The 72,089-nt window shown below is 40.4% G+C and overlaps 2 protein-coding genes across 2 annotated transcripts in view; one reads left to right on the forward strand and one right to left on the reverse strand.

Annotated features, from left to right (window-relative positions):
• Positions 1-23,878: 23,878 nt before the first annotated feature.
• UTS2B (urotensin 2B) lies at positions 23,879-40,628 on the forward strand (the record flags this gene model as incomplete). The annotated part of the gene is made up of 5 exons (XM_082248841.1): positions 23,879-24,074; positions 32,268-32,369; positions 35,660-35,697; positions 38,322-38,415; positions 40,293-40,628. 5 exons carry the CDS (start codon positions 23,879-23,881, stop codon positions 40,316-40,318), a joined length of 456 nt encoding a protein of 151 aa, XP_082104967.1. The 3' UTR covers positions 40,319-40,628.
• Positions 40,629-52,254: 11,626 nt separating this feature from the next.
• Positions 52,255-72,089, reverse strand: part of OSTN (osteocrin) — an 83,600-nt gene continuing 63,765 nt past the window's right edge. Inside the window, exons 4-5 of the mRNA XM_082249355.1 lie at positions 63,297-63,392; positions 52,255-52,572 (exon numbers count right to left, since the gene is read on the reverse strand). Of these exons, the coding sequence (XP_082105481.1) occupies positions 63,308-63,392 (85 nt within the window). The 3' untranslated portion in view covers positions 52,255-52,572; positions 63,297-63,307. The remainder of the gene's footprint in view (positions 52,573-63,296; positions 63,393-72,089) is intronic.

The raw sequence follows: 72,089 nt of genomic DNA on the forward strand, positions 1-72,089 counted from the left end.
CCTACCATTTTTAGAAAAAGCTCCCTTACTTGTAGAAGAAGGCTGTAGATACTCACTTCACTAACCTATGTAGCTGCAGCTAGTCTGAAGTTGTTCCTCCTTAAAAAGACCCTACCATTTTTAGAAAAAGCTCCCTTACTTGTAGAAGAAGGTTGTAGATACTCACCTTTCTGGGAAAATTCACCACCAAACCATTTAGAATTAAGCCCCAAAGCACTGTACTCTGTGAAATGGAAACTTCTGGGAGTGTCTCACTCTTCATGGTACCCAAAAGTTCTCACTGCTCCCTTCCTCCTCTTACTTTTCAGTAGGAGAGGATGGTGATGTAGGTCCTCCTGGTAAGCAGGAGGAACTACACAGACTACATGACTACTACTTATGTCATCACCATCAGACCATATAACATTTAGAAGCAGGCAGCAGAAAGCTGAAGGTTGGGTGTTTTTTCAAGAGTATGTCAGATAGAAATGTACTTGAAAGGCAGTCAACCAGCTGGAGTTCTGCAGGATAAGATCTGTTAGTCTGCACAAAAGTATTGCTTTTCCTTAGCATATACAAATCACACTATTTATTTCATTTATGCTGGGTAACATGCATTACTGTATTTCAATGCCATTCATTTTGAAAGGCACTCCAACTCACTAAGGCAACACCTCTGCATTGTAGTGCACTGCAATGCATGGCAACTCAGAGTGTTGTGGTGAAAAAGGTCATGTACTATTTTTTCCCATGTTTGGACATGTTGGCAATCTTAATTTATTTTCACTTTCAATAGATTTTTATTGAAAAACTTGAAAGTACAAAACTTGTGCTGTTTGCTCATTGCCTTGCTAAGTAAAGGAGTAAGGGTTTCATTTGTGCTGGATGTGGACACAATATGAAGGCAAGCATTACGCTGATTTATTGGTACACAGATATGAATTAGTGGAATGATTAGGAAACACTTAATCATACCGCTCAGCTCTTGCGTAATACATCTATTTTACATAATTGATCTGTTCCATTCTGCTATATTTGGTGTTTGGTCTGATTCACAAAAATGTCCATTAAAAAAGCAGGTTGGAGTAGTTGAACTGTGGCCAAGACTTCCAGATAGCATTAAAAGCCTTTTTGTTCATCACAGATGAATCTCAGCTTTTAAGTTAATCACAGAGGAACAACATCTTGTCATTTAAATGACTTCTGAAATGTACAACTTCTTTTGTATTTAAAAAAAAAGATACAAGTATTAAAGAACTTTTAGGCATGATAAAGTGATATTTAAGTTGTGCATACAAGCAGATTTCTGAAGCAGTAGTAAATGGAAAAAAACATTTTTTAATGGCCAATCTGCAGTTGAACCCCATAATTTGCTGATATGCAGTGCATACTAGCGCATTTTGACAGACTTATCTTTTACATGAAGCCCTCCAGCGCTGAGCTGTCACCACTCCCGGTTCTTCCATATTTGCCCAGACTTCCTTCTGAGTTTGCCCTCTCCGAATGGCCAGGCTACGATGACGTCACTCCTGCGCATGCACGCAGATTGGCTATTGCAGCACAACATCTATTGCTCCAATAATGACAACCATTTTTTAAATGTTAGTGTAGCACTGCACCCTAGAGGACTGCTGGTGGTTGACACTTTTTGGATTCCCCTGGGGTACCCGTAGCAACTGCATGCAGAATTCCTAGCACTTTGCATTCTTGGCTCAGTCAATGATCAGTCTAGGGGTAGATGTTTTTGTTGTTTTTATTTTATATTGGGATGGGATAAGGGATGAGTGGGATACTCCAACCTTGAACTATTCACAAATTCTGAGGACTTCTAACTTGAGGATGCAGCCAGGCCGCTTCTTCACCCTGTCACTTAAATGAAGCTGTGGTAAATGTTCCTGTTTGTATTTCTCTTCGGGGTACTCCCCGCAGTGCCCCAACTCCTCCAGTCAGCTCTCCTGGACCTCTGGGTTCAGCTCCACTCTGTAGGTTTACCAGGCCAACTGCCTGTGACCATCACCCACTGCTGCAGAAGAGGAGGCAGCCACCACCCTCCTTCTGGGACTCTGCTTCCTGCTACCTGTACTTCATGTGCCCCTGGCTTTTTATACCCTGCCCTACAATGCACCAAGAAAACAGTTTATGCCAATCCTTGGGGCTGTATCAAAAGCCTCTGTGTCATTGGCCAGGTTTCCTGCACAGTCCAACGTGCCTCCCCATTGGACACAGTGGGGACACTCCCTTAGACCATATATATCACACACTGGGCACACTGAGCAGACCTAACTCACAGATCCTGCTCTCTGTTAAGCAAAGTGCAACATAGATTTTACCTGCTGCTCCTATGATAGGCCGTCAGAGCCAAAACTATACTCACTCTCGAGCACCTATCTAGGAGGGTGCTACATCCACACCCCACCAAACAAGCCATGTCCTCACTGGCTCTGGGGCAGCTGCCCCCTACAAAAATGTCCTACCAAAAATTTTCCTAACGGAGTATCCCTTAAACCTGGAAAAGGGGTAAAAGGGAAAATAACAAATGTACAAGTAATAAATTACGTAGAAAAATAGAAAATGTAGATATAGTGTACAATATTCCCAAAGCATTTACATTCACAGGCGCATTAACTTAATGCACCCCCCACCAAACAAAACTCTGCTTAAGTGGGTAGAACCACATCATCCTATCTAACTAGCTACTTACAAAATTACATTACAATGTGGAGGGCCTAGCCAGACCGGGGTGACCAGTGCAAGCCTGCAAAGCAAATAAAGGTTAACATAAAACAACATTTCTAACTACACTAGTGAGACTGCCCTCTCCTTAGAGGCAATCTTCTCACCCAGAATCCCTGACTATACATGTTGGTTGATTAACACTCCCGAAAGCTTGACTCGGTGTTCAGCTCCACTCTTGAACAGGTGACAACCAAACTCTATCAAGCTAACTATCTACCTAAGTCACACATTGGGACTGAAATTAACACAGTCCCTTTAGCACCGGGCACTGATTCTTCTCCATTCCAGTCAGGCCAACAAGTCCTTGAAAACATGCGGAGTCCATCCGACTGATGCTCACAGTGTTCCCCACACCTGCAGCACCGAGGCAACGTGTCTTCTGCGGGACAAGTTATTTTCTGGAGCCTGAGCAAACTCGTCTGGCTTGTGGGGTTTAACAGTCTCTCCAGGGGCCCCTTGCACTAGGGCACCCCCCGCCAAAGAGACTTCAGGCCACTACCCCTTCTCCTTGAGTAGCAACACAACAAAGTTTCTTGACTGGCCCATTGGCCCAATTGTATCCTCACAAAGCATCTCTGTAGAAAGAGTCTCTTTGCAAAACATCCTCAGCCGGATGGCCCAAACTACTCTGCAGAGTGTCTTTTTAACTTGAGATGATAACTGATCCTGACCCCATGGCCCAAAGGATCTCCATTTTAGGAAAGTTCTGATATCAGTGGAGTCCTCCTTTAACATGAGTCTCTTTTTGTAAAGTTGGAGGGTTGGCCCTGTCTGCTGAAACCACCCAGCAGTGACAGTTGTAGATTTCCCAATCCCTCTTGCAAGGATAGAAAGGAAAGGGGTATTAGAAATAGGGCTTGGGCCCCAGCAACCAGGGGCGTACCGTGGGGTTGGCCAGAACGGCGCCCGCCAGGGGCGCAGGCCGAGGGGGGGCAAAAAAACTGGCAGTGTAGTGCAGAAGCAGTGACTTACTGCTCCTCCCGCTCCTCCGTTCAGCCTGCGCCCCCTGGGTCCCGCGGCCAGCGCCGCCCCGCTTCAATCCTGGAAGCCGCCCGCCCAGAGCTCGCTGTGTGTCCACTGTCCAAAATGACTGTGTGTGTCAGACTCAGAGCTCGGTGCGATGGGCGGGCCGGCGGCTCCCCTTGTCACAGGGCTCCGCCCACATGACTCGTCATCAGCAGGCTCCTAGGCAGCTCCAGGCTCAACAGGCTGCCAGTGGGGGATAAGGAATGCTGAACTCTCTCTGCCAGTGACGGAAGCTTAGCTGGCTCCCAGGTACCATGAGTAGACCATACTATATATATATATATATATATATATATATATATAAAAATATATACAGTATGTGGTCTCTATACTGCACGATATATATAGGAGGCCATATCCTGTGTGTGTGTGTGTGTGTGTATATATATAATATATAGTGCAGTATAGAGGATGCCATACCCTGTGTGTATATATTTATATATATATATATATATATATATATATATATATATATATATACACACACACAGGATATGGCATCCTCTATACTGCACTATATATATATATATATATATATATATATATATATATATATATATATATATATATATACACACAGGATATGCCATCCTCTATGCTGCACTATATATATATATATATATGTATAGTGCAGCATAGAGGATGGCATATCCTGTGTGTGTGTATATATATATATATATATATATATATATATATATATATATATATATATATGTATATATATATATATATATATATATATATATATATATATATATATATATATATAAAATATATAGTGCAGTATAGAGGATGCCATATCCTGTACGTGTATGTATATATATATATATATATATATATAATATATATATATAGTGCATTATAGAGGAGGCCACATCCTGCGTATATATATATATACATATACACACAGGATGTGGCCTCCTCTATACTGCACTCATATTTATTTATTTATCTATCTATCTATATATATATATATATATATATATACACACACACACACACAGGATGTATGTGTATGTATGTGTGTATGTATATATTGTGAGGGATTAGCTCGGTGGCGGGTGTGGATGACCCCTTGGGGGGTGCGTTTTCCCAGAGAGGTAGCCGACAAGTGCTTGCAAACAAACAGTGTGGTTTATTAAATGGTGTTTTCTTCACCAGGCTGTATGCAGCAAAACATCCAAAATAAAATAAAACAGAAAACAAATCCTTGCCTCTGTGGGCGGCTACCTTCTCACAACTGGAACCTGCCTAAGTGTCTGTCTCCAACCTACCGTCGGGCAGACTTCCTTGTCACATAGCGGACACTCAATAGTCCTTTTGTAATAGCTTCACAGGGCAACACAGTCCTTTTGTTTCTTTCACATCAACAGTTCGTCTTCTCACCTTTGAGACGTATTCACCCTTGGTTACCGTCCCGGGCACACATCACTCCGGGGGGTCTTCTCCCAGGCCCACACATCCTGTCGGGAGGCACACGCTGACTGTCCTCCTGCTCCCAGCCCACATGGCTTCAGGATGCAGCTTCTGGAGGCAGCAAACAACAGGAATTTCTCTGAACAAATTATAGAGACTTAACTCCCTCATTCTGAACAGGTGAAGGCCTTTCAACTTCCTGCTGGCTAGCTCTGTAGCCAACACCCTAAATTTATTAATGGACTTCTCAATCAGGTGGAAATGTATCTCCTTCCTGTCACATACCCCCCCCTCTTGTTTCAACCCTAGGGTTGGGACACAGATTTCCAGGCACGCATGTGTCAAGCACTGCTGACTCACTGACAAGCCTCCTATTATCCTCAAGCTTCCGGATGAAACTGTTTTGTCATCTTCATTGACGGATTTCTCATAAATGCCACACAGTTTGTCTCTCATCTCATATACACATTCTTCAACTGCATTTTTGGCATCATTTCGCTCCTTCTCGTTTCTGTCATCTTCATTGACAGCTTTTTCATAAATGTCAGACAGCTTGTCCCTCATAACCGTCTGTCCAATCCACCATGGAGGACCGTGATCCATAGGCAACTCAATTGGGCTAGTCTTAATGTCTTCAACATTCTTAAGACGCCTCTCTCTGCAATCCATAAATGTTTTCCACAAAACTTTGAGAACCTTTGCTTCACTAAGCTTTGTTCCAAGTAGGGACTCTTGACATCCCTCTGTGACTTGAGTTGCCTCTCCATACAGCTGTACACAATCATTGACTTTTTGTTGTAAAAGGGAATGATCTTCCTTCTTGAGCTTTGCTTGCTCTAAGATGCTGTGCAGAGGATTTTCCAATTGAGACAACAGGCTGTCACACATTTCTTCAAAGTGACCCCTGTTTCTTTTCCCAGAGATATCAATATCATTCAAACATTTCATATTCATAGGCAGATCTGAAGCATTTGCACTCATCAACTTCTTAAACTTTTCGCCCTCCTGAGCGAGTCGCAGTAAAGGCCTACTATTTGATTTGATATTCAGTTTATATTTCTTGCCAAACTCTTCACAGAAGAAGCCAACCAGAACATCATCAACTTTCCTTCCACCAACATAGGGGTCAAAGGCAACAACACAGTTGAACCCAGCGATCTGGGTGGTATCCATTATAGACCTCCTCTCTGCATCAGTGAAGAAGCATGGAACTGCAACACATTCTTTTACAGGTTTCTTCAATGCACTTTCTGCTGAACTATTTGACCGCTCAAGGTCACCTAGTTCTTTTTCTCTATCTGAATTCCACATGGAATGCATCTCAAGATCACGATCATACTTCTGCCACCCGTCTTTCACCAGTTCCATTTTGGAAATATTCTCTGAAAGGCACTTGAAATTCATTTGCTTCACGTTTTCACCAACAGCCTTAGTTTTCTCCACTAGGTTTTCAGCCTGAACTGAGAAATCATCACATTTCTTACACAACTCCTTTATTTGCTGAAGTTCTAATGATACATTTTCCAATGCTTGAAGTTTTTGAAGGAACGGTTTATTCCAAAGGGGTGATTCAAGCCACGTGTCATCACATTTCTGAGGCTCACTCAGGACAGACCCCAAAACACTGATCCTTTTAAAAACTGCATCAGGCACACTATCCCCTCTTTGGGACAGATCCTCTGTTGCCTGGAATTCCTCTTCCAGTTCCTGCAACGGAATCTTCATCTCTTCTACTTGCTGTTCTAAGGCTCGCTTAGACTTTTCTAGCTCCTGAACTCTTTTCACAACATCATCCTTGGAGCTGACCAAATCTTCCATCTCTGTACACAGCTGTTTGTTAACTCTTTCTAGTTTAACATTACACTCTAGAGCTTCCTCCAAAGAGCGAGCCAAGAACAGGGCTTTGCTCTCGTTATCACGCGCCTCCGTTTTTGCACGGTCGCGTTCTTCTGCATATTTTGCAGACACAGTTTTCTCCTCACCAAGCATCTGATCAAACTTCTTTTTCACATCTTCAACACACTCTAATGAACCAACGCTTTCTTCCATGCGTTTTTTCATATCCGCTATCTGAGCTTGCAATGTTGCGACTTGCTCTGATAGGTTTTTCTTTGCTTCCGCCTCCTCTTTTAATTGTTCCAGGAAGCCATTTTTCTCATCTTCCATTTGTTTGAGCTTTGTGCTAAAACTCAGCCTTTTACACCTCTCTTCCTGTAAGAGTTCCTGCGTGTCTTGCAGCTGCGATTCCAAGATAGAAAAATCTTCCGCAATTTCTCTAGATTTGCTGTCTGCTTGAGAAAGCTGATTTGTAACATTGTCCAGCTCAACCTGCAGTCGGTTTGCCTTCTCTGACAGCTTAGCACACAATCGGTCACCTTCTGACACCTTCACTTGCGATTCCAGAAGCTGTGCCTCTACTTTTTCCCTCTTATGTTCACAATCTCCTTTTCCCTGCATAAGAGCCTTCACCTCATTGGCTAGTTTCTGGGAATGAGACTGTAATTCTGCCACACAGGCTTCTTTCTCCTTTAACTGCTGCTGGAAACGTTGGGCTTCACCTTTCCAACTTTCACAGTCTGCACGTAATTCATCTACCACATTGCTCAAAGTGGTGAGCTCATACACAGTACTCAGTAATTTAGCCTCTCTTTCACTTTTCTCATTGTCGCTGAGAGACAATGTCGTTTTCAGAGCGACATTCTGTTCCTGCGACTCCTGCAGGTCTATTTTTGTAGCTCCCAAAGACTGAAGACTTTTTTCCAGCTGATTACGCAACTCCAACATATCAGCCATACTTTGCTTCTGCAAAGTCTGAATTTCAATTTCCTTTTCCATGAGGATGGTATCTTTCTCCTTTATAGTGTCTTGACATTTTTGCAACTCGACCAAAAGAAGAGCAGTGGATTCTTCCCACTGTAACACATGAGACTTGAGTAGTTCATTCATTTCCTGCAAGTTTCTATGCTCCATTTTAAGCAATTCCAAGGCTTGTTCCTTTTCTTCCATTTTCCGTTGCAAGGCATCCAACTCAGCCCTGCACACATACTCGGTTTCCTCCAAACCGATGGCCTCCATTGGCTGCTGGCGTCTCTGTTTCCAGCCTGCCATGCTCTCTTGGTGATCCTTTTGTTGAGCTGCAAAGCTCCGCTGTTTCAGCATCTCCCCCATTTTGAGCTTACTTTTCATCTGAGCACACTGCGTCTCCATAGCAGTTTCATCAGTGTTGCTAGGGACAACAACCTTCCTCTTTAGTAGACTCTCTTTAGGCATGGATGGGGCTGGTTCAGACGGCAACATCCCCTCCATCCATAGAATCCGGTCTCTCATTTCATCTATCTTTGCATTCTTCAGGCGTTTTGAACGCCCCATCTTCAATAACTCCACAAACAAATTTTTCACAGTCCAGCAAAAAATTTTCAGACCACTGTCTCTTCAACACATGTAGTTTTTCTCTCTCTTGCGGGATCTCTTTTCCTGCGCACACAGTTTGTGCAGTCACTTGCACCAGACACAACAAAGTTCATCAAATAATTTTGAGACCGCTGTCTCTTTAAAACACTTTTTTTTTTTTTTTCTGTCAGGATCTTCTCTCCTGCACACATAGATTGTGCAATCTCATGCACCAGACAAAGTTCATCAAACATTTGCACTTCCTTGCAGGGATCTTCGCTTCTGCCCACTGCATACCTCCACCATATGTGAGGGATTAGCTCGGTGGCGGGTGTGGATGACCCCTTGGGGGGTGCGTTTTCCCAGAGAGGTAGCCGACAAGTGCTTGCAAACAAACAGTGTGGTTTATTAAATGGTGTTTTCTTCACCAGGCTGTATGCAGCAAAACATCCAAAATAAAATAAAACAGAAAACAAATCCTTGCCTCTGTGGGCGGCTACCTTCTCACAACTGGAACCTGCCTAAGTGTCTGTCTCCAACCTACCGTCGGGCAGACTTCCTTGTCACATAGCGGACACTCAATAGTCCTTTTGTAATAGCTTCACAGGGCAACACAGTCCTTTTGTTTCTTTCACATCAACAGTTCGTCTTCTCACCTTTGAGACGTATTCACCCTTGGTTACCGTCCCGGGCACACATCACTCCGGGGGGTCTTCTCCCAGGCCCACACATCCTGTCGGGAGGCACACGCTGACTGTCCTCCTGCTCCCAGCCCACATGGCTTCAGGATGCAGCTTCTGGAGGCAGCAAACAACAGGAATTTCTCTGAACAAATTATAGAGACTTAACTCCCTCATTCTGAACAGGTGAAGGCCTTTCAACTTCCTGCTGGCTAGCTCTGTAGCCAACACCCTAAATTTATTAATGGACTTCTCAATCAGGTGGAAATGTATCTCCTTCCTGTCACAATATATATATATATATATATATATATACACAGGATGTGGCCTCCTCTATACTGCACTCATAGTATATATATATATATATATATATATATATATGCACAGGACGCAGCCTCCTCTATACTGCACTCAGTGTCACCTTATCAGGGCCCATCAGTGCGCCTCATTAGCGCACATTATTGAAGGAGAACAATTACCTATTTGCAAAATTTTATAACAAACTAAAAAAAAACAGTGCTTTTTTGTTTTTTATAACCTAAAAATTATCTTTAATGGATACGCAGACGATTAAAAATGAATAGAGATTGATGTAAAAGACAAACAACAGAATATCTAACTCTTTAATGATGGGGGGGGGGGGGGGGGGGGCGCCGATACAGCTTCTCGCCAAGGGCGCTGGAGACCCTAGGTACGCCTCTGCCAGCAACAAAGATGAAAACTTGCAACAGCACTGTACACTTTACACTCGGGGCTCTCCTGCCCCTTTTCTTCTGTAAGCAAAACTCAGGCTAGCCAGCCTTATTACTTTTAGCTCTGCATCCTGTATCCTCAGCAGTAGTAATCAGTATGTGGGATTCGCACAACTTTCCCCTCAGAGTCTCTTACCCGGATAGACCAAGCCTGGCCAGATTCGATTGGGCAGCAGACCTCCACACGATCAATGTAGATGGCCCATCCAAAGTTCCAGTTAGCCTTTACAGATTGGAAGGTTTTGATAACTCTGGCTTTGACTGGTTGCGGGGTTTTGGGATATAAAGATATATAAATCTCCTGGCTTCGATCTCCAGCATAATCTCCCTCGGAACATAAGGATAGTCATATGCATATTCCAAGGCCACCTTTCTCTGTATCAGCTGTTGTAGTCTGGAGAACCTGGGGAGGGTTTGTCTGCTGCCTCTCCCAGGCGGGGAATACAGGGTCTCCTCTTTGATGATGAGAGATGCATAGGCCTCATTTTGTTCCTGAGCCCAGGCATAGGTCCGAGGTGGGGATAGATCTTGGACCCATGTAGAGTAGGCCTCGCAGAACCCCAAATACCTGGCACACTGACCATATACCACAGAATCCCTAGTCTCCTCATCAGGAACACTTGGACTGCTTTGTTCATCCAACCCCCTGTCCCACTCGGTCTCTTCCTCTGACTTCCTGGCATCAATCCCCTCCTCCAAGGATACGTAACGATGCTGGAAGCTAGGAGACCCCACATCAATGGCCCCGGCCTCTTCATCACTGCTTCCACCCGCAGTCTTTCCCACCGCAGGCCATCGACTCCCCTCTGCCTTTGTAAGAGTGGAATATGTATATGTCAAAGCAGTCTTCTGTACATCAGGTGGCCGCTCTCCGGCCCTCACTACCTGCATGCACACAGCCTCGGAAGTACAGGTCTCTCTCACCTGGCACACTGTAGTACTGGCAGATGTCACTGATCCCAGTTCCATCAGCACCTTGAGCACTCCTCTTCCTCTGCCCACAGAGATTCCCGGTTCGGAAGCCGACAGAGCACAAGTGACCCTGGTCTCCCACATCATATTCAGTCTCCTGGGCTGATCATCACTCTTCTCCGCCCGCAGTAGCAGATTGCCACAGTGCCCGCACTGGCCCCACACTTGCACCCGCATGGTGACATTCAGACACTGACAACATACCAGGCCCAAATGCTCCACGCTTGCTCCACACAATGCCAGTCCTCCATCGGGCACCAATCGCACCCCAGTGTCCCACAGGGTCGATATCGGCATTCTGGTCCTCTCTGCAGGATCTCCGCCAACACATGGGATACACGTAGGATAGTCTCTGCGCTCCAGCTCCAGCTGACGGTACTCGCCATCTTGCTCCTCCACACACGTGTCTCCCTCTCAGCTACACCCAAAAGCGGAAGTAATTTGTAGGCTACCTTCCTCTTTCTGGATTGGCTGTTCGTCGGCAGCGTCTCCGCCCACAAATACAGATTAGCTGATTTTGTGGTGGTGGTTCCTCCTACTTGGCAGATCTCTTCAGTGCGCACTTTCCTGCGTGGTACAGTAACCTTTTTCATTGCCGCTCCAACTCAGCTTAGCCAGCATGAAAGTTACTGTAAAGCAGATCGTGCTCTTCGATCTGCACGCATCCATCATCCTTGTCTGTACTTGGGCTTCGGCTGCACCTCCATCTCTCCAGGCCCACCGATCCCCTTTGCTATTTAGGAGAATTGCCCCGCTGTCAGACTTTGCACGGCCAGCATTCCTCTTCATAGCATTTGCACAGACAACATCCGCCACACTGTTCTGGAAAAGTGTCCCGCTGTCATTAACTGCATGGTCAACAATTTTCTTTACAGCATCTCCAGCGATATCTTCCTTGCCACTATCTTTGAAAAGTGTCACGCTGTCATTTACTGCACGGTCAACATTTTTCTTTATAGCAAAAAGAATATCTAAAAACAAACATGGCCCCCGGGACACCGATCCACGTGCCCTGGGCCGTTATTTTCTCCATCCACACTTGCACCAGGCACTGTAAAGCAGACACAGTCCTTTTGCACAGCATGATGTATCTCTTCCCCTCTAACTCTCCTGCACATTTCTTGAGAGAACAGGTTATATTCCCCACAAAAGTCCATCCGTGGCCGCTGGCAACCATCACCGTGAACTTGGCTCTTCAAAAAATATATATGCACCTTAAAGAATAAGTGCACTTTTAAAAGGCTGTGGCTCCTTTATTATAAGTTTTCGTACTTGGGGTTGGTACCTCAGGCCATATAGGTGGGGACTTTAAGGTCAAAGTAATAAATAATAATAATAATAATATAGATACAAAACGGTAAAATAAGACATGTGTTTACTGTCTTTTTGTAGAGTAATGCATATACAAAGTATATCAGATATTGTGAGGGGTTATAGACCCCGGGTGAAGAGATGTGGTTTAGTTCAGAAGGAAGTGACAAGTGTGAAAATTGTGACTATTTTAGGATAATTCTTTATCAAGTCAGAGAGTTTCTCCTGCGTTTATGTCCCAACGCGTTTCGGCTCACAGTCGAGCCTTTGTCAAGGGTGGTAGTCACAGATTCTGCAATAATTATATAGATATATCTTTTGTTAGTAGTCTAGTAGTAAATACCACTGATTTTATTCAAATGTTGTATAAAGAAGAAGATATAAATACATACATCGATTATTTTCTTTCCATGTGTGATAATATTGATCCCTCTGGAGCAACGAGAACCTGAGCCGTATAGCCTGAAAGGTATGATACTTGTTAGGGTGGGTATGTTGTTCAATAGTGTGTGAGTATAGTTGATAGAGTGAACTTACGGTCCGTGCTACTATTCAAGGCAGCCACCTGTCCAATCTGTGCTGCTGATTTTATCCCATCAACGTGTCCTCTAGTGTGTGCTGTATTGGCCCCTGATTGGATCCTGGTACGTCCAATCTGTGGGTATACGTCTGTTAAGGGTTGTATATCATATTGTTTATGTTGATATTCGTCAATTTAATTGGTTCTAAGAACTTTTGGTATAATTTGTACCTGGAAGGGTTTCTTCTATATATGTATATATGTATAAGGAATAATACATATGTATACTGACCCAAGACTCAATTTTGGTGCCAATGGGGATCTCCTCCTATGGATAAACGACACATTGTTTTAGTGTATCACTATATCATAGTGTGTTGGGATTATTGTGCATAAGTTTGCTTTTGTTTACCTTGTGTCAGGTCTGTTGTATGGGGCCTCACTGAAGTTCTTGGGAAATTTCAATGGGTCTCCACTGTTTGGCATGCGGCTGCAGGTAGTAATATAGTGGTGATATTACCATTCAGTAATTCTTAATGCCACATGCATGAACGGTTTTCAATTGTTGTTGACTTACTTTAAGTATCTGCTTCGGCTGCTTGGCTGCTGCGGTCCTCTCTCCTCCCTGTCAGTTGGGGAGTGAGGAGGACAGCGGTTATTATAAGTTTAAGAGAAAGCTAGTATGCTTGCAATTATAACCTCCTAAACCCCCCCCCCCCAATCACCGCAACCCCCCGCCCCTTAGCAGATGGCAGTACAGGACCATGTTAATGCATATTTACTTATTTTAATTAATGTGTATTATTTTTCTTATTTTAATTAATGCTGAATGTGTAGTACAAAATAAAATCTATCTATCTATCTATCTATCTATCTATCTATCTATCTATCTATCTATCTATCTATCTATCTATCTATCTATCTATCTATCTATCTATCTGTCTGTCTGTCTGTCTGTCTGTCTGTCTGTCTGTCTGTCTGTCTGTCTGTCTGTCTGTCATGTTGTTTTTAACAAGAGGATAAATAATGTACATGATTACAGATAAAAGGTATATCGCATTAGTGTGGCTATGATTTAACACCACATTTCATGGCTCATGTGTTTCTGAGCCATATCTGTTTTTGCACAGTAGTAGTTTAGCTTAATTATTGTGAAGCTGCCAAAAATGCAACACAACTAACTCTATTGGTAAGAATGCATTCTACTTTTAGCTTGACTTTTATAAATAAACAGTCCCAGGTGGGCTGTTACATAACTAATTATAATCAGAATGTCAGTCAATAATGTCATCACAGTCCAGAGTTGTGACTTGTGCCATGATATGTCTCATCTCTAAACCTGACAGCCCAAGGTTTAAAAGAACTGGGTTTTCATCATGGAGCCTCTAAAGGCACAACGTTTAGAGCCCAAATAAACATACCACTTCTAGGATAACCTCTATCATGCAGAACTTTTTCTTGTTTTAGTGCGATCTGAAAGGTTACCTTGGCTCCCAATAGTCACAAGCCTTCTGTGCTTAATGGTACATACAGCCTTGTTCTTAAATTAAAGTGTTTGGTTTATTAATTTACCCTGGTAGCTTGTCCTTGATTTATGAAGTGGATATAGATCTCAGTAAAAATATTATACATTTTAGAATTTAACATTTACATTTTGGCAGACTTAACTAGAAAAGACCAAATGATGATGGATGCTCTCATATGCATACTTGTGAAATAAGAGAGAAACATATTTTTGATTATTTTTTATCTATTAGGCGATACGGTATATTTGAAGTTCAATGGAAGGGAGGTTGTTGATAAAGTTGTCATTAACTGCAGGAATAGTATTACATTTCTGTCACTGTGGCTGCTGAGAGGCTCAATGAAAATGCAGGCTATGCACTAGCTACATAGCGTGCTTCATTTATGTGTTATATATGAACCCAAAGGAAAGTTTTACAAACTGAATATATACATGACCATAATCATCACAGGGTGGTTTCAAATGTGAGCTAAATCCAACCAATGAAAAATATTTTATCATAACAATCATACTATGGGCATTTATGATTCAATCCCTAAACATGCATGTTTATATTATTAGACAAGTATAAGGCTATAAAGTTATAAGGTCAGCTATTCCTAGTGGTGGCCTTGTCTTCAGAAAAAAAACTTATGATGGAAGCTACATTTGATTATACTGTGGTTGGAATTGCTATGTATCATTGATGAAACTCCTCAAATCCTGTGCTGATCTATTTACTGCTTGCTTTGTCTGTGCAAAGATGTTGCAAAAAGAATTTTCAGTTATCATGAATGAGAAGGTCTTTCAAAAAAAAACCTGCACATATAAATTGTCTACCTGAGATAGCAACAAAAGTATAAGACATTTATTGCAGTGGAATGCCAATGTTACTGTTTTTACATTTTCTAAACATCATCTCTAGGCTGTCACTCAATAACTGTGGGACTACTGAATGCAGTTTATCTTTCACATAAAAGGCCCAGAAAGAGGAATCTACCTATCACCTAAAACAATAACTTTGCATGTGAAGCTGCTCAGTCCAGTAGTACCTGAACCTTATCAGTATTTTTAAATAATATGCATTGAAGTACAATATTGTCTTTTTAAAAACATGAATGGCTGCATATCTTTATGAGCATCACAAATCCAATAAAAAAAAGGCGTTATTCCTTATTACTATAGTGAATTGGGGGGAATACATGCAAATCATTCATTGCCTGATGACCCTGTAACTAGTGATGGACGAACATCGGCCGGGGTGGTTCGCGAACGTTAGCCGCAAACTTTCTCAAATGTCCCCGAACCGCAAGTTCGTGGCGGGCCCCATTGACATTAATGGGAGGCGAACTTTAAAAACCTTTAGGTCATATTTGCAGCCAAAAAGACTTACTAGCTGTGCACAAATAGTCCCACCACATAGACAATGTCATAACAGAAGTAATGCAATTGGAAAAGTTGCCCCTAAAAATTATTTTTTTTTTTTACAGCAAAAAAATGTTTTTTTTTTTTTATTAAATCAGCCAGAACTGACAGCAGCCGGTAAATACATGTCAAATACATATAGGGTCCATTCACACATCTGTAAAATGGGTCCGCATCCATTCCACAATTTGGCGGAATGTTTACAGACCCATTGATTTTCAATTCCAGTCTGAAAAATTAGGCATTCACAGGATAAAGAAGTAAGGCCCCAAAAATTAGCACACATGCGTTTACCTGACAGCTAAGAACGTTGTATTCTGTGGCTGAAGGTACATTTGGCATTCACAGGATAAATAAGTAAGTGTCGGCCATGAAAGGCCCCAAAAATTAGCCCACATGGGTTTACCTGACAGCTAAGAACGTTGTATTCTGTGGCTGGAGGTACATTAGGCATTCACAGGATAAATAAGTAAGTGTTGGCCATGAAAGGCCCCAAAAATTAGCCCACATGGGTTTACCTGACAGCTAAGAATGTTGTATTCTGTGGCTGGAGGTACATTAGGCATTCACAGGATAAATAAGTAAGTGTCGGCCATAAAAGGCCCCAAAAATTAGGCATTCATTGGACATGAAATGCCTTTTCTGCCGCTGTATTTACTGAAGACAAGGACCATGGATTGTTGTGGGTGGATGGCGGTCTGGCAGATATTTGTGGCCTGTCACGAGGAATTTAAATGAAACATGGTCTACTGGTCACATGTGTTGAATTCCTCAGAGATCCATGCCTCATTCATTTTTAGCGTCCACATCGGCCGCTAACCCGATGTAGTCGGACACCTGTCGGTCTAGGCATTCCCTGATGCTGGATCCGGAGTACAGCTGTTGATTGGTTGGCTGAAAGAAGGATCTCATATCTGAAGTGACCAACACATCTTCAAACCGCCCTCTTCTTGCAGGCGCTGTTGGATTGCTACCCACAACTGTCTCTCTGTGACTGGAAATTCCTCTGCCAGCGCACACAAAAGCAGAATGCAGCATTTCTCACAGCAAGGCCGGGAAGTGCTGCATTCTGACCGCCCTCTGTGATGGTGGTAACATTTCCCCCATTTTTTGTTTGTACCGGGGGTCTAAGTATGTTGCCACCCAGTACTGGTCCTTGCCCTTTATGCTTTTTATACGAGGGTCCCCCTTAAAACACTGGAGCATGAGGCCCCCATTCGCATTAAACTGGACGTGGTGTAGTGGCCTGGCTCCAGCTCATCATCCAGGATAATCTCAACTTCGTTCTCCTCCCCCCATCCACGGCAACACCAGGGATCCCAGACAGGTTTAAAGCATGCTCTTCTTGCTCCTCCTCATCCCCCCCGGCACCATCCTCCTCTGACTCCTCTGCAGATTCCTGTTGTTGACTTGCCTCAGATGGAGTAGCACCCCCTGGGAATTCATTCAACATTGCGACTTTCTCATCTTCCTGATCCTCGACGGCTTGATCAATGACACGACGCAATGCACACTCCAGAAAGAAGGCGTAAGGTACGATGTCACTGATGGCGCCCTGGCCGTGACTGACCAGTTTGGCGATCTCATCCAATGGCCGCAGAAGTCTGCATGCGTCTCGCACGAGCAGCCACTGGCGAGGTGAAAAAAACCCAACCTCCCCAGAACCTGTCCTGCCGCAGAGTTCGTACAGGTAGTCGTTACTCGTTAACTGCACGTTTCTGCTGGAGCGCCCTTTCAAGCATATGCAACGTTGAGTTCCATCACGTCGGGCAGTCACAAATAAGACGCCTGACGGGCACGTTGTGTTGCCGCTGAATGTCAGCAAGGCGAGCCATGACTGTGTAAGATCTTCTGCAATGGCCCGAGATTTTCCTGGACCCCAGGGTATTTGGCAACGAATCACTGCACGACCAAGTTTAGGATGTGTGCCATGCATGGCACGTGTGTTATTTGGCTCTGTTTCAGCGGGCTCAGCGGATTGGCACCGTTGTAGCACACCACTTTACCAACTGTCAAATTGTGCAGCTGAAAGGAGTGCAGGACCAGTGTGGCTCTTAGCTTCCAGGCACAACAGACGGAGCACAGCATGGCAACGTCTCACCTGGCATGTGGAATAGGTTCTGGGGATCTTGGGCGGCGCAGCGGAAGAGACGGTAGCAGCGGAAAAGGAGGAGCCAGCCGAGGAGGAGAGGGAGGATGGAGTGGATGGAGGAGAAGAAGAGGCAGGCCTGCATGCAATCCGTGGTGGTAAAATCAAATCTACACGGGTGCCACGGTTTACATGCTTGACGGCCGTCAGAAGGTTCACCCAGTGGGCAGTAAAAGTGATATACCTTCCCTGCCCGTGTTTGCTAGACCATGTGTCTGGGGTCAGATGTATCTTGGCACCGACACTGTGTGCCAGAGATACATTCACTTGCCGCTGAACATGGCCATACAGCTCTGGAATGCCCTTGTGCGAGAAATATTTCCTGCCTGGGACCTTCCATTGTGGTGTTCCAATGGCCACAAATTTCAGAAAAGCCTCCGAGTCCATCAGTTGATATGGCAGTAGTTGGCGGGCTAACAGTTCCAACAAGCCAGCAGTCAAACGTTGGGCAAGAGGGTTATCCGTTGTCATCATTTTTTTATACTCCAACATTTGGGCCACGGAAGCCTGCCTTTTTCCAGAACAACATGAGGACGGCATGATGGAAGGTGGAGTGGAGGACAATTGTGAGAAGAGAGGAGAAGGAGAAGAGGCTGGACGGTGAGAGCCTGGAGTGTGACTTTGTGGGTTCTAAAGGCGTTGCTCCCACTGGGCTTGGTGATGGGAGTTCAGGTGCCTTCTTAAGGCGGTCGTCCCTAGGTGAGTGTTGGGCTTACCGGGACTTATGCGTTGACTGCAAAGGCTGCAGATGGCGACACTGTTGTCAGCAGCGGACACATTAAAAAAAGCCCACACTGCGGAGCCATGTGCTGGCGTCCTGGGAGCGCCAGATGTGACTGTACATGGTTGATGGCTCGCTCCTGATACATTTGCAGTCTGCTTTGTCCCTCCTGTGCAATGCAAGTTCCGCCTGCTTCTCCTACCTATCTGCTGGTCCGTCTCTCCCTCTGAACTCCTCTTCCTCTCTTGTGGCCACCCATGTGACGTCCATAGACACGTCATCATCGACGTCACCTTCCCCACCACTAACATTCGAGATCTCGGAGTAGGCAGCAACAGCAGGGACCAACCTCCTTGGGCCGATCTGGGTACTGTCGTCAGACTGCTGATCGGCGGCTGTTGCTACCTCCTCTTCCTGATCCGATGGCTGTGCATCGCAAATGTCTTGTGATGGTTTGGAAAATAATTCCAGTAACTCAAGCGGAGGGTATATGGTGGTGGTGGTGGTGTTGGTGTCTTTGCACACAGCAGAGAGTGAAGAGGATGCACATAGAGAGGATGAGGAGGGTGCAGAAGAGGAAGGCTGAGTGAGCCACTCAACCAAGTCTGGTGCATCCTTTGACGTAATCGAACGCACCTTCTGGAACTTCACACTTTGGCTCCGGCCTACTGCTCCTGCCCTACCCCTACCACCCCTGCGTAAGGGCCTGCCTCTTCCTCTCCTGTCATTTTTTAAATTACCCTGTGACAAAAGTCTCTAGAGAAGCGCAGTATATGTGGAACAAGGTATATAACACCCCGCTTCAATCTGTGGTATTAGGGAGCCACTGGTTTATCACCCCAGTTGTACAAAAAATTGGCCAGTGAGTTTGGCACTTTGTGTAGCAGAGTTGTTGCAGAGTTAAGAGGCAATATTGTTGCAGGACACAAATACACTTAGACAAGTATACTCAGATAACACCCCACTTCAATATGTGGTATTGGGGGGCCACTAGTTTATCACACCAGTTCTACAAATAATTGGCCAGTAACTGTTGTCACTGTGTGTAGCACAGTTAACGCAGCAAAAGAGGCCACATTTTTGCAGGACTAAAATACACTCTTATAAAAGTATACTGTTAAATAACACCCCACTTCAATATGTGGTATTGGGGGGCCAATGGTCTATCACACCAGTTGTACAAAAAATTGGCCAGTGAGTTTGGCACTGTGTGTAGCAGAGTAATGCAGCAATAGAGACAATATTGTTGCAGGACACAAATACACTTATAAAAGTATACTCAGATAACACCCCACTTCAATATGTGGTACTGGGGGCCACTGGTTTATCACACCAGATGTAGTTTGGCACTGTGTGTAGCAGAGTTAACGCAGCAAAAGAGGCAACATTGTTGCAGGACACAAATACACTTAGACAAGTATACTCAGATAACACCCCACTTCAATATGTGGTATTGGGGGGCCACTGGTCTATCACACCAGTTGTACAGAAAATGTCCAGTGAGTTTGGCACTGTGTGCAGCAGAGGTAACGCAGCAATAGAGGCAATTGCAGGACACAAATACACTTATAAAAGTATACTCAGATAACACCCCACTTCAATATGTGGTATTGGGGGCCACTTGTTTATCACACCAGTTGTACAAAAAAATTGGCCAGTGAGTTTGGCACTGTGTGTAGCAGAGTTAACACAGCAAAAGAGGCAACATTGTTGCAGGACACAAATACACTTAGACAAGTATACTCAGATAACACCCCAGTTCAATATGTGGTATTGGGGGGCCACTGGTTTATCACCCCAGTCGTACAAAAAATTGGCCAGTGAGTTTGGCACTTTGTGTAGCAGAGTTAACGCACCAAAAGAGGCAATATTGTTGTAGGACACAAATACACTTATAAAAGTATACTCTTGTAACACCCCACTTCAGTATGTGGTATTGGGGGGGCACTGGTTTATCACACCAGTTCTACAAATAATTGGCCAGTAACTGTTGTCACTGTGTGTAGCACAGTTAACACAGCAAAAGATGCCAATTTTTTGCAGGACTAAAATACACTCTTATAAAAGTATACTGTTAAATAACACCCCACTTCAATATGTGGTATTAGGGGGCCACTGGTCTATCACACCAGTTCTACAAAAAACTTGGCCAGTGAGTTTGGCACTGTGTGTAGCAGAGTTAACGCAGCAAAAGGGGCAATATTGTTGCAGGACACAAATACACTTATAAAGGTATACTCAGATAACACCCCACTTTAATATGTGGTATTGGGGGCCACTGGTCTATCACACCAGTTGTTCAGAAAATTTCCAGTGAGTTTGGCACTGTGTGTAGCAGAGGTAACGCAGCAATAGAGGAAATTTTGTTGCAGGACACAAATACACTTATAAAAGTATACTCAGATAACACCCCACTTCAATATGTGGTATTGGGGGCCACTTGTTTATCACACCAGTTGTACAAAAAATTGGCCAGTGAGTTTGGCACTGTGTGTAGCAGAGTTAACACAGCAAAAGAGGCAATATTGTTGCAGGACACAAATACACTTAGACAAGTATACTCAGATAACACCCCACTTCAATATGTGGTATTGGGGGACCACTGGTCTATCACACCAGTTATAATACTTTAAAAGTGCTTTTGTCACTGTTTGTAGTATTGCTGTAGAAACGCTCAACACACCAGTCACAATGCTGTACAGTACACAATACAAATCCACTATAATATGCTTTCTATATTACAAAGTATATTATAAGTGGATTACACCCCTATATAGTGCACTGCACATCTATAACAAATACCAGTCCTTAAAATGACTTTTGTGGACCTTAACAGAGCAATTTGTGTCACTGACGAATCTGTCCCTGGTGAACACAGCAGACCTCTCCCTACACTGACAAAAATGAGACAGTACATCTATACCAAATACTAGCCCTTAAAATGACTTTTGTGGACCTTAACCACTTTACCACTAGAGCATTTTGCTGTCTTACGTCTGGGCCACTTTTTGCGATTCGGCGCTGTGCGACTTTAACTGACAATTGCGCGGTCATGCGACCCCGTACCCCAACAAAATTTACGTCCTTTTTTTCCCATAAATAGAGCTTTCTTTTGGTGGTGTTTGATCACCTGTGCGATTTTTACTTTTTGCGCTATAAACAAAAAAAGATCGTTTATTTTGAAAAAATAACAATATTTTTAAAAATTTTTTATATGAAATTCCCCCCCAAAAAGATGTAAAAACCAATTTTTATTTAAATTTTTGGCCAATTTGTTTTCTGCTACCCATGTTTGGTAAAAAAAATCGCAATAAGCGTATTTTGATTGGTTTGTGCAAAAGTTATTGCGTTTACTAACTAAGGGAAAGATTTCTGTCATTTTTGGTGTTTTTTTTTTTAACGAGTAATGGCGGCGATCTGCGATTTTTTTTGCGGGACTGCGACATTGCGGCGGACAGATCGGACCCTTGACTGACATTTTTGACACTTTTGGGGGTACCAGTGGCATTACTGCAGTAATCAGTGCTATAAATATGCACTGTTACTGTAAAAATGACACTGGCAGGGAAGGGGTTAATTTTATTGGAGAGGGAGGGATTAATGTATGCCTGGTGCTTAATAACGTGTGGGGGGGGAGGTGACTGAGTGAGCCAGGGACAGATCGGATGTTCAGCTATGCTGAACACTCCGATCTGTCACTCCCTGTCACTTGTTTACACAGACGGGCGGATCTCCAAACTGGATTCCCCGACGATCGGGGCAGAGCAGCGGCGATTGCCGCCGCTCCTCCCCTGGCCCGACTCCCGCTGTGAATGAAAACAGCGGGAGCGCGCCTCTGGCGGTGCGCGAGCGCCGCCTACAGGGGGAGGAGTCTAGCGACGTAGGTCTACGTCGCTAGACGATAACGAGCCACTGTGCCGCAGTAGCAGCACAGTGGCTAGAGTTAAAGTGGTTAACAGAGCAATATGTGTCACTGACGATCTGTTCCTGGTGCACACAGCAAACCTCTCCCTACACTGACAAAAGAGACAGTACACCTATACCAAATACCAGCCCTTAAAAGGACTTTTGTGGACCTTAACAGAGCGATTTGTGTCACTGACAGTCTGTCCCTGCTGCACACAGCCAACCTCTCCCTACACTGACAAAAAGCAGAATGTGAAATGGCCGTCAGGTCAGGTCTACTTATAAGGTAGGGGGTATGTCCATGTGCTGAAATGTTTCAATTGGCTGTCCCGTTCCACCTGATGGCTGTGTCATGGGTCAAAGTTCTCCCCAATGTTAACTAATATGGCCACCGCGAACAATGCCATATGTTCGCAAAATCGGCGGGCTGCGAGCAAGCAAAGTTTGCCGCGAACTGACCGCCCGGCCAACCGCAAGGCCATCTCTACCTGTAACCAGTTGTGTATCTAGAGCTTATACTACAAACAAAGTCACTTTGCATGCAACTGTTTTGTGTTTGTCCTCCTGGATTTTGTAAAGCTTGAGGATCTAAACTAAAACGCTTTTACTGTCTCACATTTAAATATAAATACAGATCACACCTAATAATCATCTATTAAACAATTGGCAATTTTAACATAAATAATTGTAAGATGCACACACGTCTTCTTCTAGTATTTCTAATTCAGAAAAAAGATTGTCATCTTCCTCCAAATTGCAAAACTTGGACAGGAAAATGAGAAATGTGACATTGATGGATAGTTGTAGAAAATCAAAGGAAAGAAGAGTCGCACCTGAAGTCATCAGCAGTGGAGGACATCCATTCATCTAAAATTAATCAAACTACTGGTCAATTTCTGCCTTGTGTTCTCTTAAGATACACAATGTATTACAACTTCTTCTGACATCTGTGAAGACCTGCTATGTCTCGTTGATGAATTTCATATTTGTCTTCAGTCTTCTTCTAGTCCTTGCTTTATCATCTTTTTTTCTTTACTTACCCCATAGCGTCATCTCATGAGCCACAAATGTCACTGTAAAGATCCAAGTCCGAAAATCAATTCAATTAGCGATTCTTGAGTCTTCATCATGGCACTCACTATAAACATCTCAGCATAATTAAAATAAGAGCATGGAAATGCAACAATAAATTACCATGAGCCTGCCACCAGACCTTCTTTGTATTTAGAATGTGTATTCCAGCACTCATTTTATTGGTCATGTTGAGGATGGATTGATCTAGGTTTGACGTCAAGAAATTCAAGCAGTTCATTTGTCAGTTTTCCAAGAATTGTATCCATTGACAGGATGACTGATTTTCATTGGAAGTTTTTGGAATATGACACAATGACATGTCTGGGGACTATTTAAAAGTCAGCCTAACCAGGGAGAAACACATTCAAATACCAGGTCCTCGGCACAGTTCCATCAACCTAAGGAGCAATATGATGGATAAATCCACTTCCGTTCATCTGTGCCTTGGGACATTAACTTTCTTGTTCATGATTTCTACTCATTCAACTCAAGGGAAGCCTTATATATTGCAAGGTAAGCAGATATACAACACTGTTTAATATTGTGCATCATTTGTGTGTCATACATGGGGAATCCTAATGTTATTTTAAATGCATGTATATGTGTACAAGTGTAAACTAATGTAGCAAAAATGATTTTTACATAAGTTTTAAAGAGCAATATGACTAGAGCTTATTCAGTTAAGAATTGTTAAATACCATTGTTTAAATACAGTGTACCATGGAAACCAATCAGAATTTACTCTGCTTACATCAAAACAGCACAAGATCAGTTCTTATACTGTATGTTTGTATCAGGATACTTGCACTTAAGATAAAAGCAAGTGGATATATCATCACTACTTATTTAACTCTAATGTACTGGTCACAATCTCTGGGGAAACTTTAGCACTCAGGAACATTTTTATGACATATATATTATAAAACATTTAATTTACTGCATTTTTTTCTTCATTGCTGGAAATGCATTTTTCTAATATTTATTTGGGAAAATATAATTTAAAACAAAATTTTTCTTAAGTCTCAGTCCAATACATATTATTTTAGGTTAGTGTATTCCAGGTATCTATTTTTCAATCTTTCAAGAAAGTACTCTCTTTTGAAAACATGACCCACTTTAGGTTAGTCTTGTAGTAATTTTTAACCAGGCTCATTTCCAGACATTAGCATTTCCGCAGCATATATAAGCCATGATATTCAGTCTGTAAGGTGTATAATTAAGCCAGAGGGCTACAAAACATATTAAAGCAGAAATGAAATATCTGAGGTCTGTGGGCTCACATTAAAGATGAGCACTGTGTAAAAGAACCACATGTTCACATGTCGTAATAATAATGTAAAATATAGCTATTCCTTCCACAGTTGATACAATTGAATACTCTTTTAGCCTAGAGTTAAGTAACCAGGTGCATTCTACTGCATTCTGCAAAAAATAAAAAATAATAATAATAGTAAATTTTTAAAGATTTCAGTAATATAGAAAAATAGATGAGTGATGACAGAAAAGAGACCAAATGGTCTATTGAATCTGCCCCTTTTTTATTAGTTATTTTAATTTTTAATGATATATATATTTTTTTACTTTTTTGTCTGAGTATAGATCTATGTTTGTCCCAGGCATGTTTAATCCACTTACTTTTATAAGTCTGACTCATTACCTCTGCCGGACCCCTATTCCATGCATCAACTATTCTTTTGATAAAAAAAATTCTAAGATTAGTTTTGAACTTTCCTTCTGTTAGTTTATGTCTGCATGTTCTTGTTCTTAGTTTTGTATTGCAAATACTGCCCTTCTAGACCTTATTCACACCCTAATGTATTTATAGATATTCTTTCCCCCCTTTCTTTTCTTTCCTCCAGACTGTACATTAGGTTCCTGAAGTCTCTCCTGATATGTTTTATCCCTCAGACCTTGCACCATTTTAGTTATCCGTCTCTGGACTTGTTCTGTTTTATCAATATCTTTCTGTAAGTGAGGTGTCCAGAACTAGACACAGTATTCTAAATTAGGTCTAACTAAAGCTCCATAAAGAGGAATTCAGGACCTTCTTTCACCTGCTGGTAACCCCCTCTACTTTTCCCACTGCATGGACACACTTGGGTTAATTTACTAAAACTGGAGAGGTCCAAATCTGGTGCGGCTGTGCATGATAGCCAATCAGCTTCTAACTTCAGCTTTGACAAAAAAACCTGGAAGCTGATTGGTTTCTATGTAGAGCTGCATCAGATTTTGCACTCCAGTTTTAATAAATCAACTTCACTGTTTGTTCATTTTTCAATCATCTAAAATAAGTACCCCCAATTTTTTTCCTCTTTAATTATGGTCAACACTGTACCGCCAATACTGTACTACATCAATGGATTATTTTTCCCTAGATGCATTATTTTACAATTAGAAACACTGAACTGCAGTTTTCACTGCTTTGACCAATCTTCCAGCATTGCCAAATCTTGTCCTATGGTACAGACACCTCCAAGGATATCACCCTATTACCTGTCTTTGTATGATCCAGAATAACACATACGGTACCCACCAAACCTTTAGTTATATTACCCAACAAACTAAATAGAACAAGACTTAGTACAAAGCCTTGTGGTACACCACTAGTGATTGGTCTCTGTTTTGAACGTGCTCCATATACAACCACACACTGATGTCTATCATACACAAATACTTAAAGTGGTTGTAAAGGCAGAAGTTTTTTTTTTTATCTTAATGCATTCTATCCATTAAGATAAAAAGACTTGTGTGTGCAGAAGCCCCCTCAGCCCCCCCTAATACTTACCAGCAATATTGCATGAGAGACTCGGCTGTCTTGGACTCCCCTCCTCATTGGCTGAGACAGCTGTGCGGCGCCATTGGCACCCACTGCTGTCAATCAAAGTCAGTGAGCCAATGAGGAGAGAAAGGGGGCAGGGCTGGGCCACAGCTCCATGTCTGCATGGACAAAGGGAGCTGCGGCTCGACTCGGGTGCCCCCATAGCAAGCTGCTTGCTGTGGGGGCACTCAACAGGAAAGAGGGGCCAGGAGAGCCAAAGAGGGACCCAAGAAGAGGAGGATCTGGGCTGCTCTGTGCAAAACCACTGCACAGAGCAGGTAAGTGTAACATGTTTGCTATTTTTAAGGGGAAAAAATTAGGCTTTAGTATCAGTTTAATACCCTGTAGTTGTTATTTTTACTATTATATAGGATTTATATAGTGCTGACAGTTTATGCAGTGCTTTTCAACTTAGACAGTACAAATACAATACACTTTAATACAGTAGGGACCAAAGGGCCCTGCTCATTAGAGCTTACAATCTAAGAGGGAGGGTCAAGAGATACAAGTGGTAATAACTGTGGAGAATAGGCTGATGGAGAAAATAAAAGTACAATTGTAAGGTGGTTGCCAGATAGGTTTCTCTGAAGAGATGTGTTTTCAGGGATCATCTGAAAGTGGACAAAGTAGGAGATAGTCGGACAGATAGGGGTAATGGGAGAGGCTCGGGAGAAGTCCTGGAGGCGAGCATGGGAAGAGGTTACAAGGGAGCTAGAGAGCTGGAGGTCCTGGTAGGAATGAAGAGAACGAGTTGGTTGGTATTTTGAGACCAGGTTAGTGATGCAGCTGGGCGCCAAGTTATGAATGGCTTTGTAAGTTATGGTTAGTAACTTGATTTTAATTTGTTGGTTGAGTGGCAGCCAATGGAGGGATTGGCAAAGAGGGGTAGCAGACACAGAGCGGTTTGCAGGTAGATGAGTCTGACAACAACGTTCATGATGGACTGAAAGGTGGATAGGCTTTTTAAAAGTAAGCCAATGAGAAGGGAGTTGCAGTAATCGAGACAAGATATGACCAGGGAGTGGATTAGAAGCTTTTTGGTGTCATTGGTTAGGAAGGGGCATATCTTGGAGATGTTGCAGCGGTTGAGGTGGCAAGCTTTGGACAGTCACTGAATGTGTGGCCGAGAAGATAGTTCAGAGTCCAGGATTACACCTAGGACCTTGGCATGGGAGGATGCGTTGATAGTTGCGCCGTTGATTTTGACAGAGAAATCAGGGGAAGAGGAACGTGGGGGAGGAAATATCATCAGCTTGGTTTTGGATAGGTTTATTTTGAGGAAGTGATGTGACATCCAGGCTGATATGTCTCTTATTAAGCTAGTGATGTGTGAGGAGACTGATGGAGTGAACTGAGGGGTGGAGAGATAGATTTAAGTGTCATCAGCGTGGAGATGATATTGAAAGCCATGGGAGGCAATCAGCTAACCCAGGGAGGAGGAGGTGTAGATTGAGAAAAGGAGCGGTCCAAGAACAGAACCTTGGGGGACCCCGACAGAGAAAGGAATAGGAGATGAGGTAGTAAAGTTGTAAGTAGCACTGAAGGTGCGTTGGTATAGGTAGGATGAGAACCAGTGAAGAGTACAGTCACGGAGACCAAGGGTGTGGAGATTTTTGAGAAGTAGGGGGTGGTCCACTGTATCAAAGGCAGCAGAAAGGTCAAGGAGTAGTAGTACAGAATAGTGTCCATTGGTGTTTGTGGTTAGTAGGTCGTTTGTGAGTTTAAGGAGTGCAGTTTCAGTGGAATGTTGAGGGCGAAATCCGGACTGAAGGGATCAGGATCAAGAAGTTTGTTCTTAATCAGAAGGTCGCTCAGTCGGTTGTAGACCAATCTTTCAAGGAGTTTGGAGGATAAGGGGAGTAAGGAGAGGGGATAGATTGTGAAGATTAGTGGGGTCCAGCGAGGGCTTTTTAATGATGGGAGTGACTATCACGTGTTTTAGAGAATTAGAAAAGATGCCAGAAGAGAGGGAGAGGTTAAAGATGAACGTGAACGTAGCATGTGCGAGGGAGCAGGATCCAGGGGGCAGATGGTTAGATAGGTGTTAGATAAAAGTTCAGCAACTTCATTAATACTAACAGGGTGGAACGAGGGAAGTAATGATTGTACCTGTGGATATGGGTTGTTAAGTGGGGGAGGTTTCTGCACATTGGCGATCTCCTCGCAAATTGTATACACGTGGGATACATGGTAAATTTGGATTTGAAAATGTTATCCTGCATGCAGCAATTTAACAGCAGTTCTGCTATTCAGGAGAGTATCCAATGAGAAATAAATAGTCATCTTTGTTGTTGCTGTTATTATTAGTTGTAATGATAGTAGTAGCAATTTTATTGGCTTTTTTTCTATGAAAGCAATGTTTAGTAAAGACATTTATAAGGAATGATTTATCATTGAAATCAGTCCTTTTCCAAGAAGAGCTTGCAGTTTAATTAGTCAATAGCTCTTTCCTAAATTAGCCTTAAACAAATGTACATGTATATGCACAGGCTTTGTGATCTCTATACCCTTTGCAAAGCACTCATATTGTAGTAGATAGTAGTGGTGTGAGCACTGTTCTTTGACTATCTACTTCTAGTATTGAATATTTTTCATTGAGTAGAGAACCCCAAGATTTTTTTTATGAAAATTACAAAGGACTGAATATTTGTATTCCTATATAGTAAAAAAGGCAAAGTTCAGCTGGAAAACCACAGGGCATGTATTATACTGTGTAAAATCAAAATAAATATTTTCACTGCAGTGTGTCTTTATTAAATGAAACAATTTTACATCTGTATAAAGTTAACATACCATAATCAATACTAACATTGTTTTCAGGAAGGAGGTACACAGAGCTATAGGATGTGCAATGTGTAGTGACCCATAGCTACCAAGCAGAAACCATACTCTGCTAAGGTAAAGTGATCCCAGCTCGGACTGCTAAGAATTAAGGCATTCTCTTTGCCTAATGCATGAGCTCTAAAATTATATAAATAGACAAATAAATTACTAGATATGGACTGTAAATGAAGAAACTTAACCATCCAAATGGTGAGTATCTACCTTTTTACTTACTTAAATTTTGAGTATCTCCCTTCCTACCTATTGATATTTTTACTTCACTTCCTTCTTGAATTGTGTACCACCTTAGTCTGTGTACCTCCTTACTGTATCTCACAAAGATAACCATTTTTTTTTTAACCACTTGACCTCCAGAAGATTGACCAGGCCACTTTTTATACGGCACTACGTTATTTTAACTGACAAATGTGTGGTCATGCAACCTTGTACCCAAATAAAATGTATGTAATTTTTTCCCCACAAATAGAACTTTCTTTTGGTGGTATTTAACCACTTTACCTCCACCCACAGTAATATTACTGCGGCAGAGTGGCTCGTTATCGTCTGACGACGTAGTACTACGTCGTCAGACACTCCCCCTTCTGGGCGGCGCTTGCGCGCCGCCGGAGGCTCGCTCCCGCTGTTTTCATTCACAGCGGGAGTCGGGCCAGGGGAGGAGCAGCGGCGATCGCCGCTGCTCTGCCCCGATCGCCGGGGATCTAGTGTGGAGATCCGCCCTCCTGTGTAAACACAAGCGGGCGGATCTCCATAGTGACAGGGAGTGACAGATCGGACTGTTCAGCATAGCTGGACATCCGATCTGTCCATGACTCACTCAGTCACCTCCCCCCCTACACGTCAGTAAGCACCAGGCATACATTAACCCCTCCCTCTCCAATAAAATTAACCCCTTCCCTGCCAGTGTCATTTTTACAGTAACAGTGCATATATATAGCACTGATTACTGCAGTAATGTCACTGGTACCCCCAAAAATGTCAGTCAAGGGTCCGATCTGTCCACCGCAATGTCGCAGTCCCGCAAAAAAAATTGCAGATCGCCGCCATTACGTGTTAAAAAAAAAACACCAAAAATGACAGAAATCTTTCCCTTTGTTAGTAAACGCAATAACTTTTGCGCAAACCAATCAAAATACGCTTATTGCGATTTTTTTTACCAAACATAGGTAGCAGAAAACAAATTGGCCAAAAATTTTTAAAAAAAATGGTTTTTACATCTTTTTTGGGGGGAATTTCATATAAAAAAATGTTAAAAATATTGTTATTTTTTCAAAATAAACGCTCTTTTTTTGTTTATAGCGCAAAAAGTAAAAATCGCACAGGTGATCAAATACCACCAAAAGAAAGCTCTGTTTGTGGGAAAAAAAGGATGTAAATTTCGTTTGGGTACGGCGTCGCACGACCGCGCAATTGTCAGTTGAAGTCGCACAGCGCCGAATCGCAAAAAGTGGCCTGGACGGAAGACAGCAAAATCCTCCGGTGGTAAAGTGGTTAATCACCACTGGATTTTTTCTTTTTTTGTGCTATAAACAAAAAAGACAGACATAAACAAAAAACAAATTAAAAAAAAAAACACATTATTTTTACTTACTGCTATAATATCCAATAAAAAGAAAATAGAAAAATTAAAATTTCTTCTTAAATTTAGTCCAATATATATTCTGCTACATGTTTTGATAAATAATCCCAAAAAGCATTTATTGATTGGTTTACGCAAATGTTATAGCATCTACAAACTATGGGATATACTGTATATATAGTAGAATTTTTATTTATTTATTTTACTAGTAATGACGGCAATCAGTGACTTATAGCGGGACTGCAATATTGCCGTGGACAATCGGACACTAACTGACACTTTTTGGGAACCAGTGGACCTAATACAGTGATCAGTGGTAAAAGTATGCACTGTCACTGTACTAATGACACAAAACTGGCTGGGAAGGGGTTAAACATCTAGGGCGATCAAAGGGTTAAATGTATGCCTAGCCAATGTTTTGGTGTACACTGTGTGCTGTTTTTACTAGGGGAAGAAATGGATTTAAGTCTCTGCTTTGCAGGAACACAGAATCTATTCCGTTCCCCCTGTGAGAACTGCAGTCTGCCTTGTTTACATAGGCAGATCACCATTCTGTGTTCTTTACCGACGATCGGCGGGTGCCAGAGGACATTGAGTGCCTGTCACCCGCAAACCAGTGGTACGCACGAGCCCCCTAGAGGCAGAAATGCTAAATCACATAACTATATGTATGTGAAAAAACTTTCCGCACTATCCCTGTGTAATAACCACCAACTCTGTATACTATAGGAAGCAGCTAGCACCACTATGCATCTAACCACCTGTACAAAATGCAATAAATATATATAGTCACAAAAAAGTGCAGCACTCTCCTTCAATAAAGTGCATTCGAATTCTAGTGCATAAATAAGTATCTGAAAACAGTGTAAAAACCATCTATATATAATAAATTAATATGAGTCCATCTTTTCTTTTAAATATATATACAGTCCATCAATACATGATTCAATGCCCTTCACCCCACCCATGGGTGTCTCCTTACCTGCTTGAATGAACCTCACTAATTAAAATAATATAAAATAAAATATAAAATATAAATATACGTTTTGTAGTGTTAAAGGGGCATCGCTCCGACTGGCTGTACACTCCAAATCTGTGGCTATCAGCAGCTCTCAGCATGGTGTCAATTATATAGGAGGCAAAAGCAAAGAACCAGAGTGCAAATAGCTAATAAAAAGTATTTATTTATTATCTGGAGCCTGGACCTTTGAGAAAGCCCGATGGGCGCTACGCGTGAGGTGGGCAGTAACATAATCACGCTGGGGTCTAGGTGGAGCGGTGTATGCAGAGGATTGTATTGTGAAATGCTGATTTTTTACTTCTGAAATGTGAATGGATTTATTATATGTAAATAAATACTTTTTATTAGCATATTGCTAATAAATGACTGCTATAGAGCGGTCACCAAGTGGTTAACTATATGTCAATAAAATCTTTTCCAATATACTGTACTTTTGTATGTTTATAGATAATGAACTGTTTCCAGAGAAAGAAGATATAAATCACCAGGATATGCTATTGACACTTCTCCTCAACAAACACCTTCCACTGAGAAGACCTTCACATTTTGGTAAGTGTCTTAAATAACGTTTAAATAACAGGGCCTACACAGTGACATTACCAACAGTAACAGCATTATAAATACATTTTCAAATTAGTATGTAAGATACCTGAAAATGCCACCCTAGTAATGTGGCCCATGTAAATTGAATGTGCTGGAGATGTGGCTTATAAAGGATTTTTCTTTTACAGCCTAGTGAACGAGTGGGGAAAATGGGTTTTCTGCTTATTTTGACCTAATTTGGGAAATGTATTAAATTGGTGCACAAAAAATCTGTTGCAGCTGTGCAAAGTAATCAATTAGATTATAGTTATTTTTTTTGTCAAAGCTTAAAGTTTTACTAAACCCACAACAGTAAAATCAGTCTATATATGCATGCTTGTTATTTTCACTGTTGAACCTAAGGGGTAATCCTCTGCATTGTATAAAAAGGCTGTTTGATCCTGTCTTTTCTGATCCACGTCTTCCTCTACAGTCCCCAAACCATCTCCTGATAGAAAAGAGCATTGGGGACAAGCTGCACATGCTCAGTTTGGTGTGTATTGCTAAAGAGTTTTTTTTTCTTGGGAGAGTGCATGTGATCAGCACAGGGCCAATCAGCATTGTCCAGACAGAGGGTCAGGGGTCTTGCAGCCTCATAGGACAGCCAGAGAAGTATGAAATCTCCTCCTACAAGCTTTAACAAGGCACTGATAGAAGTCACAAGATTGCGCTAACTGCTGATGAAAAAAGGTATTTAGTTTATATTTACTAGTGCATTTTCATGTTCTGTGTATTGTGTCGGACCAGATATAGTGAATGCAGGGTCCTGGGTTTAGTAACACTTTAATTGAACAAGATGATCTGCTACCATGCACAGCTGCACCAGATTCAGAGTGCTCCAGTTTTAGTAAATCTCCCCCAATTTGTCAAGTGACTCAGTTTGGTCTTTGTCCACTTACCCCCACTAGTGTTACCTGCAGTCTCATTCTGCACATCAAATTACTCAATTTTAGGTGTATACATTGCAGCTTCATTGAAAAATCATTATTGATGTTGGACTGATTTGTATAAAACTGGATGTGTTTTTTAACCACTTGCTACCCGCCCGCCGTCAAATGACGGCGGAGCGGTGTAGCTATTGTTCTGGGACGCTGTCATATGACGCCGCACCAGAACAGCCTCTCTCGCATGCCCCCGTGGGCACGCGGAGCAGCGATCGTGACCGCACCGTGTTGCTAGGACACGGCGTGACCCCCGATCTCGGTAAAGAGTCAATGACATAACTCTTTACCCATGTCCAATCACAGTCGGTCACATGTAAATGAGGAAGCGCCATTATTCGGCTCTCCTCGCCTCACACTGTCAGTGTGTGAGGCGAGAAGAGACGATCAGCAGCTCCTCCTTATAGGGGAGACAAGTACAAGTAATCAGGGCACTGATCATCAGTGCCCTAATTACACAAAATGTAAATAAAGTGCCAATTACTGCCCACCATCAGTGCCCACAGTGCCCACCATCAGTGCCCACAATCAGTGCCCATAGTGCTGCCAGTCAGTGTCCATCATTGCCTGCTCATCTAGGCACTGATGGGCACTGACTGGCAGCACTATCGGCACTGATTGTGGGCACTGATGGTGCTGCCCATCAGTGCCGCCCATCAGTGCTCATCAGTGCCACCTGTCAGTGCACATCAGTGCCACCTGTCAGTGTCCATCAGAGCCGCCAGTCAGTGCCCACCAGTGCCACCTCTCAGTGCCCATCAGTGCCACCTCTCAGTGCCCATCAGTGCTGCATATCATTGCTCATCAGTGCCGCCTATCAGTGCTCATCAGTGCCGCCTATCACTGCCACCTATCAGTGCCCATCAGTGTGGCATATTAGTACCTCCTCATCAGTGCCCATAAGGGCCACCTCATCAGTGCCCATCAGTGCAGCCTGTCAGTGCCCATTAGTGCCGCATCATCAGCGCACATCATGAAGGAGAAAAATTATTTATTTTCAAAATTTACTCACAGAAAATAAGAAAAACTTTTTTTTTTTTTCAAAATTTTCTGTCTCTTTTCTTTTTTTTTTTTTGTAAGAAATAAAAAACCCAGAGGTGATTAAATGTCACCAAAAGAAAGCTTTATTTGTGTGAAAAAAATGATAAAAATGTAATATGGGTACAGTGTAGCATGACCGCGCAATTGCTGAAAGCTGAAAATTGGCCTGGGTAGGAAGGGGGTGAAAGTGCACTGTAGGCAAATGGTTAAATAGGCAGTAAGCTGTAAGCAATCCATATTATATTTATTTATGTATATTAGTTTGATTTATTCATATATTTACTGACTTTCAAAATATTTCATGGTGAAATAATGTTACAAGGAACTATTCACTTTAGTCTATTTCATGAAAAGGACATTGGGGGGGAATGACCTATTATGTGTTTTGGATTGTGCAGAATCTACTAGAAAAGTTCCTCCCAGAAACAATACACATAGTCCATGGAATTCATAAAGTGTGTTGTTTAGAATTTCATTGCACCTGTTTTTTTTTTTTTTTAGTTTGGGTCCTTTCACACGGCCGCTCCGCTTGTCCGCAAATCATCCTATTTTTTTGCGGATGATTTGCGGACATAATGTAAGTGAATGGCATTGCGGATGTCAGCGGAATACCATCCGCTGACATCCGATTTGCCTCCTTTCAGTTCTGTTCCGTTTTTTGGAATGGAACAGAACCCTGTTTTTTCATCCGTTCAAAAAATGGAAAGGATGCAAAATCGGATGTCAGCGGTGTCATCCGCTGACATCCGCAATGCCATAGACTTACATTAGGTCCGCATATCATCCGCAAAGGGATGGGATGATATGAGGACACACGGAGCGGATGACACAAATGTCATCCGCTCCGTGAAAAAAAAAAAAAAAAAGCACCAGAGCGGAGAAGAAATCTGGAGCGGCCGTGTGAAAGAAGCCTTTCTCTTTTTCTTTATTGATGCATTTAAAGCGATACAAAAACAAAAAGAAGAGAAAGAACAACCAAATGAGAAGCAATAACGACGATGGGTGAGAGTACAGACAGATATCAGTTACATTTACAGGGCATCATATCATTATATCAGTTAATACGTTTCACTGCATACAACTCATTACTTAACAGAAACAAACAAATACACCTGTTATAGGTCATAATAGGCTAGGTGAAGCCATCGAGGTGATGAGTAGGTAAAAGCAAAATGGGGAGGTAGGGAGTATACCTGTTTTTTGTTTGTTTTTTATGCTAAGACAACTTTAAGCCAATGTCTATTATATCTCACAACTATTACTGTAACTTTACAGAGATGGAGTTGGAGAGCAAGCTAGAACAACTGGAACAGGTGTGTGATCTCATTTTTTAAGGTCTCTGTTATTCCATACATGTGTACACTGAATATATATATATATATATATATATATATATATATATACACACAGTGGGGATCGAAAGTTTTGGCACCCCAGGTAAAAATTTGAATTAATGTGCATAAAGAAGCCAAGGAAAGATGGAAAAAGGCATCAAATTACAGATTAGACATTCTTATAATATGTCAACAAAAGTTAGATTTTATTTCCATCATTTACACTTTCAAAATAACAGAAAACAAAAAAATGGCGTCTGCAAAAGTTTGGGCACCCTGCAGAGTTAATATCTTGTACTGCCCCCTTTGGCAAGTATCACAGCTTGTAAACGCTTTTTGTAGCCAGCCAAGAGTCTTTCAATTCTTGTTTGAGATATCTTTGCCCTTTCTTCCTTACAAAAGTCTTCCAGTTCTTTGAGATTTCTGGGCTGTCTGTCACGCACTGCTCTTTTAAGGTCTCTCCATAGATTTTCAATTATGTTGAGGTCAGGAGATTGTGAAGGCCATGGCAAAACCTTCAGTTTACGCCTCTTGATGTAATCCTCCCCGTGGATTTCGAGGTGTGTTTAGGATCATTATCCATTTGTAGAAGCCATCCTCTCTTTAACTTCAGCTTTTTCACAGATGGCATCAAGTTACCATCCAAAATTTGCTGGAATTTTATTGAATCCATTTTTCCTTCTACTAGTGAGATGTTCCCTGTGCCACTGGCTGCAATACAACCCCAAAGCATGATTGATCCATCCCCATGCTTACCAGTTGGACAGAGGTTCTTTTCATTAAATTCTGTGCCCCTTCTTCTCCAAACGTACCTTTGCTCATTCCGGCCAAAAAGTTCATTTTTAACCTCATCGGTCCACAGAACTTGTTTCCAAAATGCATCAGGCGTGTCTATATGTTCATTTGCAAAGTTCAAACGCTGATTTTTGTGGTGAGGACGTAGAAGAGGTTTTCTTCTGATGACTCTTCCATGAAGACCATATTTGTACAAGTATCTCTTTATAGTGAAATAGTGTACCACAACTCCAGTGTCTTCCAGATCTTTCTGGAGGGATTGTGCAGTCAAACGTGGGCTTTGAATTGTTTTTCTCACAATCCTGCGAGCTGTTCTGTCTGATATTTTTCTTGGTCTTCCAGATTTTGATTTAACTTCCACTGTTCCTGATGACTGCCGTTTCTTAATTACATTCCGAACAGAGGATATTAAAATCTGAAAACGCTTTGATATCTTCTTATAGCCTTCTCCAGCTTTGTGAGCGTCAATTATTTCCAGTTTCAGTTTTCTAGACAACTGCTTAGAAGATCCCATGGTGCTGATTGTTGGGGCAAGGTCAGATGAGTCTGGGCATTTAAAACCTTTGAGATTGACATCACCTGGTCTTCCCAGACGATGATTGAGAACAATCCATGACACTGGCAGGTCTCAGCCTTGCAAAGGGGGCTGTGCATGCTATAAATTCTGTGCCCAAACTTTTGCAGACGCCTTTTTTTTGTTTTCTCTAATTTTGAAAGTGTCAATGATGGAAATAAAATCTAACTTTGTTGACATTTTATAAGAATGTCTAATCTGTAATTTGATGCCTTTTGGAGATTTTTCTATCTTTCCTTGGCTTCTTTAATCACATTAATACAAAATTTTACCTGTGGTGCCCAAACCTTCGATCCCCACTATATATATATATATATATATATATATATATATATATATATATATATATATATATATATATATATATATATTTCAAGTAACTGGTGCCAGGACATGCAGCAGCTTACTAGTTAGACAAATACCACATTTCTGCTTTTCTCTTAGGGTCCACGCTAATGCTACTACGGATTTACTATGGGCATAGTCTTTTTAAATAGTGCTGAACAGTTTCGAATATATAGCATCTGCTACTGTTTTGAATATTTAAAAAAGTATCAAAACCACAGCTGTTTTGCTGCTGATTACTGTAAAAAGTTTGTTAGTGTAGTTTCCAGTTAGGAGGTTTCAGTTAGATTTCTTTGCTGTCTATAGACCTACAGAAGGTGCCAAATTAAACTTTTGTTTTTAAAAAGTAGTGATTTCTCTATTACATTAGTCTGATTTCCTACACTTCCATTCAGGTATGAAAATGTTGCTTTAAAACAAACCTGTACTAAGAGAAATTTCTAAGAGAAAACTAAGAGACATCAAAATTAAGTCCCAACTTGTTACAGGTCATCATTTCAGAAAGTATTAAATCTACTGGATTAGCATGACAGCCAGACAACTTAATTTTCAGAAGAATATGCTAGAAATGGCACCCTACACAATTCTCACAATATGGGTACTTTTATATACATAAAGGATGTACATCTATTTAAATAATTTATTTTTAACAAATGGCTGCAGTGAATTTTGTCTTTATTATAAGGTGCTAGGTATGTTTTCTCCCTACGTTGCCACAAAAATAGAGGCAATAACCTTGAAATTGGTTTCCTGTCTTCAATAAGAATACAGTAATTCATGACTGGATGTGAAAATAAACTTTTTTTTTTTTTAATTAAAAATAACTAAAATTACAAAAAACAGATATAACAAACACAAATAAAGCTGAAGCAATGTTTTCTTGACCCAGCTGGAAAAACTTAAAGAACAACTTCTAGATGATAAAAGTGGAGATATGAGCTACACCATGGATAGGCTGTCACCATCACACCACAACAAACGAGGTAAGTCATATTACCGATTACTAAAGTAATTAGGAATGATTTACTGAAAAAGTAGAGAATGTTAACTAAAAGTGTATTTTGCATTTTTACAGTGATAAACCTAAAAATGTTTTTTCCAAAATATTTCTTACCTTTACATGTTTCTTAGAAAGAGGTGTTATGGCTGACTAAAAGGTTTTTTGAACTATGTTAGAGAGAGCTTGTCCCAAGTCTGTCCTCATTGACATGCAATGAAGCCCAGCCTACACACCCTTTAACCCTTTGTTAGGGCAGACGGGTTGATTTACTAAAACTGGATAGTGCAAAAACTGGCTATGTATGGTAGCCAACCAGCTTCTAACTTCAGGTTGTTCAGTTACAGTGCCTTGATAAAGTATTCATACCCCTTGAAATTTTTAAATTTTTCACAATTTGTCATGTTACAACCAAAAATGTAAATATATTTTATTGGGATTTTATGTGATAGACCAACACAAAGTGGCACATAATTGTGAAGTGAAGGGAAAATGATGAATGGTTTTCAAAATGTTTGAAAAATAAATATCTGAAAAGTGTGACATGCATTTGTATTCAGCCCCCTTTACTCTGACACCCCTAACTAAAATCTAGTGGAACCAATTGCCTTCCTTCAGAAGTCACCTAATTAGTAAATAGAGTCCACCTGTGTGTAATTAAATCCTAGTATAAATACAGCCTTTCTGTGAAGCCTTCAGAGGTTTGTTAGAGAACCTTAGTGAACAAACAGCATCATGAAGGCCAAGGAATATACCAGACAGGTCAGGGATAAAGTTTTGCAGAAGTTTAAAGCAAGGAACTGTAAGCTTTGACAAAGAAAACTGGAAGCTGATGTAGGTGTTATCCCAATTTGGTAGCAAAAGTGGAAATACACTTTAAATAAAGGTGAAACAATGGCTGCTTTAAATACCCAACCATGTGCAAGGGGAAAAAAATTAAACATTGTAACATGTCTGACCCTCTACATCTTGTGGAAGGGACTGTTCACTTAGCATAGTAAGAGGACACTGTGTGGGAAAAACTGGTGCACTCAGAATCTGGTGCAGCTGTACATGGTAGCCAATCAGCTTCTAGTTTCAACTTGATCAATTAAGCTTTGGCAATAAAACCTGGAAGCTGATTGGTTTCTATGTAGAGTTGTACTAGATTTTGCACTCTCTAGCTTCAGTAAATAACCAGCTGTGGCTACTTCAATCATCCAGCCACATGCAGTCAGCAGTCCTGTTTTTTAGTTTCCTTGTGCATGATTAAGCAATCAAAGTGAATACAAATTCATTTATTTTGCCTCTCATTGCATTTTAGTGTGATTCTGGCTATTTCTGAGACAGTTTTAAAGTGTAAGTTCACCTTTTTAGAGCATGTTACATGTTACACCCATATTTAGGGGCCTGATCCCACCCCCCCTGTGATAGCAGGCAGGGATCCTCCCCCAGTACCCGTTGTCACTTTTTAAAAACAGTGCGGCTGTGCGGGGCGCCGCTTGCACAGCTGCGTCATTCATTAACAAGAATCTGTAAATGAGAAAACTACAAGTCCTGTCTTCCACCTAAGCAGACGGCTTGTAGTTCTCAATGGACAGCGAGCATGCTGATCAGTATGCACATGCGGGTGCAATGCTTTGCAAGCTCCCGTGAAATTCCCTGCAAAAAATTTGTGCATTTAGTATTTTTTTTCTTTTTTTTAAGGTGAACATATCCTTTAGGTAGCCTAGCATTACCACATTGATCTTTACTACACCTAAACATATTTTTAGGCTAGACCGCCATAGGAACATATGCATTTATATTTTCATGGTTCAAATATTTGCTTTGTATTGTGCAGTAGTTTATTAATTCCTTCATTTTTTTTCTTTTTTCTGCCAGCTTGTTTTTGGAAATACTGTGTGTGAAGATTCCACATCAAAAGAGGACATGATCATTTCAATTTTTATTGAAGCTTTGGAATATAAACCAAATTAACTTTAGCAACAATCAGAAACTGTGAAGTTATATTTTTATGCAATGTTTGTAATTTATTTGTGTGTTTTGGTGTTCATCTCAGTGGAAAGCTGTATATATTCTATGGAGTTTTCAATTCCCTGGAGATTCATGAGTTCACAATGCATTAAATATAATGCATTTTTTGTCTCATTAGATGTGTCAAAATGAATTTATTGCTGTATTTTCAGACAATGGCTGTCTTCATGAAATATCTTTTTTACAAACCTATGTCTTTTATTTCTTTAAGAATTATTGCTGATAGAAAAACTATTTTTTGCATTCATTGAATAAAATTATATCCATTATACATATGATATCCAAATAGTCCTTATATTTCTAAAGTTGGTATGAGATAATTTACCAAGAGGCCTTCACCAGCTTGTGGTTCAGTGTTCTCTGTATAAAAATAAAACATGGGTTTTACCCTTTCCCCTTTCTATCTAAAACTAAGAAAAACGTTTTATGTTTAGATATACTTTACAGCTGCACTGTACATTAACTATATACTTTTTACTATTTTGCAATAATTTTGTTATCCCACCAACTAGATTTTCCAGCTCAGTATACCACAGAGGCCCTTTCACCAGACCAGTTCTTTCAACAAAAATACAGTTTTTTTTTTTTTCCATGGTAAAATCATTCCTTGTGTAGACAACCAAAACCCAAGGTTTGCTGCTGGATGCCGTCTTTTTCTTAGCAGCCTCAGCACATTCAGAGCTGTCACTCAAGTGACATACTGTAGTATTCCTCTTCACTCTTCCCCCACTACTAAATTAAAGATTGTGTAGGGAGGGGAGGGGAGGGTGGAGGAGTTAAGAAAGCACACAGAGTAATTAGACTCTTGCAGAAGAGGAGAGGCAGATGACATGCCAGGAGGGAGGCAGATGTGCTGGCAAATTGATTCACCTGGGGTAATCAAATTGTTTAGGAAGTTCAAAGGCACATTGCAAGTAAATTTAAAAAACTGCATGTCAATTATTTTTACTCGATTTTTTCTGTATTTATGCCTGCGATCCTTTTAAGCTGGTGACAGGGTCACTATAAGTTCATTGAAAGATAAAGCTATGCCCAATGTTTGCTATGTAACACTGGGGTTTTTAGGATGTGTAGTATCTCTTCTTATCAGTGTCCAGTAGGGGTGCTCAGCCATCATTCTAGCCTTTTGGCTGGGATTGTCAGCTCTATAGTATTCCTGCTGGTATGATGATGGTTCTTAGGGCCCTCCTTGTGGTAAAGAAACCAAATTAAGTGCCCACTGGTTCAGGTGGGTGTCAGGAGTATCTCTCTGGGGTGGAGGGTTCCTATTATTCAAGTGGTGCTACCTGGTCTGGCCAGGGGCTGGGAAGGCAGAGAGCCCGGATTGTTAACCACCTCTTCAGAGAAGAGGCCAGAGGATGCTCGGAATAATAGACAGTAGGGTGGGGGTCTTCTGGCCTACCCTGAAGTCTAGGAGGAGAATGTGTGGCCCTCAGGTTCCTGATTTAGGGGGGTCTCTCTTTGGCAGAGCCCCTCACCTAGTTCTTAGTGATTGGCTTTAGCTGATCATCATGAGAGGGATCAGTTGGGCTTTTTGGCTAGGTGGACATCAGTGTGCCTTGCCCCTGTCAGGATTCTTGAACCCTGAGGGGTTTGGGAAGGGTCCTTCCCACTTGGGAGGGGACCATATGATGCACTTTTTGTGTATTCACATACACCTTTTTTGGTTCACTTTTGGTGTTATGTTTTGTGCACTGCACCGGGGGGCTCGGTTTAAAAAAAAAAAAAGAAAAATAAATTGGGTTTTTATTTTAGCTCTTCTCTAAGTGATAGACTTTCAGTACTGCACATTCATACAAAGAAAACACACTGGGAACTACATTTCCTGTAAGATAAGTTTATTTGTACAACATTTATTTAAGAATTTTAACAAGACTAACAATAGGCAGGGGTGCACAAATTACATTTTTTGAAATACATTATAACTGTGTAAAAGTAATGAAAACAACAATGCTCCTTTATTAAATGGTTTTCTAAAAAAAAAAGACAAAACTGGCATTACTGTTGTTGTTTTAAAGAGAAATATTTAAATGTAAAGCAAATTTGTCAGTAAGAAATAGTGGTCTAATAAACATGATTGATTATTATCAGGCACCATCCATAAGTACATCCAGCACCTTCCTTACATTCAAAGAAAAATATACATGTGTGCCCTAAAATCCTAGGAGTCAAGGCAAAATACTATATGTAAACCAATTTGCCTCGCCTCCATAACCCACAATGCAATATGCAGTGACTTAATGAAAGGTGTGACATAAAATGAAATGGGAGTTTGCCAAAGCATTTCACATTTAGTACATGCCAGGAGTTCCTTGTTGTGCTCCAGATTTTTATAAAGAAAAAAGATGTGTCCAGACAGGGTCAGGTTGAGATAGGGGCAACATAAGCTTCTATTGGGGTGCTGAGGAAAGAGGATGTGCACCAGGGTGGAAGCCTCTCCTGCCTCTACCAGCGATTAACGGGAACCCTGTGTCAAATTGACAAGCTGACAATGGAGTTGTGTAATTGGCAGGGTTGTCAGTCTGACAGTCCAGTCTAGCTCTGTAGCTATGAGCAATGGCAATGCCTCCTGTATTAATGAAGGATGTACACCAAGTTTAACCTTTTTGTACATGTCATCAGTTAGTTTTTGTAGCACTGCATTACAGAAGTACATATTTAAAAAAACAAAAAAAAAAAACTAATTTGGAAATAACTTTACAATTCTGATGAGGTATAAGCTACCTTGGTTCCTATGAAGAACACATTTGCTGTTCTCCTTATGAATAAATGATACTGATTAAAAGGATAGGCAACTCTGCCCCTTCACCTGATGCAGAACTAAAATCCCATCATGCCTCTGCCTCTTGGAGTAATGCTTGGATTTGTCAGTTTTGCATCCCTATCCAATGCAATCTTCTATGGAACAAAGTGTGACAACATTAGGGCCCACTGCTGTAGAAGCAAATATTTTTAGGCCATCTATTAAATATTAATGCTAATTAGACATACATTTTCTTACTGACAGGTTTACTTTAAAACAAATCTTTCATGAACCTTTGTTCAAACAACAAACACCCTACCTAGTCTAACAGTTGTCAACATGGCAGTTAAAGTGGAAGAAATTAACTTTAAAAATAATTTTAATAAAACACCATGATCCATTTCTAAACCCAATTTTCTAAGCCGAATTAACCTACCATTAAAAAAAAAAAATCCCAACATTGGATTGTTTTAATGCATTGGTTTAAAGTTATGCTCGCAAGAGAAGTAGTGGAACCGCACTCAGGTGAATGAAAGCAATAAGATCTCTTTATTCTTCAAAATCATAAGTAGACAGACAGTGCAGGGAACAGGTAATCCAAGGTTAACGCGTTTCACGGCACACACGGCCGCTTACTCATAACCGTAGTTATGCTCCACAATGTTTCACTAAATATTGTTTAATAGTTAAAAGTACTGTAAGAATCACTGATTTACAAATTTTATTCACCCAAATCTTTTAATGAAGTTCTTTCTGATCACTTTGTGATTTATATGATTCTCTGCAGGACAAAATAAAATAAAACAATTTGCTGTCTGCCTACTCTCTGATTTGCAAACTTATCCTTCCACCAATTACATAAAATATATATTTATAATTAAAAGAGGATCTGCAATTTTACCAGTAGCAGATTTTTAGGTATTTTCCTGTACTTGAAGCATTGGGGAAATGTGCATCTACTGCAGAGATGTACTGCATATTTTTTATTTTGCTGAGACATGCTTTAAAAGAGGAGTATAGTCAAAGCTTCCTTTGCCCTACTTCTCTTGAGTCACAGGAGTGCACTTACTTGCACTCTCCTGTGACCCAGAATAAGCCGACCGCGAGCTAAAGCTCACTCCAGGCTCTGGAAGCATCTACCCAGATGCCTGATCTGCAGCTGGCACATCCTCTCAGTGCATGGCTGAGGGCCGGAACCAGATGCTCTCGCCCCTTCCCAGGCCGGCACTCCAGTGAGCGCTGGAGGGGCAGAGCAGAGAGCGGCAACTGACAGTGCTGACTCAGAATTGAGCGATTAACAGTCATGTGATCGTTCAGTTCTCAGGTTTAGACCCTGCGGAAGACAACTTCAGCATATTACCAATGCTGCAGCATGGAGGTGGGTATGTATGTTAGTTTTTTAACAACCCAAAACTTTTCCTTTAAGCTGTGTGCTTGAAAACCAATGCATTAAAGTAAACAAGAAATTTTCCAATCCGTTTTTGTCTGAACTGATGAAAGCATTCATTTTGCCAAATATTGCAAGAATCACAGACATGCCACATTCATATCTGTCACTGTGAAATGACATTGCTCCACAATGTGCCTGTATCATTCCTTCTGACGAGCTGTCAAACCAGAACAGATGACAGCCTTCTGTCTGTGTAAATACTAATCTAAAAAATATTGTTATATACATCAAAAGTAGTGGTTACACACTAATTATATATATCTGATATCTAGCATTCTGTAAGAATGAGTGTCTAAAATAATAATAACTACAACTATTTGTGTTTCATTCCTAATAGGGAACAAGTATTAAGATATGTTGTACAAGTAACGTTTATTAGACAAACAGGAGAGATGACTTTTCACCAATTGTGAAGAAAAGAGAGCTGGAAAAGTATCACAGGGAGAGACTACCTTACAAAGTTTTATAATATGTTTTGGGGCTCATTCACACCAGCAGCTGTGTTGAAAGCATGGCTGTTGGTGTGTACTGGTAGGAAACCCTGATGATGGGCCAATCTAGCTATGAGTCAAATGTGAATGCAAAGGAAATAAACCCAAAATGAATAAAGGCAAAAATGCAATTGTATTTGAAATTTTTTTGGAATTTTTCTGTCGACATATATCAACCATTTATTGTTTAAGCATTAATATTTTTTAAGCCTCTCACTGTACCAATTTATCAATCAAGAAATTGAGGATAATAGCAAGAGCAATTGCATTGGTTAACAAAGCCCTAGGGGTCATTTACAAAATGCAGTGGGTTTTTTTTTTTTTTTGACTGTGCAGTCATCATATACCATTGTTCTATACTAAAATCCACAATAACCAATCCATGTAGCTAATGGACGATCTCGTCTAAAATGATTTATATTATATTAAGTGAAGATTATTTTTCAGCTAAATTTTTAAGATAATTGGTTAAGCATGGGTTTACAGTACCATATTTACAAGTGCTACAACAAGAAAATGTCAAATCAAGAAAGTAAGGTCATCAAGCTAAGAAGCTTAATTTACAGTAATAATGTGAGAAAACAATAACTGAGAAGGACAGTACGAACAGTTTAACAGGATGAGTACATGAATAAAACCAGCGATTTGTCACATAGGTCCCATATGCAAAATAAAGCATTACACAGTGCATAAGATATCAGTGTGGTCCAGCCACTCTACATGCATAGTAGCCATCCTCATTTCTAATTTATAGTATTCTAAAGAAAAAATGTCATGCATAAACCATTTACTGCAGACAAAGAATCCCTATATATATATATATATATATATATATATATATATATATGAATAGACCTCAATAATTGTAGTATTCCCATAAAAACCTAACTTGATTTGCTTTTTTTCATATGCCCATTCCCTATGCCCCACAGCCTTTTCAGCAAAAACATTTACTTAGTGCAAGCACACCATGGCTTCATTCATTCCTATGGGTAGGCTGTAAACTGCTGGACAGCTGGACACCACCAAGGGGCTGCAGCATGTAGGCACACTAAGGCAGAACTGTAAGGGGGCTTTCCCTGGAAATTCTGTGTGTTGCTGGGTAGGGCTGCACAACAAAGATCACTGGACTGAAAAGGAAGGTAAGTATTTGAACTGACTGTCTGCACTCAGGGAGAGGTAGGAACTGATAAAATGTTGTAGCAAAGGTACAGTTGTCCTTTAAAACCTAACTCCAGATTTATTTATTTTTTTGGATCAAGTGGGGAAGAGATAAAATTTGTCTGTTTTTTTCCCAGTCTGTAAGCCCATTATGAAGATTTTCCTTCACTTCCTGTCATTGTGATGGCTATACAAGAAATGTGGGGTGTGAGCATCTTAGGGACAGGAAGGCTCAGACAACAATAAGGAACACTGTAGTGAAACTGCACCGTAAGGGCCCTTGATCTTAGGCTGGCCATACATTGATTAAAATTCAGCCAAGCCAGCAGGACCATGCCAAATTTTTATTAGCGTGGCTCCCTGTTTAACAAAAGTAGACTCTTGAACCCATTCCTTGCCAGAATCGATTTTGCAAACATGTTTAAAAATAATTTTAGGCCTGAAGATTGCATAAAACCCCCATACATTATATATTTTCTGAAAGCAGACACCCAAGAGAATAAACTTGTCATAGTTCTAATTTTTAAAGTTACACGACATTAGTGCAATGGTTTAGGAAACAAAAAATGTCAGTAAAAATACACTAATGGTAATTTTAGGGCACACAAAAGGTGAGCTTACGCTGAGTAAATAGATACTCAACATGTTAAACCTAAAAATTACATGCATCCATGAAATAGCAACAAATGTAAATACCATATATTTTCTAGGGGCAACATTTAAAAGCCCCTACAGGTAATCAGTTTAGAGTTTCCCAGAGGCTAGAATTATTGCTCTCACTCCGGTGTGCATTGCAATATGTAACATGTGCAAAGCAATCAATGCTTTCATGTGTAGGTGCCCCCGACACATGCATTTACGGTAATAGGTGCGTGTATGTGGGGGTTGGGCTTGAAAATGTTTTAGGGGGGGGGGGACATTTTAAGTGCTTGGATGGAACTTTAATTTCTTACAATTAAAAAAAAAAATATTTACTTAACTTTTTTCATCGCATGGTCCCCTTTGTGATGATTTTTTGGTGGTCAGTCCTAGGCATGCTGATTGGCACATTGAACCCGAGCTCATAATGGGGATGCGCACAGGGGATGGCAGCTATTACCGGGGCTGTGTAGAAACGATCAGGCAGCTGCAGAGCTGCCGGATTGCTTCCATCTGACAGCCAGCGTTTGGCTTCTGAGATATACACACAATCCCTGTGGCTGCAGCAACAGGAAGTGTGTGTGTGTGTAAGTTCCCTGCTGTCAGGTCCATATGACATATGATTTTTACCACTTAAGGACCAAGCCTATATCTGACACATGTTGTTTACAAGTTAAAATCAGTATTAACTTGTAATACATTTTGCTAGAAAATGACTTAGAACCCCCAAATATTATATATCTTCTTTAGGAACGTCTCTGGAGTTATTGCTCTCGCTCTGGCGATCATAGTGATACCTCACATGTATAGTTGGAACACCGTTTTCATTTGCGGGCGTGACTTACGTATACTTTTTCTTTTGTAGAGTAATACTGCGGCGGGCGGTCCGGAACTGGTTAAACAAATTAGGTATATATCAGTTAGACCTTTTGTCCTTGATTTAGGGCTTATCTACAGGGAAAATGAGTGCCAAACACTACCCAGATCAGCATATTTCTGAGGTGGGTACAGCCAGGTGTTTTCGTTCACCTGTGGTATTAAGTCTGTACAAATCAATAATAGGCTGTCTGCATCAGAGGCGTACATCCACCCTTAACGGCAGGTAATCAGTCCATGTGTGATTACATTTGAATTACTGTAGACAGTGTTAGCCTATAGCCTGTCATTGTCTGGAGCTGAGCAGAAACACCCTGACCTGTACCTTCCTCAGAAATACACTAATGTGAGCAGTGTATGGCTCTAATCACCTGTGTGCATGAGCCCTAAAACTGGCTTGTCAATTTTACCCTGCTGTATTCTCTGCAGATTTGTAACTCTTGTAGTAAAAACCCCACCTGTAATCTTGTCTTTAGTACATTTGGGCCTGATATTGCTATTTAAAACTGTCCTGCTTCTGGCTATTTTAACTCTGCTGTTCTCTCTGCAATATCGTAATTCTTGTAGTAAAATCTCTCTACCTGTTCCCTTTGGCCCCAGTAAATTTGGGCCAAAAATTTATATTTAAAATTGTCCAGTTGCTGGACAATTTTACACTGCTGTATCTTCTACAGTATCTTCATCCTTTTAGAAAAAAAACCCTAATTGTAAAATTTCTCTCCAGCATATTTAGGCCTAAAATTGCTATCTAAAATTGTCTACCTGTTGGCTTATTTAACCACTTAAGCCCCGGAAGATTTTACCCCCTTCCTGACCAGGCCCTATTTTGCGATTCGGCACTGCGTGACTTTAACGGACAATTGCGCGGTCGTGCGACGCTGTACCTAAACGAATTTGACGTCCTTGTTTTCCCACAAACAGAGCTTTCTTTTTTTTTTTTTTACCTGTGCGATTTTTTGATCATGCGTAATAAACAAAAAAAGAGTGACAATTTTGCAAAAATAACAATATTTTTCACATTTTTTTATATGAAATTCCCAAAAACAAAAATGTAAAAATCAAAATTTTTTAAAATTTTTGGCCAATTTGTTTTCTGCTACATATGTTTGGTAAAAAAAATCGCAATAAGCATATTTTGATTGGTTTGCACAAAAGTTATTGCGTTTACTAACTAAGGGAAAGATTTTTGTCATTTTTGTTGTTTTTTTTTTAACGAGTAATGGCGGCGATCTGCGATTTTTTTTGCGGGACTGCGACATTGCGGCGGACAGATCAGACCCTTGACTGACATTTTTGACACTTTTGGGGGTACCAGTGACATTACTAAAGTAATCAGTGCTATACATATGCACTGTTACTGTAAAAATGACACTGGCAGGGAAGGGGTTAACTTTATTAGTGATGCAATGGCTAAGTGTGTCCCTAGGGGCGTGCTTCTTACTGTGCAGGGATGTGGCTTTTCATGTAACAACAGAGATCTACGGTCCTACATAGCAGGACCGTATGATCTCTGCTGTTACACAAGGGAGATTGACAGGCGGCTTTGTTTACATTAGCCGCCTGCCTTTCTCCCTCTGTAACTGACGATCGTGAGTGACCGGCGGACATCGGGTCCGCCGATCACTCATGCGGAGGTGTCCGTACCCATACGTCACTTTGCCTGCACGGGGCTGACCGCCGCAGTATATGTACTTGCAGCGGTCGGCAAACGGTTAATACTGTCGTGTCATCTGCAGATTTCTTATTTCTTTATTGATAGCAAAACCTGTGCTCATTGCCTCTAATAATTGTGGGCCAAAAAATGCTATTAAAATTAGTGATCGACCGATATAGTTTTTTTAATGCCGATACCGATATTTTGGTCATATTTTTTTTTTTTTTCACAGGTACTGTTGTAGAGGGATCAGGGGGTCTAAAAGACCCCAAACCCCTCCTCTGCACTTAAAAGCATTCAAAACGCCAAGTTTGGCTGTTTTGAATGCTGTCATTTTTTTTAATTTGGCACAGAGTACCCGTAAGTGATGTCATGACATCACTTCTGTGTTTTTTAGATGGAGACCCGATCAGAGCTGAATGTGGCTTTGATCGGGTCTTCTCTTCGGCAGCCGTGCAGGTAGTAGGATGCCCGGGTCTCCCCATGTAATGCCGCTCCTTGTAATGACAGCCGAGCGGCTTCTCAGCTGCATCGGTTGTCATTACAAGACAGACGACCATCAGCTATGGACGCCGGTACCGGTGTGATGCCTCAGGCTGCAGGCATCACTCCGGTACAGCACTTTCCCGAAATATTGGCAATATTGGTAACCCCAGGGGTTGCATAACGATGCATAATGGCCCCAGATATATCGGTGTTGCCGATAATCGGTCGATCCCTAATTAAAATGGCCATGCTTATTGACAATTCTACAATGCTGTAACCTCAGTAGTACCCTAATGTTTTACCATATATGGCACTTTGCACTATCTTACCAAATAAGCCTTTATTTAAGGTAATATACAAGAGTGTGGGATATATGTCAAAGAGGTTTTTATGTGATTTTGTACATACTGTACATACTAGTGTTGGGACACGAATATGGATTTTACCAGATTTTTCCTCATACAAAACTCATGCTTGGTTTAAGGACAATATAATGAGAACTTTCAGTTATATGGAATAGATCAAAGTATTTGTGATCCAAAAAGTCATTACTCAGAAGTGGAAGTGGTTTGAATAAAGTGCATTTTTTACACTGTGGCTTTACTTCTAGGTAATATGAGAGTGAGCTACAGGTAGGAAGTTGGCATTTGTGGAACCCGAGTTTTACAATATGGCACACTAAAGTAATGAGCACCACCATACTAGGCCCATATACTGGATGCCTATTCTGGTCATATATTGATTAATATAAAAACTGATTATTATACATTATAGTATGACACTGACATTTGTATGCATTTCTTCTGTCCACTCAATTACATTCATATTAAAACCTTAAAGAATAAGGCAGTACTAAGAGTAATGAAGATGTGAAATAGCCTTGGTCCATGTTCACCATAGGGTACATGTAAAGCTAAGGTATATAAGTGGAGAATGTAACAAAATAAAGGTACATTTTTGTTTGTTTTGTCTGGCTACCTCTGGAAAGCTATGAACAGACACAGCATCAGAACTTGGGGTGGATGGGATATAGGGGCTGTGCATAAGAGTCATAAGAATCTCTGTAAATCCTATAATATGCAGCCATCTCCAATTACTCTGATGGTTGTAAGATGGAGGACAGAGGGGTTTGAGATACAGAGCAAAAAAACATCTTGTATCATATACACATTTGGTTTAAATTTTCACTACTGAGTTATGATCTGCTGCTTCTGGTTGCTGCACTTAAAGTGGTTGTAAACCTTTGCATATACCATTGAAATGGCTGGCATCAAGTGCTGCACAGTGATGAAACAAATCCTCCTACATAAGTTGTACCTATTTATCTACAGTAATCTCTTCTCTAAAGCCTATCAAAGTCCAGAATTTATTAAGTTTGTCCTAGTGTTAACAGCTGATGGAATGGCAGAAAAAGGAAGGGAAGGGACCCCCCCTGCCTTTGCACAGCACCCAGGAACAGGGCTGAGGCTGTCAATCAGCTGGACATTCCTCCCCTGTCACCTTTTTTTCTCTTGGTGTCAGGAAAACTTGTCAGAAGTTATTCATGCTGACAGCACAGGAATTAAGAAGCAGACAGAGGTGACACGTAGGGCTCTTAATTAAGACAAGTACACACTTATAGAGGGATATTTCATGTCTGAGGTTTATAACTACTTTAATTTAAATTCTACTCTTTGCTACACTTTGTTCATTATCATTTCTGTATCCACTGCTTAAGTATGTTTTTTATGCACACATTTAATCCTTCTGTAAATTATTCTGTGAAATATAGATGCCAAATATATGTATCTGTTTTAATACTACAGCATGATTAAGGGTAATGGCCTTTTTATCTTCTCATTACAGTATTACATTGACTTGAAGGGCATGTTGGGTAATTAGTTCCACAACAACTAAAAAAGTATATTAGGTCTTAATATGCAAGTTCTAAACGAAAAAAAAAGTGCAGCTACTCTCTGGTCAAATTAAAATTTACTCAGACTCACAAAAGGTTTATACAGTATAGGGTTTTCACACGAGGCAGACTTTTACCTGATATATGTACACATTTACGCAGATACATTTGTACCTAATCATTTACAGGCTTCTATGCATATGGTTATTAAATGAGAAAAAAAATGAAACTTGCAATTTCTACCTTTATACTTACATATCAAAGACTTCATGTATGTTCTTATTTCCTAAATATTATGCTGTGCTACATTATAGGGGTGGGATGAGGTGGATACTCAAAGAGTAAATGATCTGTTTTGTTTAGTGGGGACTGGCAAACATACTGTACGCAACAAAAAAGTGCATTCTTTTATATGCAGGACAAATTTTCAGTCACAAATGAAATGTTATTTCACGGAAATCAAATTTAAACAGAAACCCAGCAATTATCAGATCACTAGGATGTGCCGTATTACACGTACACCCTGTGGTCTAAACAAGACACACCCTGGCTGTAAAAGTTCTGACCTGATGGATTGGATCTATTATTGTTTTGACAGTGGATGTGAAATAGATTTATAGATGTTCAATTCATTAATCACTGTAGCAGAAATCAGGAATTGGAGTCCTGTAAGATATCAGAAGTGTCTTTGTGGCATCCATGATGTATCATATATCATCCAGGGTGTACATATCTGCAAAAATATAAGAACAGGCAAAAAAGAAAATCATTTTGTTAAAATCTTTACAAATTTGAGGTTGCCTGTTCAATATACAGTATACAACTGATTCCAACATTGCTTGCAACAGTTAGAAAATGTATGGCTTTTTTCCCAAGACATAATGATCCCTTGAAACCTTCTAAAGTACTTGATGTAAAGCCTTTATGGCATATCAGTAATCTTTTTCTTTTTTACTTATAGAAAAAAAGGAAACAAATATACTTAAGATATTGGAGTAGATCCAGAGAATTTATAGGCAAATATAGACATAAGTCAATGGGCTTTGTGCTGGTGTTAAATGTATTGGTTTGACAAGCTTCTAAGATCATTCAAAATTCATTGAAAGATACATTTGACCTGTTGCTGTCCTCCTTCTGACCTGCATTTAAGCTGCTTTAAGTGGATTTCGCATTTCCATAATTATGTAATGTATAGGAATGCAAAACCCGTTTAAAGTGAACTATAGCCCATCAATGTAGGTCCTTAGGGAGTTGAGAGACTTCACACAATAAACTGAATATTCACTTTAATTATCCAATTATTTGCAGATTAAATAAGTAAACAGGAATTTTCTTTTCACATGACTGGATAGCTGGAGTGAATAATCACACTATTTATTATGTGAAGATTCTCCGCATCTTCATCAAATCAGCCTCATATAATACAACTCTCTCTTTCCCTGAGTTTGGCCCTGCTCCCCTTAATCGACCAAACCTGTGTATTGGCATCCAATTTTTAGTTTAAAAAGGTGTAATAGAACAGTGCCCAACCAAACTTTTATAGGATGAGTTGAACTGAACATTCAATTTCAGTGGTCATCATATTCTGATCAATTGTCGGTTTTCTTTGAAGGTAGTCTCTGCTTATGCTTTTCCCCAATTACTTCTTTGTGGTGCAGGATACAATTCCCAAGGAAATACTTCTACTGGAGAGGTATCAGAGATCCCAGGGTTTGGGGAACCCAAACAAGCCTATAAAGATGCAGAATGAGGTGCAGTAATACCAGCTGGCTATAGAGAGGCATGGAGGGAGATGCCTGATTTAAAGGTCTAGAGTGGATGCTACATGCAAAAGGCTGAGCAGAAGATTCAAAGAACTTCTGACTTTGAGCTCTGTGGCTTGAGTAAGAGGCAGTTTCTGGCCACCTATGAGGTACTACTCTAGTAGAAGATGAAGGATGGCGTTAATCCCACAGATCTCCTCCATTGAGGCAGGCACACAGTCTGACTAAGAACAGCATAAGGAATAACATTGTCAATGGTAGATCCAAAGAGATGCATTCCACTAAAAGGGAAAGTGAATCAGATGTTCCTATATTGTTATATAATATTGTTGGTGTTCTGGACACATACTTTAGCTATGAGGCCTGTGTGCAGACTTCACCTCCACGTGAGACACAAGCTTAGATGCTTGAACTAGGTTATCACCGCTGAAGAGCGTGGCTCCAGACACTTGTTCGAGAAGCTCCAGGGCAAGAGAGTTTGTCCATGTGAGGGAGTGGTTCTGCATTAAAGGGTTTGATCCATAGTGACATGGTCTTACAAATCAAAGCTAACAGAGGATGGAGAGTCACAGTTAATTCAAACTGTGACCTAGGTAGGAAACCCAACTGTCTTTCAGTGAAATCCCCAATGGTAGGAACACCATCAATCTGTTTTATGCTTGTTTAGACAGTTTTGTTAAGACAGTCTTGTCTACAGTGGGCAGAGACCACTTAGCAATAAATTCCCTTGAAACCTCCCTGGAAAAATTGTCAGGAGGGTCCATGATTTATAGGTTATTTCCAGTCCTTGTTAAATACCAATTGTATTGGAAAGATCTTTTCAGCCGTAGAAATTATAAAAGACCCTAGGCCTAGAACAGCAGGCTTCTGAGGAAGCTAACAAATCAACTCCTGTTGCAGCAGGACTGTCCTCTGTGTGACTTTGAAAAGACACGTTAAACTGGGTAGCAGAAAACTACCAAGCCCAAATTGATGCAAGGCCTTGCATTCTCTTGGAGGTGACCAAATCACTATGGCAGACAGTGATACAAGAATAGAGACTAGATGATCCATGAACTGCCTCAGAACCAGGAACAGCATTGGGATGATACTTTGTCTAGGCTAACTGGCCAGAGAAGGAGTGTGGTACATGTGCGCACAACAATCAGCCTGTCGGGCCTGTTGGGGGTTATTAAAATAATAATAGGTAAAAAGAAAAATGATTTTAAAAGCCATGTATATTTCATATTATGCATATAAGAGATTCTGAACAGGATGGCGTCCATCTTGTTTTTAAGGTGAAACAAAGTTCATATATATACTTGTTAAACAAAATGTCTCGTACAAGCTTACAAGAGAGCATAGAATTTCAACAATAGGGTCCTATACTTTCAGCAGACATTTCTATTTTCTTTTGTCATAAATAAGCTTATACATTGACACCTCTATCAGATAACAGAAGTTAAGGGGATGGTAGTGTCAGTCTGTCTATAAGTATTTAACAATAGACAATGGCTCAGTGTTTTTCAGCATACATTTAAAGATGAACCATATAAGTTTTCATAGATACATGATTATATGTGAGAAGATATTAGCCATAATTATGTCATTATATTATGTAAGGCATATACATATATATTTAGGAATGTTATATCACATTTTGGGTTTATATTAGTAATTAGTATTACAATAGTAATCTTTCTTAGAATACATTATGTTTAAGTGTAGGACAGATGTATCTCGCCACTAATTACCTAATTTCAGAGAAGTTTGTGTCGTAAATATTCCAAACCTAGACTAGATGCCTGACAGTTATGTCAGAATCCAAATAAGTAATGGCTATTCACTAGCCAGAGGTCAGAGAGGTCATCAGATAAGGACATGGTGGTAAAAGTGTTAAATACAAAATCTAATGAACGGTACGACACTGCCCTCTGGAGACAAAATACCAGGTGCAGTCTTGAGATAATTTGAGATATTCCAATATAAAAATATTATATTGTGTTAAATAATATAATTATTGAAATGGCATTACTTGCCAAGATGAATAATGGAAATACAGGTGGACATTTATGTATGTACTGGTAGTCTGGACAAAGTTCTATGTTGTGTTTTATGATTAATCTCACATATAGAGAAATCATCATTTAATTTTATTATCCAAGTACGGGGTTAATTATCAAAAGAGGTGTCTATGATCTCATCAGTTTAGGTATAGAATATCCCAACCAATTGGGAATAATGTTTCATCCCTCTGGGTTTTACTTATGGTAATTTTTATAGCTCTTTGTTCTTACCATATAAAAGACCAACCCAGATGAGAGAGACAACACTTTACACTACTGACAACACACCTCACACTTACACCACACACGCTATTACATTTTTCAATAGACTCATGCAGACATACTCCCTGATCCACATCATTCATCTGAAACTTGGAGGAAACTCCTCCCTCACTGGCATCCATCTTAGGACTCTGGTAACACCATCTTAAGTGTGGTAATTATGCCTTGCTATGTTATTTGATTTTATTCAACAATTGTTTATTCTTTCCTTATATGTTTTATATTGCATATTTAAGGGTAATGAGATTACAATCCCAGCCGTATAAGCCATGGTATATTTTTCTCTAAAAAGCTGATTTTTGTTTTTATACATTTTTATTAATATCAGATTCAGTGCATTATTTGCAATTTTAAGTCTTCCGTTTTGCATGGCTTATTCTCATTCCTTCTGCAGTGGAATGACTTTGGGCCGTGTGATTCGCAGACCATTGTAGTCTGTTTATATAGAACATTAATTTATGGCTTATACTATACCTGGGAAGAAATGGTAATCTTGCTTTAGTTTTACTTTCACTTTGTTTTAGTTTCACTTTGTTTTAGTTTCACTTTCATTATTGAGCTAAACATCACATTGCATTGATTATTTGAAGTTAGTATTTTTATGTAGAGTTATTTTTGTGTCACTTCTTGTTTGATCATATATTGTGTTTGCATGTCTTGAGAATAAATATTTTTATATATATTCCATACTGTAGACTGTACTCACTAAGATTGGTATATGCTTTTAAAAAGAAATTAATCAATTAAAAAGAATTCACGACATTGATTTATGGCAATAGGTGAAGACTCTCCTTTTTCACAGATCTTTGCTTATTAACCATAAATAAATACACTGCTATATTCAGAGCAGTATAAATATTCTGACATAAGTACGAGCGCAAGATATTTATTATTAAATATTCTTACATATAATGGAGGCCCCAGCGAGATAATTATTGATTTCTTACATATGCCAATCATAATATTGATCAGGTGACATAATCAATAACTTAAAAAAAAAAAAAAAAGAAATATTTTTTTGGAATTTTTTTTTATTAATTGCAATGTGATAGAAATGCATTAAAAATGTCAACAGCAGGTAATGTTCACGCTGCCAACTCTGGCAAGGTGTGAGTCCCTAGTGGTAATGCCACAACCCCAGTGGATTGGGCACAGATCATAAATGTGTGGAAACACCTCTCTGAGTCTGAAATGGTGGAATATGTAAGTGCTGGTTAGAGTCATATATCAAAATCCTCAGAACGTCGGGCCAATAAAGGGCATCTGACATGGGTAGAGGACAACCTGTATGTATGAACTCACCAATAAGCTTATCGAACACCAAAAGACATCAGGAAGTGTGATCACATACTTTTTGGTCATGGCTAATCTTACTGTATCTTTAGGAGGAACTGCACCAGAAGGCTCAGCAAAAAGGAGTTAAGTAAAGTTTCAATCTCCACTCCAAATAATGAGAGTATGAGATTAGGAACCTCCTTGAGCAGGTGAAAGTAACTCTATTGGGACACATAAGTAAAGGGAATGTAGCGTGAAACTGCAAAATGAAGTAGAACTGTGGCAGAAGTCTTATCAAGTAAGCTATAATGAAAGTAATCATGTGGAAGAGAAATGTTAATGATTAATGCAATAATTAGGAAGTTTTGAGCAAGGAAAAATGTTTTTCTAGCAAAAGTTGCCGAGTAATCAGCAGTGGAAAAATTTGAAAAAAAAAAAAAAAAATGTAACAGTTCATGTAATGACAGGAACTCATCAGTAAATACATAGGAGAGTTCCATAAGGTCATGGGGTCCATACAAAAGGGCAATGTTTTTAGTCCTGCATTTTAAATATGATGTAATTATTCATAGACCCAGATATGATTCCCAGTCTGTTGGTTATGACCCAGACAAGGGGGGGGAATCAGGCAAAGAGTCCATGTCCTACCCCAGCCACATTCCTAATATAGGAGGGCAGAAATTGGGCAGCCATGCATAAATAGGTATGAGTCATATCAGGTCATTGCAAAAAGACTAGCACCCCTAAAAAGACACCATGCACCTCCAGAATTTAAAAGTTTTAAAAAGAGTACTGTCCTGTATATTTTTTTTTGTTAATAAAAGGTCCTTAAACTTTATTGATCATCTTGAGGCCTATGAAAACAACTTTCTGTGTTGTGCCTGCAGGATGTCATTTAAAATGCAGCCCATATAAAACTTCACTGCTGCTAGAGCTGTGATCTACAATTTAAAATGTACACAGCACCAAAGCTCCATTGAATTTTTTTTTTTTTGCTGTACTCAAAAGTGCCTAACACCCTTCAATGAAGGAGCTGAGTACAACCACCTGTAATTTAAATCCCTGTGCTTTGAGGCATTGCCCATACACATAATAATAAAAAGTTTGGCAAAGGAGCAAGATATGCCACCTAGGCCCCAAAGGGAACACCGGATACCTTAAGGAGGACACCGGACATCCCATTAACAAGGGGGGGGGACACCCACAAATAAATAGGGATTTGCCCCATCCTAGGGTTCCCCAAAATCCTCGGGAAGATCAAGTGACATTAAGGCCCAGACCTCACGCCAGAACCGAGTAACTGGTTCTAATGGGGATCTGTCCCATAGGTCTGAACCCGAGAGACATAGGCACCGCAGGAGGCGGAGCCAATAATCCAATTCTAAAAAGTTTTCAGCAGAATAGAAGCCAAGTTGGATCAGCTGATCAATTGGTTCACTCAGGGCACTGCAGCCCAGAACTAAAATAAAATCCATCTCTAGGAACAAATCCTGTAGCCAGCCAAAGGCCATACAATCCTTAAATGCCCAAGTGGTAAGGAATAAGAAGGGATACACTGAATAGAGGTATAGGATGCAGAGGTTCTAACACCCTTTTATCCCAGGTCACAGCATTGAGGATCCTGAAATCCCTGTCAGGGGGGGATCTTGGTTGTGAGATACTAACTACCCTCCTATTTTTCAGTGGTCACTTCATCCCTCTGACTCAAACAGGTCGCTCAAAGCGGGCACATTTTTGAAAAATCGCCAATGACGGTGATACCAAGAAAGATCAAACCCTAATGACGTAATGCAGTCAAGAGGTTAAAGGTTGTATACGGTAACCAAGAAGGAATCCTCAATGCCAGGTAGTTTGTTGCCTACAATAAATTGCATTGATGCCCCAAAGGGGGAGATATTATATTTTTTCCCCAAGTAGTAGGTAAAATTTTAACAAAATATTGTATCATTTTATTATTGTCCAATGTGTAGTATCCATGGCGATAAACACATCACCATGTTAATAAGCCCCAGAAGTCAGTCGCCCTAGGAAAGGTCGCATATATAGTCTCACCTTCCGTGGTGCTCATATAAAAGGACTGATCACACGGTGGATTAAAGGAGAACTCTGAGAAAGCTTAGGGTACCAACATCGCATTGAAATGTCAATTGATAAGAATGTATATTCATACCGTATGTTTCATCCAATAGGAAGAGATTAACCTTCCATGCCAGGTCCTTGATTGGTACAGACGGTGATGTTTGCCAAAGACACAGCGATCGGATGGGTCATCTCTCCTTAGAGTCCAGTTCTGGATGGAACCCCTCATTGAATCGGATCCCTCTTCAAGAATCAAGCTGCGAGACGCCCCAGATTCTTGTTGACGGAGAGGAAGATTTGTTTCAACAGATCTTTGTGCATTTGATCCAAGGAAATCCATTGAGAGAAATCGCACTACCTCCTGTTTTCAGTTGAAGGAGATGTGAGAATGGTGCATTGCACATGTGAGCAAAAACTCAGTCTAGGTGTATGACACTCTAGGCCATGCTGAAACCATTCATTATCCAACCAACATCCAAGGTTGAACGTCCAAACAGATTTCTCTGATTCCTGATTGCCAACATTGTTTTACAGCGCTTTGAATGGTAGTTGCTAATGCCATTGCAGCAGTTAATTTCTGTCTCCATTAACACTTTGCAAGCTGGAGATGCAGATTTCAAGGAACATTTGAGTTTCTTTACTAGGAGATCAGAAGTCAAAGAGACTAACAAGGAACAGTTGGTGACATAGCTAACATTGCAAAGTCGCTACGAACTGACATTTTGAACTGATTGTTTTTTTTTCTCTTCTCATTTTTTTTTATTTTACCGATTTACTTAAAAGTTATGAACAATTCCCAATATGAACTATTCTCTTACAAAAAGAGAACAAGACATTTTTTTTTTCCACTACTCCTTAAAAAGCTTTCTTTCCAGATAGGCCTAAGTTGCTCACTTGTCTACTGGGAAGAAAGGGGGGGGGATATGTCGGGCCTGTTGGGGGTTATTAAAATAATAATAGGTAAAAAGAAAAATGATTTTAAAAGCCATGTATATTTCATATTATGCATATAAGAGATTCTGAACAGGATGGCGTCCATCTTGTTTTTAAGGTGAAACAAAGTTCATATATATACTTGTTAAACAAAATGTCTCGTACAAGCTTACAAGAGAGCATAGAATTTCAACAATAGGGTCCTATACTTTCAGCAGACATTTCTATTTTCTTTTGTCATAAATAAGCTTATACATTGACACCTCTATCAGATAACAGAAGTTAAGGGGATGGTAGTGTCAGTCTGTCTATAAGTATTTAACAATAGACAATGGCTCAGTGTTTTTCAGCATACATTTAAAGATGAACCATATAAGTTTTCATAGATACATGATTATATGTGAGAAGATATTAGCCATAATTATGTCATTATATTATGTAAGGCATATACATATATATTTAGGAATGTTATATCACATTTTGGGTTTATATTAGTAATTAGTATTACAATAGTAATCTTTCTTAGAATACATTATGTTTAAGTGTAGGACAGATGTATCTCGCCACTAATTACCTAATTTCAGAGAAGTTTGTGTCGTAAATATTCCAAACCTAGACTAGATGCCTGACAGTTATGTCAGAATCCAAATAAGTAATGGCTATTCACTAGCCAGAGGTCAGAGAGGTCATCAGATAAGGACATGGTGGTAAAAGTGTTAAATACAAAATCTAATGAACGGTACGACACTGCCCTCTGGAGACAAAATACCAGGTGCAGTCTTGAGATAATTTGAGATATTCCAATATAAAAATATTATATTGTGTTAAATAATATAATTATTGAAATGGCATTACTTGCCAAGATGAATAATGGAAATACAGGTGGACATTTATGTATGTACTGGTAGTCTGGACAAAGTTCTATGTTGTGTTTTATGATTAATCTCACATATAGAGAAATCATCATTTAATTTTATTATCCAAGTACGGGGTTAATTATCAAAAGAGGTGTCTATGATCTCATCAGTTTAGGTATAGAATATCCCAACCAATTGGGAATAATGTTTCATCCCTCTGGGTTTTACTTATGGTAATTTTTATAGCTCTTTGTTCTTACCATATAAAAGACCAACCCAGATGAGAGAGACAACACTTTACACTACTGACAACACACCTCACACTTACACCACACACGCTATTACATTTTTCAATAGACTCATGCAGACATACTCCCTGATCCACATCATTCATCTGAAACTTGGAGGAAACTCCTCCCTCACTGGCATCCATCTTAGGACTCTGGTAACACCATCTTAAGTGTGGTAATTATGCCTTGCTATGTTATTTGATTTTATTCAACAATTGTTTATTCTTTCCTTATATGTTTTATATTGCATATTTAAGGGTAATGAGATTACAATCCCAGCCGTATAAGCCATGGTATATTTTTCTCTAAAAAGCTGATTTTTGTTTTTATACATTTTTATTAATATCAGATTCAGTGCATTATTTGCAATTTTAAGTCTTCCGTTTTGCATGGCTTATTCTCATTCCTTCTGCAGTGGAATGACTTTGGGCCGTGTGATTCGCAGACCATTGTAGTCTGTTTATATAGAACATTAATTTATGGCTTATACTATACCTGGGAAGAAATGGTAATCTTGCTTTAGTTTTACTTTCACTTTGTTTTAGTTTCACTTTGTTTTAGTTTCACTTTCATTATTGAGCTAAACATCACATTGCATTGATTATTTGAAGTTAGTATTTTTATGTAGAGTTATTTTTGTGTCACTTCTTGTTTGATCATATATTGTGTTTGCATGTCTTGAGAATAAATATTTTTATATATATTCCATACTGTAGACTGTACTCACTAAGATTGGTATATGCTTTTAAAAAGAAATTAATCAATTAAAAAGAATTCACGACATTGATTTATGGCAATAGGTGAAGACTCTCCTTTTTCACAGATCTTTGCTTATTAACCATAAATAAATACACTGCTATATTCAGAGCAGTATAAATATTCTGACATAAGTACGAGCGCAAGATATTTATTATTAAATATTCTTACAAGCCCTTAAAAATGACCTCAGCGCTCGGTCCAATCAGCCTTAGCCATTGGTGGTGGCAGACATTTTATAATGGGGCCCAACAATCATAACTGCGGGGTAACTTCTGGTGCTTCAATCCAAACTACGTAAATCCTCAAAGACTGCGGTACACCAGAAGCTGCGTCCCAGCTTGGAACCAACACAATGCAAAAAGGTCTGGAAAGTGCTACAATGCAGAGCCCAATGCCAGATGGTCACATTCCAGGCTAGTCCCACAATCTTCCAGTCCAGTGGGGTCTGGGTACAGCATCTAAAGCTGTTGCTGAGGTTCAACTGGTCCGAATAGCTGCTGTGCAGAGACTAGTTTAAGCATGAGATTGAAGTCTTGATTGAAGTCACCAAAGAAAAATATATCTACAGTGTACTGTGTATCTTGACTGAAGAAATAAAAATAGCATGTAAATATAAGAATTAAATGGCTAGCATAAATATTTTTTGACTTTTTCTCAGCTGTGCTAAGGAAAAAGTGTCCAACCTCCTAGTACACTAGCAAAACATTTAACGTATACCAGCGCTCTTTTAGCCTATTTTGTTTGCCAGTGTCCCAAACTCTAGCAGTATAACCTGACTGTTTAAGAATTCCTAAACTTTCTGTGTCCCTTATTAGACATTGTATCTACCACCTGGTCCTTTTGCTGACTGGTACATATCCGCATCCCAAGCCTCGTTCCCCATTGCTTACGGGTCTGGTTTATTTTGTAAATGCAACTTAGTAAGTGGTTCACTGGAGCAATATTTAAAGCATCACTTCTCTAGATCTTTGCACTATGGACACATATGGACAGCAATAGTTTTAAAATAACACTCCTTCTTCACATTAGCCATGAAATAGCATCCATATGCAATTTGCTTTTCTTTCTCAAACACATGGTGTCACTATATATAAAGAGTATATTGTATATTTGCATACTAATAGAATATTTTTTTGTGCAATTAGTGGTAGCAAAGTATTTGAAATAAACTTACAATAGAAATCTTTAGCCTCTTGTATTAGCAAGGCGGTTCATGCCAATCCTGTCAATTGGAATCCCAAATCTCCTTTTTGGAAGATCCACAACTTTCCTGTAAATATAGAAAAAATACTTCATCAGCAAGGCAGAAGCTTACATTTCAGAATGTTTCAAATAACACATGGTGGGTTTTCCCTTGCTTCACTTGCGTTAATGACGACACCTGTTCCTTTTTATAGAAATACATTACAAAGCAACATTCTACTTGGTCTGTATTATGGACACTGATTGCAATTTTCAACACATGTTGAATACTGGAATCTATATACTTACATAGCTCCCCTGGGATACCCTCTAAACCTGGTCAGACAGTGCTGTACAAGCCAGGATAACCAGTATACCTTGTAAGCCCTACCACAGAAGTATTTACTTCTTCTCCTGTGTAAACACAAGTTTCTTTGAGTACAACGGCAAATGAATAGGCTGTCAAAACACGCATGTTCTGGGGTGAACTGTTTCCTAATCTGAATGGGAGGGTCTGATTCGTTATAATTACCTAATGCACTCTCAGTGTTTTAATGAGAAAAGGTAGTAAATTTCAGCCTAGTCTTGCTATTTAAAATTGTCCAGCTGCTGGACAATTTTACACTGCTCTAAAGAAAGGTGATAAGGAAGGAGCTACTTCTTAACACTCATAGGTAAACCAATCACTAAGCAATAATGTGCATCAAACTTATAAAAAGTCCATAAATGAAAATAGGGAAATAATCCAAACACCGTGCTGTAGAGTGAGTGGTAATTTCTTCTATTGCATCCAACGAAAGCCCTTCAGCACTAATGCTCACTCGCCAACAGTAAATGGCCCAAAGGTCTAATGAGCCTTGCAGACACAATCCAGTATGGGATGCATATGATGGACTCAGTACCTAATTTGCTCCAACGCTAATCCACTGACAATATTGCCCTGAAATGAAGACGGGCGGAAATGACGGTAGTGCGAAATGCATTGAAGCATGTCCCTGTCATCATTTCCACCTTTGTCCCTACGACACTTCCAGGATTTGGAGCGTATGCCGGCTTGGTAGTTAGGAGCGGCACATGCCTGGGTATTAAATGAGAGCGGTTTGTGGAAGTGCTCCTTAGGCACCCTGAAAATGTAATTGCAATACATCTGTGTTAAAAATTTTATCCATTTTAAATAAAAACTTGCTGCACTATAAGGATTGTTCTCTCTTTGATTTCTTGATGTTGGGCAATGTTTAGAGTGGGCATGCTGGGTCAGTGATGCCACACGGGGTGGCACCACCCCTTAGTTTTTAACCACTTAAGCCCCGGAAGATTTTACCCCCTTCCTGACCAGGGGGTATTTTGCGATTCGGCACTGCGTGACTTTAATGGACAATTGCGCGGTCGTGCGACGCTGTACCTAAACGAATTTGACATCCTTTTTTTCCCACAAACAGAGATTTCCATTGGTGGTATTTGATCACCTGTGTGATTTTTTGATCATGTGCTATAAACAAAAAAAGAGCGTCAATTTTGCAAAAATAACAATATATTTCACATTTTTTTATATCAAATTCCCCCCAAAAAAATGTAAAAATCAAAATTTTTTAACATTTTCGGCCAATTTGTTTTATGCTACATATGTTTGGTAAAAAAAATTGCAAAAAGCGTATTTTGATTGGTTTGCGCAAAAGTTATTGCGTTTACTAACAAAGGGAAAGATTTCTGTCATTTTTGTTGTTTTTTTTAATGCGTAATGGCGGCGATCTGCGATTTTTTTGCGGTACTGCGACATTGCGGCGGACAGATTGGACCCTTGACTGACATTTTTGACACTTTTGGGGTTACCAGTGACATTTCTACAGTAATCAGTGCTATACATATGCACTGCTACTGTAAAATTACACTGCCAGTGAAGGGGTTAACTTTATTTGAAAGGGAGGGGCTGTGTGTGTCCCTAGGGGTGTGATTCTAACTGTGATTGACTGTGGCTTGAGCTGTAGGAACAATGATCAATGGTCCTACATAGTAGAACCGTATGATCATTGTTTCTACACAGGGGAGAATGACAGGCGGCTTGTTTACACTAGCCGCCTGCCTTTCTCCCTCTCCACTGACGATCGCCGAGTGACCGGCGGACATCGGGTCCGCCGGTCACACGCGTGGGGGGGTCCGTGATCGCGCGGGAGCGCGCCTCCGGCGGCGCACGCTCGCTCCCTCCCTCCCCAGAGCCTCACAGGCTAGTGACGTATATATACGTCACTTTGCCTGTGAGGGGCTGACCGCCGCAGTATATGTACTTTTTTTTAAAGACTTGTCAAAAATTGCCTACTGTCTTTTTGTACACTACACTTTTTTTTTTGTTGAGAATTTGTAGGAATGCCATGTATCTCATTCACATGGGGGGGGGGCATTTAACCTCCCTAGCGGTATTCCCGGTGTGGCTCGGGGTTAAATTTCAGTGCCAAAAGCGGTAACCCCGAGCCACACTCGGGGTACCGCCAGGGAGATCGCTGGATCCTGTAAGAGAGGGAACTCATCTTGTCCCTGGAATCCAGTGATGTATCCCGGCAGTGTTCGGCGGCCAGGTCTTCCTCCCGATGCTCTGTGCCCTGGCTTCCGTCTCCTGCGACGTGACACTCTCAGGGGGGTGGAAGCGGCGGCAAATTCAAACAGTAAAACACACCAAACACACTGATACATTACAAAATAAAATAAATCCACATTAGTTTGCCCCCAGTGCCCTTTCCTGCAGTTTTACTGTACTTTTTATGTATATCTATATACAGTGCCTTGCAAAAGTATTTGGCCCCCTTGAACTTTTCGACCTTTTGCCACATTTCAGGCTTCAAACATAAAGATATTAAACTGTAATTTTTTGTGAAGAATCAACAACAAGTGGGACACAATCATGAAGTGGAACGAAATTTATTGGATATTTCAAACTTTTTTAACAAATAAAAAACTGAAAAATTGGGCGTGCAAAATTATTCAGCCCCCTTAAGTTAATACTTTGTAGTGCCACCTTTTGCTGCGATTACAGCTGTAAGTCGCTTGGGGTATGTCTCTATCAGTTTTGAACATCGAGAGACTGACATTTTTGTCCATTCCTCCTTGCAAAACAGCTCGAGCTCAGTGAGGTTGGATGGAGAGTGTTTGTGAACAGCAGTTTTCAGTTCTTTCCACAGAGTCTCATTTGGATTCAGGTCTGGACTTTGACTTGGCCATTCTAACACCTGGATATGTTTATTTGTGAACCATTCAATTGTAGATTTTGCTTTATGTTTTGGATCATTGTCTTGTTGGAAGACAAATCTCCGTCCCAGTCTGAGGTCTTTTGCAGACTCCATCAGGTTTTCCTCCAGAATGGTCCTGTATTTGGCTCCATCCATCTCCCCATCATATTTAACCATCTTCCCTGTCCCTGCTGAAGAAAAGCAGGCCCAAACCATGATGCTGCCACCACCATGTTTGACAGTGGGGATGGTGTGTTCAGGGTGATGAGCTGTGTTGCTTTTACGCCAAACATAAAGTTTTGCATTGTTGCCAAAAAGTTAGATTTTGGTTTCATCTGACCAGAGCACCTTCTTCCACATGTTTGGTGTGTCTCCCAGGTGGCTTATGGCAAACTTTAAATGACACTTTTTATGGATATCTTTAAGAAATGGCTTTCTTCTTGCCACACTTCCAAAAGGCCAGATTTGTGCAGTATACGACTGATTGTTGTCCTATGGACAGAGTCTCAAACCTCAGCTGTAGATCTCTGCAGTTCATCCAGAGTGATTATGGGCCTCTTGTCTGCATCGCTGATCAGTCTTCTCCTTGTATGAGCTGAAAGTTTAGAGGGAAGGCCAGGTCTTTGTAGATTTGCAGTGGTCTGATACTCCTTCCATTTCAATATTATCGCTTGCACAGTGCTCCTTGGGATGTTTAAAGCTTGGGAAATCTTTTTCTATCCAAATCCGGATTTAAACTTCTCCACAACAGTATCTCGGACCTGCCTGGTGTGTTCCTTGTTCTTCATGATGCTCTCTGCGCTTTAAACGAACCTCTGAGACTATCACAGTGCAGGTGCATTTATACGGAGACATGGTTACACACAAGTGGATTCTATTTATCATCATTAGTCATTTAGGTCAACATTGGATCATTCAGAGATCCTCACTGCACGCCCAATTTTTCAGTTTTTTATTTGTTAAAAAAGATTGAAATATCCAATAAATTTTGTTCCACTATATGATTGTGTCCCACTTGTTGTTAATTCTTCACAAAAAATTACAGTTTTATATCTTTATGTTTGAAGCCTGAAATGTGGCAAAAGGTCGAAAAGTTCAAGGGGGCCGAATACTTTCGCAAGGCACTGTATATATGTATACACACATATATGTATACGTATATATATATATATATATATATATACACATACTTTAACTTATTTATAGTTATTTATTATATTATAATTCATGATTTTGTGTTTCAAACTTTATCATACCCGAGATGTTATAAAGAAGAACACACAGTAAAAATAAAAATCATATGTAAATAGTTGGTTTGGGCTGCTCGTTCTTAAGAATTACATGCAAAATATTGGTACCGCTTTCAGCACCTAAAATCAGAAAGAATCATACCGCTAGGGAAGTTAAAGGGGGCTTCCTTATTCCAATAAGCCCCCCCCCCCCCCGCCTGCAGACCCCTACAACCACTGACCAGGGTTGTGGGGAAGAGACCCTTGTCCCCATCAACATGCAACAAAGCACCCCCCCCCTTGTTGAGAGCATGTGGCCTGGTATGGTTCAGGAGGGGGGGGGGTGGCACTCGCTTGTGTGTCTGCCCCTTTGCTGCCCTACCAGGGTGCATGCTCGGATAAGGGTCTGGAATGGATTTTGGGAGGGGACACCTCACTCCATTATTTTTAAATCTTTGGGTGTGGGTTCCCCTCAAAATTGGGGGGGGGGGGCATCATTTTTTTTTTTACATTCAGCTGTCAGCGGGGAACGTTCTGTATCATGTATTATAATCTTGCTGCTTACAGCACTGGAGATTTTACTAAATTCACTCACTGCATGAAGTATTGTATATGTTTGTTTACAGCACTGGAGTTCTATGCTACACCTTACTTTTGTGTTTGCATTTTATTGCCAGTTTTTATACATTTAAAGTGGAGTTCCACCCTAAAATTATACTTACCTCCATCTTCTCGCTCCGGGTCACCTGAAAAACAAATGGATAATCGCAATTTTTTTTTTTTTTTTACTTACCTCGTTTAGAAGAAAATATGCTTACCTTACTTCCTCTTCCTCCCCTCGGCGGCCGCGGTGAGTAGTCACTTCCTGGCATGCAATGATTCCTGGGAGCTGAACGTCATCGCTCCCAGGAATCAATGCGCCTGCACCGGCCCCGACGTCGGTTCCGGGGCAGGCGCCATCATACCTTGCAAAACAGCTTCTGGGCATGCCCAGAAGCTGTGCAGGGATGACGCTCAGGCACCCGAAGTGACAGCGGGGCCGGCGCAGTGCATCGTGGGACCGAATAAGATGGAAGAGGACACAGAAAAGGATCGTGCTGGCTTCAAGCTGCCCACACCTGAGATGGCAGCACTGGAGAATACATTTTCAAGGTAAGTATTTCTTCTAAAAGGTAAGTGCAACCCAGGACAGATCAGAGGCTAGCCATTGTGGAATGCACTAGCCCTGACTGTCCCGGGGGTATTTTTATTAAAAAAGAAGTTCACTGGTTGGAACTCCGCTTTATATATGGGGCATATTGGATAAATATTCAGAATCTTGTAGCACTGGGGTTTTGGTTGCGCACACACCACTTTGCATATATGCATTTTATGTTAGAATATTTAGAGGTGTATTACAGGCAGCAATACATTATTTTGCATTTTATGCTACATTTTTGGTTGGGGATTTGCAGCAGAAGACAATATGAAACTGGGAACATATTACACAAGGCTAGTAGAGATCAATGTTATTACCCTAATAAATTTTCCCACTACAGACTGCTGAGGTCTGAAGGATGCACATTATATACCAAAGGGCCACATGTGGACCTCAAGTCACAGGTTGGGCACCAGGGATTTAGGTCTTTCTTCATAATTATAGCAGGCAATTCACTCAGAAATCCTGAGAATGATGTTGATGTAATTATTTTGTTATTAGGTATATTTATATATTATCTAAAAAATACTGAGTTGTTGCTGCTAAAATTCATGATCATTTACTTCCATAAAACAAGCTGTTTGACCTTGTATAGCTTTACGCGTAGTACTTTTTAAACCTCTAAAGCTGAAATTGGTCCTGTAAGTGAGGACATTGAGGTCCAGCCCAAATTCTAGGGCTGGAGTACAGGAGTAAAGCTGCCAGGGTAAGAAGGAATAAGGTACATGGGGGAGTCAGGGTACCATCACAGGGAAATCATTTTTGTAAATATTATAAAAAATTATTCTACATCATATAAAGTTTGGAATCATCAAGTGCATAAAAATGCAATAAAATGTTGCAAGCAAAATTATTCTGTATTTTATTAGTTACATTTATGTTATGACACACTATTATCCTGTATGAACCATTTATTCAAAAGTCCTGCTACTTCCCAATCGCTAAACAATTCATATGCTATGGCTTGTTTCCTAGTGCCCTCTTGTGACAAAGATTGTTAATACAGTTTAATGCTACAAAGCAGTTTTTATAAAAAGGAATCCTGTTGTGAGAAATATTCAGAGGCTGCTGTTTCTGAACTTCTGAACATGTTAGATGAATGGCTCGCTATGACATAAATACTTTTGCAGTAGTAAGGTATTGTATTCTGTTAGCCATCAATTAATGCAGAAAGTTTGGTGTTTAAGTGATAGGCTAGTTGGACAACTCCTTGTAACTTTATGTGTAAAAATTAGGGTTTCAGAACCATTTTCAGAAATGTATAAAGAATGAAGTAGGAATCTAAATGATCTCAAAAGCTCTTAAATAATTTAAAGTGGAGCTCCACCCAAAAGAGGAAGCTTGACTTAGCTGCCTCCTCCCCCCTCCAGTGCCACATTTGACACCTTTCAGGGGGAAGCGGGTACCTGGTTTTGACAGGTACCCACTCCCACTTCCAGGTGATTTCGCTGCAGCGAGATCACCCGGAAGTTGGGCCCCCCTCCTCCTTCCCCCATCGTGGGGCCATTCAGAAAGCAATGGCAGCAGCAGCACCTGATAACTGGGGTAAAGACACCGTAGGCTCCCTGGACAGGTAAGTGTTCTAATATTAGATGTGTAGAATGAAAGGTGATGGCGCTGCTTCTTAAAGTGCAAATAAGTATAAGATTTTTAAATATATAGCATAGATATGATTGAGGGATGGGTGAGATTAAAAATCAATGACCAGGTAAAAAGATCAAACATATGTTGTTATAAGGAATATAAAATCTTCTATAAAATATGAGATATAAGATATATAAGAAACAGCCACCAGATGGGCACTGATAGGCGTCACTGATTGGCGTCACTGATGGGCACTAATAGGCGGCACTGGTGGGCAATAATGGGCACTGGTGGGCAGCACTGATAGATGGCAATGATGGGCACTGGTGGGCAGTCCTTTGTGCCTGGAAAATTTTGAACGATCATTTCAGCTGCATATTCCTGCAAGCTGCATATTGGTACATTTTCAGAGAACGTGGCAAAAACGTGGGTAAAATGCATGATAATTGCACATATACCCATGCTGCAGCCCATCAGTATGCTCGGCGCTTGTGCTCGGCCTTGGGGCTGCACAGTGGAGGAATCTGTAACCACTGTGTCCACTAGACATAATGGATTACAGTTCGGTATATTGAGCCGCTGTGATTGGCCCTGGTATTATGTGATTAATGTGATCAATCACAGCAATCACATAAAAAGTAGAAATCAATGGCTGTCATTCATGATGCCATTCTTTACTACTGTGTGTACTACTGTGTACTACAGTGTGTGATTGGACAGACTGATCACATGTTACAGGGCTAATCACTGTGGTCCTTTACCATGTGATAGCTGTGGCCAATCGCGGTAGTACATACAGTAGTAAGAAATGGTATCATGAATGACAGCCATTGTTTGCTACTTTTCTGTGATTGCTGTAATTGGTCACATTAATCACATGGTACCAGGGCCATATACTATGTGACAGGTGTGGGAAATCACAGCTATCACAATGGTAAACAATGGCAGTATAAGTGGATGCCAAACACAGTCTAAAATCTTGCTTATTACAGTGATCATCATTCTAAAAAGGAGGTCTAATTGAGGTGGTTAAAGTGGCATTAAACTTTAGGCAAATGATTTAATAACTTACAAAGTATGCAGCTACTTTAATCTATGTCTATGTTCCTGTTTAATTCGTTCCATGACAGCTGCCTCCGTTTTCCTATTTCAGGGTGACTCCTTTTTCTTGCAGCATCCTATAAAGTTACCATTGCATGCATTCACTACTGTTGTTTCTCCCTATGCTGTATGAATCAATAGAAACCCAGAGCCCCATAGCGGAGGATGGCAAGGCACTATCTACTGTAAATCTTTTTTTGAACCAGAAGTTTAGGAAAGCATCACTGAGAGAGCAGGAGTCAGCGGCAATGAAAGCTGTAAACTGCAAGTGCTGGGGTGAGAGTTTTAACAAATAGTTTACTGGAGAATGTTTATTTTATTGTGCTGAATGTGTTTAGCTTAAAAACACTGAGGATTTAATACTATTTTAAACCACTTTAGCCCCGGAGGATTTGGCTGCTCAATGACCAGGCCCTATTTTGCGTACCAAAACGAAATTGTCGCCCTTTTTTTCC

This window comes from Pelophylax lessonae (assembly GCF_965119305.1).
Source record: "Pelophylax lessonae genome assembly, chromosome: 3".
Classification (NCBI taxonomy): domain Eukaryota; kingdom Metazoa; phylum Chordata; class Amphibia; order Anura; family Ranidae; genus Pelophylax; species Pelophylax lessonae.